At 41.2% G+C, this 70,713-nt stretch overlaps 4 protein-coding genes, 1 long non-coding RNA gene and 1 pseudogene across 11 annotated transcripts; 5 read left to right on the forward strand and 1 right to left on the reverse strand.

The window, feature by feature from the left end:
* Positions 1–15,264: 15,264 nt before the first annotated feature.
* LOC125297718 lies at positions 15,265–16,653 on the reverse strand (annotated as a pseudogene).
* A 2,070-nt stretch (positions 16,654–18,723) lies between these two features.
* On the forward strand, positions 18,724–24,451 carry LOC125297269 (zinc finger protein 160-like). Of its 4 annotated transcripts, none has more exons than XR_007193988.1 (5): positions 18,724–19,352; positions 19,545–19,622; positions 19,734–19,814; positions 19,988–20,062; positions 20,387–20,407. XR_007193988.1 is itself a non-coding variant. In XM_048247533.1 (5 exons), exon 5 carries the CDS (start codon positions 22,066–22,068, stop codon positions 24,028–24,030), a length of 1,965 nt encoding a protein of 654 aa, XP_048103490.1. In that variant the 5' UTR covers positions 18,748–19,352; positions 19,545–19,622; positions 19,734–19,814; positions 20,387–20,432; positions 22,043–22,065; the 3' UTR covers positions 24,031–24,451. The 4 variants fall into 4 exon arrangements, 3 of the variants coding, with proteins under 3 accessions (XP_048103491.1, XP_048103490.1, XP_048103489.1); XM_048247533.1 differs by lacking the exon at positions 19,988–20,062 and adding an exon at positions 22,043–24,451 and having other exon boundaries at positions 18,748–19,352; positions 20,387–20,432; XM_048247534.1 differs by lacking the exon at positions 20,387–20,407 and having other exon boundaries at positions 19,988–20,355.
* A 3,025-nt stretch (positions 24,452–27,476) lies between these two features.
* Positions 27,477–31,263, forward strand: LOC125297388 (zinc finger protein 22-like). The gene is made up of 3 exons (XM_048247747.1): positions 27,477–27,651; positions 27,817–28,152; positions 30,224–31,263. Exons 2-3 carry the CDS (start codon positions 27,855–27,857, stop codon positions 30,805–30,807), a joined length of 882 nt encoding a protein of 293 aa, XP_048103704.1. The 5' UTR covers positions 27,477–27,651; positions 27,817–27,854; the 3' UTR covers positions 30,808–31,263.
* Positions 31,264–32,093: 830 nt separating this feature from the next.
* On the forward strand, positions 32,094–39,149 carry LOC125297366 (zinc finger protein 431-like). 2 transcript variants are annotated; one of them, XR_007194005.1, is made up of 5 exons: positions 32,094–32,296; positions 34,448–34,602; positions 36,745–36,914; positions 38,471–38,540; positions 39,069–39,149. XR_007194005.1 is itself a non-coding variant. In XM_048247704.1 (4 exons), exon 2 carries the CDS (start codon positions 34,786–34,788, stop codon positions 35,944–35,946), a length of 1,161 nt encoding a protein of 386 aa, XP_048103661.1. In that variant the 5' UTR covers positions 32,094–32,296; positions 34,448–34,785; the 3' UTR covers positions 35,947–36,914; positions 38,471–38,540; positions 39,069–39,149. The 2 variants fall into 2 exon arrangements, 1 of the variants encoding a protein (XP_048103661.1); XM_048247704.1 differs by having other exon boundaries at positions 34,448–36,914.
* A 2,671-nt stretch (positions 39,150–41,820) lies between these two features.
* Positions 41,821–45,795, forward strand: LOC125297356 (zinc finger protein 501-like). 3 transcript variants are annotated; one of them, XM_048247692.1, is made up of 3 exons: positions 41,823–42,084; positions 42,216–42,540; positions 44,278–45,795. In XM_048247692.1, the coding sequence occupies exons 2-3, from the start codon at positions 42,267–42,269 to the stop codon at positions 45,276–45,278; spliced, it is 1,275 nt and encodes a 424-aa protein (XP_048103649.1). In that variant the 5' UTR covers positions 41,823–42,084; positions 42,216–42,266; the 3' UTR covers positions 45,279–45,795. The 3 variants fall into 3 exon arrangements, with proteins under 3 accessions (XP_048103647.1, XP_048103649.1, XP_048103648.1); XM_048247691.1 differs by having other exon boundaries at positions 41,837–41,932; XM_048247690.1 differs by having other exon boundaries at positions 41,821–42,540.
* A 1,427-nt stretch (positions 45,796–47,222) lies between these two features.
* LOC125297439 lies at positions 47,223–56,400 on the forward strand. The gene is made up of 3 exons (XR_007194024.1): positions 47,223–47,414; positions 47,559–47,823; positions 55,143–56,400. It is a non-coding gene; the product is annotated as an uncharacterized LOC125297439 (long non-coding RNA).
* The last annotated feature ends 14,313 nt before the right edge of the window (positions 56,401–70,713 follow it).

Below are 70,713 nucleotides of genomic sequence, written 5' to 3' on the forward strand. Positions count from 1 at the left end.
TTGACCAATCGTCAAAATTTTGGTGTCCACCACTCTAGTTCATCCAAAACAAACCAGAAAAGGGCCTTAAAGTGCTAAAAACCGGAATTTTCCTTTAACTTTACAGGCTCTCTCAAGAAAGATTTGCTCTCGGGGTCCGAGGGGTCAGAATTCATGTTGCATAGCAGCTCTTTGCGCTTCGATTTGGGGGTGGGGGGTCGCCTACAGAGGGCCGCTCAGACAATGGCAGAAGGGCTGTGCGTCATGTTATGAGGTTATGTGCCATCAAAATGATTTTGGAAACGTTATGTTGAGGTAAAATACATCGCTACCTTGAGCAACCTGGAATGGCTCAAAAGGCCTTGGATTCTGTGGAATGGCTCAAGAAGGCCTTTGATTCTGTGGTTAAATGGAACAGAGTTTTACCTCACAACACGGAGCTGGTTTGTGTGACTATGTTTTCAAGCACACCGTATTCCGATTAAGGTCCACATTCTGGTTATGGCAAAGTTTTAATGTTAGTAATCATCCAGAGCCTAGGTTGGGTGCGTGTGCAGCATGGGGTCAAAAAAATGGCGTTTGTCTGCCTGATCCTGCGTGTATACTGTACATGCAAAAAAGTAGTAAAAGTAAGCATTTTTTTTACATTTCCTTGATGTTTCAGTCAATTCACACACACAATGAATACATTTCAGAATAAATTTGCTTCCCTTCATGGATGGAGTTGTTTTCATTGTGTCACTAAGATAAAAAAAAATACATACATATATAAAACACACACACACACACTCTTTAGCTTTACAGATAAAAGTTGTCCCCTATGAACAAACAAATATGTGAGAAGTACAGCACTTCTGATTGGTGATCTTTACAGTCAATCAGGAGTGCTGTGGTCACACTAGCCATGCTCACCAATCAGAAAGGACACAACTAAATCAATCATTCATTGACATTCAAGAATTTGACTGGATATCGTAATGACTTTCAGAAAATCGCAATTAGCTATGTTTCATAATCGTAATTGTAATAGACAATTAGACATTTAGTTACTTAGAACAAGTCAATGGAGAAAAACCTGAGGGGTATTCCATCAGCCTCGCTAAAGGCCAAACCTTGAGAGGTATTCTATCAACCTTGCTAAAGGCCAAACCTCGCTTATTTCGGTAAGTCTTGCTAATTTTAGGGAGAGTTCCATTCCATTAGTGTGGTTTACGTGAATCTCTGCTTGGTAACTATGGGAATTTATGCCACAGAACTAACCTGGTCCGTAGCAGGTTAACTTTCTGGCTTAATTAAGCTGTGTTGCAAAAAAAAAACGGAATCAGTCGGAAAACAAGTCCAAAAAGATCGTTCCGTCAACCTGTGCTTTCATCACCTGTTGCCTACAACTTCAGAAATAGAAGAAGAAACTTTTTTTTTTCCAACAGTCACCAAGCATGGATTTACATATTCACTAGCTCCAAATAATTTATGAAAATTATGTGACTTGAAATGTCTTAACTTGACGTGTGTGGTTCTAGGAATCTTGCTACTCTGCGTCATTTCCGTTCTGTGTAACGCGTAGCGAGACAGCATAGGAAAGGAATCATATTTGTGTGTGTGGAGGTTTGCTTCCCACATAAAGCATTTAGGCTACATAGCTTATCGTGATCATGGCATTTTTAGTTATACTCTTTAATGAAAGACATGTCCTACTGTTGATAAAGTGTCATGCACATTTGGTAGCCTGTTCAGTGACAGTAAATAGGCTATGCCAGTGGGCTACATCATGCCTGACGCAAGCCAAAGGTAGGCCTATAATTCTGTAGCCTGTATAGAATGCTAATTAAAACCGCTTCATGTGTCGACGACTGTTCATGAATGTCAAATCAACTGTGTGCTACACAGATTAAATATTAAATGACAAATTGAAAGCCATTGCATTTCAGATAATTACATCTCACTAATTATGACTGCCGCGCAGCGAAGCGGCGGTCATATAGGTTTAGTCAGATTTTTTTTTTTTTTTTTTTTTCTTTTTCTTTTTTTCGCATGCCCACATTTCCGTCAATGATTCCCGGGACACTGAAAGACCGGGGTACACAAAACTTGGTGGGCATGTAACCCCACATGGATAGCATGGAACCATCGTTTTTCGTTTTGATCTGCTGGACTGGACCCCCCGAAAGTAGGGTAGGGCAGACACAGTTTTCTGTGAATATCTCGAAAACCGTAGGGTTTAGGAGGACCATTTTTTTTTTGTATGTTGATCTCAAGGGGCCACGTCAACCCATTCCATAACCACTTATTTCATGTATAGCGCCACCTAGTTAAAATTAAAAAGCAAAAAATTAGGTGTTTTCATCACAATATCTCTGGCTGAAAAAGTCAAAACTGCACGAAATTAAAAGTGTAGGATCATTATGACACCCTCCGAATGCATGCCAAGTTTTGTGTACTTTCGTTCATGGGGGGGCCTTACAATAAAATAATTTATGTGTACATTTAGTGACGTATACCAACAAGGATTCCCGACACTGAAAGACCGGGTACACAAAACTTGGTGGGCATGTACCCCCACATGGATTGCATGGAACCGTCATTCTTCGTTTTGATCTGTAGCCCCCGCTGGACTGGACCCCCGAAAGGAGGTGGGGACAGACACAGTTCTCTGTGAATATCTTGAGAACTGTAGGGCCTAGGAGGACCAATTTTTTTCCATTATGTTTGCCTCCAGGGGTCATGTTAACCCATTCCATGTGCACACATGTGCATAAACAGATACACACGCACACACATACATTTACAGTAATCATACATTATGACACATACTCACACAGTAGACATATGTACGCATGCATGCACATGCACAAACACACATACGCAGGCAAACACACAAGCACGCACATACACACACACACACACACCCACACACATAAACATAAATTTGTACACGCACACACACACAATTCAAGAATTTTTCCCCACATCTACTCCCTGAATTTTTGGTCATTGATACCGGGACACCGAACCACCGGGTACATGAAATTTGGTGGGTACGTGAGCCCCACTAGACTTTTACGGAAAAATTTCATTTCATCCCCGGGGACCACCACCACCCCCCACCCCACCCCGTGCTGGGCCCCTGAACTGCAAAAAACAGTTTTTCCTAAATAACTACCTGAACCGCGTGGCACTGAGGATGAAGAATCTTTTATGGTATGTTGGTCTCAAGGGCCCACATCAACCTGGCTCATAATCACTCATTTGTGATTTGCACCCCACCCCCAGTAAAAATGAAAATGCAATATTATTCTGCTTTAATCGCCCCTATCTTCAGTTAAGATGTTCAGAACTGCACCAAATTTTATGTGTATGATTGACCTGGCATTCTCTGGGGGTATGCCAAGTTTCATAGAATTTCATCCATGGGGGGGTCTAAAAAAATTAGGTTATGTGTACATTTAGTGACTGTACACTCATTGGCCTGTAAATGGCGGTGCACACATATACACATGCACACACACAAGCACCCACATACTATCGGTATTAGAACTTCACTGAATTAGAAATTCAGTAGGATTAAAAGAAAGCCAAAATAAATATTCATCATCATCATGGCTGCATTTTCAGTATTGGCGAGAAGTAGTCGTTTGTCCACTAGATGGCGCATCATTGCAGTGAGACATAATTTTGTTGGAAGTTAAAAGTGGGTTGGAAAAAACAATGGACGCTTCCTACAAGGACTGTAATTTACCGCAGCGAACATCTAATAAGGATAGGATGATGTTCACATGAAGTGTAATTCCCATTTCTTCTTGAAGCCGAAATAAATCTGAGGATGTTTATCGGACATGCTTGGTTTTACTGCAGGTACGTTAATCTTGTAATATCAATAAGGACCTAGGTAATGTTACCGTTAAGCGTTGGTTGAGTGATGGAGGCATTTGATTGATTGCATTTGTAGAAAACTATAAATGCGGTTATACCAAGCAAATGTATAGCAGCACTGTTTGTATCTTTCGACTGTCATTTATTGCACGCGTGCTACAAAATCATTCTGTGCAATGGAAGATTTTACCAACGTTACACCGGTCTGATACAGTTTTGCCTATACATCGTGAGACTGAGACGCCTGTTTATTTTTTTTTAGTGCGTGCAGGGTGTGAGAGGGGAATCGATGTGCTTTGATTACAGCTTGGTAGTTGTAGTCTGTGAAATTCAAAAGCACGTGTGTGTGAAGTATCCAAACAATGACACCTTCATTTCATTATGGCTGCTTTAGGAAAACACCTTAAGCTACTGTGTAGTGGGTCCCATTTAGAAGTGGCTACTTCATTCGCGCTTTCCTTGACTCATGGAGCTGCGTGAATGTTATTACAACTTTTCGCCACGATATGACAGTTTAAGTCCGCTTGATACTGTGAGGCGTAAGCTATTGGTTTCCAAAGGAGATTTTATTTGTGTCGCCAGCATAGCCTATTGACAATTTATGTTGTAAATAGGCCTACCTTATAATCCTACCTGTAGCTTAGGGAAGCTAACAGCTTTCTATTAGGATCTAGTTTGTTAGTTACCGTTTTGTCATAACTCCCTGATGCATTTTTGCATTTAGAATAGCCAGAGCGTGTATATCTCAATCGGAAAATTAAACAATATCGGGTGCCTATGGACTAGGCTGGGTGAACCCAGCCTGATCTGCCCGCTATTTATTTTTTGATTTCTTAAAAGATTGAGCTTGGTCTGACGAAAGCCAGACTAGCCATGGACCTCAGTTAAACAATGCAAGGGAACATGAATCAGCCTATATTTGCACGAACAATAACGGACAAAAGCTCTTCAACTTTGGCCCGTTAAAATGTGTATGAACAGTCTAGCAACGCATTTCATCAAGGCCCATTTGGACATGTCAGTTATTTGCACCACTGGTTAGATGTAAAACAGCATTTCGTTTCAGACTAGGCTACTGTTACTTAATTTGTGCATTAACAATAACGTTTCAGACTACTGTTACTTAATTTGTGCATTGACAATAAAGTATTACATGAACTAAAGATGACACAAATTTTATGTAGAAGAAGAAACATTCACAAAAAATCCATCCATCCAAAAATGACCTTTGTTTTTGATAGCTGTTGAAAACGGCATGGAACTGACAGAGATGTTTTTGTTTATAAATACATAAAAAATAAATAAATAAATAAATAAGTAACATTATGCTGATACCTTTTGCTTTGCCCAAATACAATGTAGCCTACAGGTGTAAGTGACCTTTCATCAATCCAGTTGCAATGGATGAACTGTGATGAACTGCCCTACTTGTGATTGTTTAGAGATTTTAAAGGTTTTATAACAATGCTACATCTTCTTTGGCTATTCTACAATCTATTCACCTTTTCAGCACCAGTAGGCTACTTTCTGTGCAGCCGCACACACACACTCAGGCATGCCAAACAAGCATACACAAAAGTTTCAAGAGTGGGGGATGGAGTAAAATATGGAGACAAATTGAAGTGTGATTTATTTTCGCGGAACGGATGTACAGGACTGAGCGGCGGTCATATTTTGTACCGCTATGCAGTACATCTAGTTATAGTATATGATATAGGCCTAATTATATTCACACACAAACACAGAGGCCCCTTTGTGAGAGGAGTGTCAGGCGTGCACACAGCTCAGCAAAGTGTGTGTGTGTGTGTTTGTTCCTTGAACTTCCCAGCTTTAGCAGAGACAAGAATCTAACTCGCTCTATCACACACACGCACACACATACACAACTCTCACAACACAAACTATACAGATGTAAACAAGACAAATCCCACAGACAATGACTGTGTCTCGTACTCAAATTGACGATTTGAATTGGAAGAGAATGTCAGATTTTGAAGCACATTAGCTTATAGCTATAATACAGCATCATATTTTCTGTCTTATATAGCCACAGCACAATTCTCTTGGTCAGTCATGACTTTGGCACTTCTGGGAATAACATATTGACATTTTGGAAGCAGACAAGCACAATGCTTTGGAATTGACTGTCAGGGTCGTTCCCAGACACACACTCAAATGACCACCTAGCCTGACGAGCCATATTAATATCAAGATATTAATAATAACAACATAAATAATAAAAATTATATAGCATTTTACACAGTGCTCAAAATCACTTTACAGAACAGAGAAAATAAGAAAGAGCAAAGCAAAGACTGAACGATAAAAGTTTTTAAAAAAGAAGATAATAAAATGAAACCTTCACTGTGCCTTGTGATGGATTCACTAGGCCGCCGTTTTTTTTTTTTCAGGGCTAGAAGGTGGTAGCTCTTGTCAAATGAAGAAGGTACAGCATCTCTGACCAAGCTCGCACGGCACACATCACAGGACAGCTTTCGTAGAACCTGCCGGACTACAAACCCAGCTATGTAGACCAGAGCATTTTCCACCAGACCAGATTACTGTGATTACTGTGGTCACACACAAGGGTTGAGATGTTAGTGAATGGAGATGGGTGCTCCTCAGCAGTTTCAGCAGATGACATCTCCATAGCAGACAGGGACACACTGCTGTCTTGGGCTGTCACATTGCACCTCACAGATCCATCAGACAGCGGAAGATGGCCTGGAACTGGTGTGCGTGCCGATGGATTGTTATTCCAGCCGCCTTGTATGGAAAACGGGCACACAATACTTGCATTACTTACAAGACATAACAAAGATTATATTTTCAGAATTTATTGTAATTAAAAGAACACCAACCCTACACTCTAAAAACTGCTGGGTTAGAAATAACCCAGCGGCAGAGTCAGATAAGGACAGACCCAACATTGGGTTATCTTAACCCAGCGGCAGAGTCAGATACTGTAAGGAGCAACCCAACATTAACCCAATACCCAAGAACACCAACCCTACCTGACACTCTGATTGAATCAAATAGGAGCTCCAAGTGATCCTGGCTGAACCCTTCGGTGAGCACATACCGCTGAACATGGAGCGGTTCAGGAATCATCTAGCCTGACGAGCCATACCGACATCTTGATGTGGGGTCTGGGAACTTACCGTTGGCACTGCTCGGTCCGAGGGGCGGAATAAACGGCTGTCTTTCAAATTTCCTCTGCACGCAATAGGACAGCGCTACAACTCATGAGTCCCATGTATTTTCCCACCAGTGGAGCTAGTTGGTTAGTTGATCAAACTTTTGCCAATTTAAAAAAAGCTTAACTCGAGTTGCCATTCAAAGACCGCTGTTCGCCAGCAGATCCGATGACCAACAAGTGCCTGCAAAAGAAAAATGTTTTATGATCATTGCAATCATGGCAAAACAAGACACCCCAAGAAAGTACCATGTGATTTTGTTCATTCAAAGCAGGGAAGTGAATTTTCCATCATATCCATCCATCGGTAATGTATAATCGCAGATTCTTGAGTGCCTGTCACAGGGGTGCAAACTCACAGAGAATGAAAATGGTAATCAGCTACCAGGGTGGATAGATAATTAGTTTGCATCCATGTTTTTGGAAGTGGGATCAGTTTCTTGTTTGACTCATACAGTATGTAGACAATAGACCAATATACTTGGAGCATCTTAGGAACTCAATGCATAACAGAATAACGGAGCATCTTAGGAACGCGATGCATAACAGAACAACGGAGCATCTTAGGAATGCGATGCGTAACAGAACAACGGAGCATCTTAGGAATGCGATGCGTAACAGAACAACGGAGCATCTTAGGAACGCGATGTGTAACAGAACAACGGAGCATCTTAGGAATGCGATGCATAACAGAATAACGGAGCATCTTAGGAATGCGATGCATAAGGGAACAGCGAACATCTTTTGTCACCAAAGTGAGCAAGTACTCCCTGGCTCTTGACAAAAATGCTTTCCTCTCCATCTAATTCAAAGCACCCAAGGGATCTTTGAATCCTTTGGCATGAGGATAACGTCCATTCATTGTATCAAACAGCCTGTCAATAATCTATAAAGAAATATTGGCATCTAAAAACACTATCATTACAAGGTTTCATTAGGTATCAGATAGCTAAAGTCAATACTCATCTATTCAACATATACAGAGAACACAGTACATATTTCTAAACTGTATGCTCAACGAGTATTTATTAACATTACATGCCAACTTGAGCATGTGGCAACCGTCCATCTTTCAAATAGTTTTCTCGCCAGTCACCGGATGCGAGAAACTGGTTTGAAGCGGCTCTCGCGGCTCTCGTGGCCCTTCAGCTCACACCGAAGTTGGTTGCACATGCTGACATGCTCATCCATTGTTACACATTCCACCCGAATGCCCCGTGCATTCAACACCTCCAAAGCATGACTGAGAAGGACCCTTTGTGTTTCTGGAGAGAGAGACTCACAATCTGTTTGATCTACTGCCCTCTGGGAAGAGGTACAGAAGCCTGCGCTCCCGCACTACCAGACTCACCAACAGCTTCATACACCAAGCTGTAAGGATGCTGAACTCTCTCCCTCCTCTCCCCCCTCCACCCTCAGCTACATAACATCCTGGACATTGGACCAAAAATGGCCGCCTGCACTACTCCCACTTGCACACTTGTACACTTTACAACTTGGTGTTGTTGTCCTGAAAACACAACACTTCTGCTGCTCTTACATAACTTGCACCACTATGCCACTTTCTTTCTTACTTAGGTCAAACAGAACTACCCAAGCCTTTTATTGGCCTGACTTTGCACTAGTATTTTATTGACTGTCTATGCACAATTTCAACCAAATTTTGCTGCTCTTATTTTTTCATTATTATATGTGCCCTCTTATTTACTTATTTACTTACTTTTTTGTTTACTTGAATGTTATGTTTGTCTGTGGACCTAAATTGGTAAAATATGTCTAGTCTTCACCGTGGGATAGTGAGAAACGTAATTTCGATCTCTTTGTATGTCTGGAACATGTGAAGAAATTGACAATAAAGCTGACTTTGACTTTGACTTTGACTTTGACTTGGTCAGGAAGTAAGCAATGGGAGCCTTCCAATGTCGTTGTAGGCACCACCATGAACTCAGTAGCCTCAGTAGCAACATCAGTGTCAGCTGTTTCCATCACCCATGTCTACAAAACCAGACATTGACTCGGTATGTGGATTATATTGCACATGTTTTCTGATGGACAAGGCATCCAACATGGCATCCAACACATCCAACACATTGTGAATATGCTGGATATATCTTCCCTGTTTTAGGACACTTTTTTTAATTGTACGCTTGTTGCACATGTTTTTGTCAGTGTGTTGACTAACTGTCTGCAGGTGTGGGTAATTGTTACTTGTGTTGCACTGAAGGCACTGAACGTCAATGCTTTGATGGCACCGGCGAAACGCAAAATTCTACTCTGAAACCAAAAATTTTGAACGATACCCAACCCTATATCCAGCATCATCTTGTTCAGGCCAGGCTTGGCATCTTCTCTTCAGCATATCCAGCATCATCTTGTTCAGGCCAGGCTTGACATCCACCGAACGCAGCCACCTGTAAAAAGAAATTGAGAGGACGCTACTTAATGTGTTTGCATCAGTAAGCCTACCTTTGTAATGTATGTGGATGTGGGAGGGGGAAATGTTGAGTCTCTCTGAGGTGTTTGTGTGCTTTTGGATCATGCAGACACTCTGGAAATCTAGAAAGATTAAGGGTTGCCATCTGTTTAGCTCGCCTCTGGCCCGCCTATATCAGATACACTGATGTGATTGGTGCAGCTCAGTTTCATGGGCATAGGTAGTGAGCATCATTAGTCATTGCCAGAGTGACTCACTGAGCAAATTCAAATTGTGCTCCCGCGAGAACTCTGAATTTCCAGGGAACCGTTCTGTGATTGGTTCCTTCGTTGAGGTGAAAATGAAGTCCATAGAATCCAGGCTGCCTAGCAGCGTGAATAAAATCGCGTGGGTAAGGCAGCATGGGGAAACCCAGGCTATTGTCGGAGTAGAATTCAACCCTCTCTTTGAGTTGTTCATTAATGAGGTTCTTTTCCCTCAAATCCCCCAAAAGACTCTTCACTGTGACCTTTGCCCTCTTCCATGGCACTTTCCTTCTCTCTCCCCAGACTTTCCACTCTTGCCAAGGCTTCATTGAGTCTGGTCTTTCAGTGTAACTCCGGTAAAAATTGACCCCATGGTCTTTTTCTGCATGAAAACACATCAAATAAACTGTGGAGACAGTATTTTTCGTTCGATCAACCACTACAGAGCTTGCCCCAAATCCCCCTACCAACTCCTCTCGACACATATAAGGCTCCGCTTCAATTATGACACCATGGACCACAACGCTGATGTTGCCAGGCCACAGGCAAAAACAGCAAACAGATGTAAACAGATGTTGGAGATCATTGTGACTTGCAGCATTAGAAATAACATTTAAGCTACAGCAATGCAACGTCTATAAACTTTTATTTTGCACAGTTCAAATGTCGGCTGTGCTGTGGTAAATGGCTGGTATTTATGCTGATAAGTTGCCTGAAAACAACTGACAAGTGACTTGTAATCTTGCAGAAGAATTGATTTAACGATTGTTTCATAAAATTTAAATTATTAGCATAGGGCTACTCTTTGAGGGAAATAGGGTTCTCACACCTGCACACAGTTGACAACTCACCTCTGTATTTTCTTTGATCTCAACGAGAGAAAAATAATCCCATCACTTCCACGACTGCAAACTCACTATTGTCCGAACTGCTGGCAATGCTCTGGGTTTAATGTTGCTACGTTAGGCGTTAGATCAGAAGCAGCAATGCTCTGGGTTTAATGTTGCTACGTTAGGCGTTAGATCAGAAGCAGCAAAAGCCTGCATTTGTCTTGCTCTGGGTTTAATGTTGCTACGTTAGGCGTTAGATCAGAAGCAGCAAAAGCCTGCATTTGTCTTCCTGTCTGCATTTGTTCATTTTTTTTACTTGATAACAAGTAGTGAACTTGATTAAAAAAGATACATGCTCGTTATCGCTGAAAGTAGTGTAATTACAGTAACATTTTACTCCCAACACTGGTTGTGTGAATATATACAAAATAAAATACTGGGTGTCCTGTCCTCTAGACAACGGATCACTACAGACCACAGTGGAGATGGAAGTGAAGAAAGAGGAGGAGGAAGACGATCTGCTGAGAAGTTAGTCCTTATTAGATAGCCCTTTCAGACACGAACCCCATGTATTAATGATGTCAGTAGGGAAGTAAGTCCTTATTAGATAGCCCTTTCAGACACGAACCCCATGTATTAATGATGTCAGTAGGGAAGTAAGTCCTTATTAGATAGCCCTTTCAGACACGAACCCCATGTATTAATGATGTCAGTAGACACGAACCCCAGAAGACACGAACCCCATGTAGTAATGATGTCAGTAGACACAAACCCCAGAAGACACGAACCCCATGTAGTAATGATGTCAGTAGACACAAACCCCATGTAGTAATGATGTCAGTAGACACAAACCCCAGTAGACACAAACCCCATGTAGTAATGATGTCAGTAGACACAAACCCCATGTATTAATGATGTCAGTAAGGATTTGCTTGTGCACAGTCTTGTTTTCATATTTTCTACATATGATCGTTCATATTCTGATATATTATTATAGCTGATTAGGAAAGCAGGCTCTGTGCTGGGGACTACTCTAGAGCCTCTAGAGTTAGTGGTGGAAAGGAGGATGTTGCAGAAATTGTTACACATCATGGACAATGCATCACATCCCCTACACAGTACACTGGCAAAACAACAAAGTGTTTTTAGTTGGCGGTTTCGCCAACTCAGTTGCAGTAAGGACAGATATAAGAAAACCTTCTTACCCACAGCAATAGCACTTTACAACGACTCTCCTTTAAGTAGAGAGAGACAACTTATCTTTTAATCTTTTATATCTAATATGGAGGCAATTGTCTTGATTTATGTCTTAGGCAGTTACACTTTGGTACTTGGATGTGTATGGTACCTTGACGGCTATCATATGCTATGTCTTGTGGTTATTCCACATGTTTAGTCATCAGGATGTATTGGAATGCTGGATGAAGCGTGTGTATCTGTCATTCTAAATCCATATTGGACCTCTTCTACTCTTTAGAACCTCCACATATAGCACATCAGAAGAACAACGGACATAATGATGAACTCAACCTGCGACTCAGGGGAAGGCTGCATCAATGTACCGTCTGCAGGAAGAGTTTCAAGGCCCTGAGAGAACTCAAGAAACACCAGCAAACACACTCTGTTAGTGTGAATGATCAGCAGAACACTGGTGGCAAAAAGACTCATTTCTGTAGGAGACTGTAGGAGAACATTTAGAACTTCTGGCCATCTGAAACAGCACATTATGACACACACTGGAGAGAAGCCTCATAAATGTGGTAACTGTGGAAAAGCATTTAGAAATCCTACACACCTGAAACAGCACATTCTGACACACTGGAGAGAAGCCCCATAAATGTGTCCAATGTGGAAAAAGTTTTTCACAAATGTCAAATCTTAAAACCCATATGGTAATACACTCTATTTTTTAAAAGACTGGAATATTCAATTTAAAGGGACACCAGGTAAGCCTGATGCTTTTTCTCTACGAAACTCCCCTTCGCTCGGTCTGAGGTTCTTTTCCTTTTCTTTGCGTCTTCTGTCAAGGGTTTTTGCTGCTTCTTCGCCGGCTCTGCCATTATACACACGTTTGCAACAATCTCTAGCGTTTCGTTAGCCTGCCTCTGTGCTATAAACTGATCCTGCTTCGGTCGGCGGGTAGGATACACCGAACTTGCAAGTGGGATATTCTTCCTATACAGGCAGTAGGGGCGGGCGAGAGAGCCTTCATTCGCCCCGTAATGAATCATTTAACCATATACCGACTTACGAAGATGGTTAATTAACACGAAAACGTTGCCTGGTGTCCCTTTAAGTATTCAGACCCTTTGTTATGATGCTTGCAGTCGTTGAAGTGCTTCTACAACTTCAGCGGAGTCCACCGGTGCCTAAATGAATTCACTGGACATTAGTAGGAGAATAGTGTAATAACTTTGACTGATCTTACACTGTTAATATATCCATAACAGTTAAGTATGACTGAGACAACTTTCACACGTCTGCATCTCTTTATTGGAACTCTCCGACGGCCAATGTAGTCAACATCCAGGGATTACAGCATAACTTAGTCACCACTAGATGGCACTGCTTAACTACAAATAATATGAAATGCGCAGTTAAACATGTATAGTATCAATATACTACACTCCTTCCCCTTAAGCTGTGAAGTTTCCCCTAATAATAAACTCCTAACTTAAACAAAATCTTTGCTACAGCAAATTACTTTCCAATATTGTAACTAAATAATTACTGCCAACACAACCTATTTGACCCATAATTGCCGTTTACATTTCAGTCTCAGGAACTCTTTTTCACATTTGTCTGAACAGGAACTCTTTTGTTTTAGGGACAATGTTTCTCAGAAACTGACTGATCACAAAGTCAGTCGTTTAGGAGGCGCCCTCTCTCTCGAAGGGTACCTGTGCCCAAGCACCTCAGGGGAAATGGCTGCTCGGTCGGCAGGTGTCACTGCCTTGTCACAGGCCACTGAGCCTGGTAAGGGTGTTGCAAACGCCTTAGCCTGCATTTGTGTCAACGGTGTAGCTTCAGGTGAGTATGGGCTACCACCTACTGCTCCAGGTGTGCCTTTCCCCCCCAAGTCCGCATGAACCACTGCAGGGTAGTTGTTGGTGACGTCCATCTGCTCATCCTGAACCTCAAATGTCTCTGGACTGGACGGTCGGTTGTACAGCAGATGATCGATGTGGACTGGGCGTCGGTTCACTCCATTCCACACCAGGTAGGTCACTGGTCCGAGTCGTTTTTCCACTGTTCCTTTCCTCCACCTCTCCTGTCCTCCACGGAAGTTCCGGATCAGAACTGAATCACCCTCAGACAGATGTCTCAGCTTGGAGGCGGTTTGATCATGGTAGTCTTTCTGTTTTTGTTGTTTGGCTTCCACCACTCTAGCAAGATCTGGTTTCAGTAAGCTGAACCTGGTCCTGATCTGACGTTTGAGGAACAGTTCAGCTGGTGCACAACCAGTAACGCTGTGTGGTGTACTCCTGTAGGCCAACAGGAAGTTGGCTAGCCTGTGCTGCATTGTTATAGTGACATTATGTTTCTTCTCATCGAGCACTTGTTTCAGCAGTGATGCTTTCACTGTCTGGACTGCTCGCTCTGCGGCTCCATTAGAAGCGGGATGGTAGGCGGGTACCAAGGTCTGCTTTATGCCGTTGCTTTGCAGGAATGTTTTGTACTCCTGCGAGGTAAATTGCGGACTGTTGCCGGAAACAATCTCCTCGGGGAGACCATAGGAAGAAAAGATGTTCCGCAGCACCTCAATCATTTTGGCGGCTGTGGTTGTTGCCATGGGAATTACCTCAAGCCATTTCGAATGAGTGTCCACTAACACTAGGAAGTGGTGCTGATCCTTCTCTGCAAAGTCAATATGTAGCCTCTGCTACACCCTAGCAGGCCACTGCCAACAGTGTAGTGGTGCTGGTAGTATAGTTTCCTCACACTTTGACAAGCATCACATTGCTGTACTGCATGTTCAATCTCACTGTCTAGCTGGGGCCACCACAAGTAGCTCCTGGCTAAGTTCTTCATCTTGCACCCTCCAGGGTGCCCTTGGTGTAGGTCACGCAGTAGTCGTTCTCGGTGTGCTGGCGGGATGATAACTCGAATTCCCCACAGACAGTTCATTCCTTCGGGTGAAGTATGGTTTCAGTGTGTCATCCTTGATAGAACTCGGCCATCCAGACCGAGTCAGCTCCAGTACCTTGCATAGGACTGGGTCCTTTAGAGTGCTCTGTGCAATCTCTGTAGCCTGCACGGGAGCTCATCTACTAATGAGAAATAAAAGATGCTACTACCTCTGTATTATCCTTTTCCTTCCCTGGCAGTCTAGATAATGCATCTGTTTGCATTTTCCTGACGTCCTGTACTCTATACTGTAGTCATAAGCCATCAGTCTCAGGGCCCATCGCTGCATTCGCAAGGCAGCTAGTGTGGGGATTTCAGACTTGGGTCCTAAGATGGCAAGGAGGGGTTTATGGTCAGTTATTAAACTGAACTTGCGGCCATACAAGTACTTATGAAAGTACTATTATGGCCAAAGCCTCCTTCTCTATCTGACTATAGTTACTTTCTGCCCCTGTAGCGGCTGCAAAGGCGATGGGTTTCGTCCCCATTTTCCATTATGTGTGACATGACCGCACCAATCCCATAAGGGGATCTTTCTCAGGGTTTTCTTGATGTCATAGTGAACTACTACTGAGCTCTTCACTAGCTGTTCTCTTGCATTTTTGAATGCAGGTGTCCATTTCCAGTCGAAAAGTTGGTGTACCTGCAGTAGGTCGACAGGTCTTTCATGAAACGGCCATAATAGTTCAACAGTCCTTGACCGTGGACATTTGTAGGCTGGGGTGCATTTACTATGGCGGCAACCTTTGTCTCAGTGGGGTGCAGTCCCTCTTTATCTATCAGATGCCCCAGGTACTCTTCTGCATGAAGTCGCATTTTGCTCTTATTTTACTCTCACCCCGAAGCTCTCCAGCCAGCTTAGTACCTCCTCTACTGTAGGTTCCTCAGGTGCTCAGCTCTTGTTCTGCCCGAGACCAGTATGTCATCTAAGAAGCAGGTCACATGCTCTAAGCCTTGTAAAATCTGGTCCATCACATTCTGAAACATAGAAGGCGCACTGCACACCCCATCTGAAAGTCTATGATAGACATACAGTCCTTTGTGAGTATTTATTGTCAAATACTTCTTGGAGTCCTTCTCTAACTCAAGCTGTTGGTAGGCATGTGACAGGTCTAATTTGCTAAAGAGAGTGCCCCCGGCCAATGTGGCAAAGAGATCTTTGGCGTTCGGTAGTGGATAGTTCTCCTCCTCGACACTCTGATTTACTGTGACCTTATAGTCGCCACAGATACGAATCGACGTGTCTGATTTGGGTACCACTACTATTGGGGCAGCCCACTGGCTATGTTCAATCTTTGAGATAATACCTGCTTTTTCTAACCTGTTTAACTCTTTCTCGACTGCGTCTTTTAGTGCATATGGCACTGGTCTGGCCTTCCTGAAGACCGGTTTGGTATCTGGCTTTACTGTGATGCTGGCCTTAAACTCACGAATAGTGCCAGGCTCCTCCGAAAACACTGCTTTATGTCTCTGCAACACTGCCTCTACATCTGCGTTATTACAACCCCCTGCTGGTATAACTGAGAATATGCTTGCCCAGTCTAACTTGAAGTTTGTGAGCCAGTTACGGCCAAGGAGAGCTGGTCGGTCACCTTTCACTATCACTAGGGGTAAATCACCACTCTGGTTCCCATATTTCGCCCTGACAGTCACTTGTCCCATCAAGGGAATGTTCTCACCGGAAAAGGTTGACAGCCACACTTTACTTTCTCTCAGTGGCAGATGAGAGAGATGTTTCTTATACACTATCTCAGAAACAAGTGTTACGGCAGCTCCTGTGTCAAGCTGCATCTCTAGAGGGTTTCCTTCTAACTCAGCTCCCGTGCCAAGCTGCATCTCTAGAGGGTTTCCTTCTAACTCAGCTCCCGTGCCAAGCTGCATCTCTAGAGGGTTTCCTTCTAACTCAGCTCCCGTGTCAAGCTGCATCTCTAGAGGGTTTCCTTCTAACTCAGCTCCCGTGTCAAGCTGCATCTCTAGAGGGTTTTCTTCTAACTTGACATTTACTCTAATGTCCTTTTTCTCATTTCCCGCGGTATACGCGGTGTACACTGTATTCATGAAATAAGGCCCGAACAGTTCATCACCATTTCCTGCGGTGTCATTTGGACTGCTGTGTTCAGCCACATACTGTGTATGTCCCTGCCTATTTTTAGTTTTACACATCTTTGCTATGTGTCCTACCTTTGAACACTTGTGGCATGTCTCTGTTCTAAACCTACATACTTGCGCTGCATGATTGCTACCGCCACATCGGTAACAGGGTTGGTGCGTTTCTGTTCTCTGTGGTCTGAAATTGTCACTTGTGGTCTTGCTTTTCCACTCGCTGGTCGTTGGTTTGCTTTTCCACGCACCCTTGCTTGCTCTCTTCTTGTCTATCTTATTCACTGTGGCAGGTCCTTTCATTTTGCTGGCAAACTCCATCGTATTCTTCGATGCCATTTCCATTGATAAAGACAGTTCACATGCTTTTGCAAATGACAGATTTTGTTCAGTAAGCAACTTCCTTTGAATAGCCTCCACCCTCAAACCACTAACAAATCTGTCCCTCAGTGCTTCGTCTAAATGGGGACCAAATTCACAATGTGTGGACAGGTGCTTCAACGCCACCACATACTCCGACACTGACTCATGTTCATGCTGGTTCCTTTTTTGAAATTTAAACCTTTCCGCGATAACTAATGGCTTGGGCTTATAATGGGCTGTTAGTTTCCCGCTTAGCACTGCATATGTAAGGCTACTTGGCTTATCTGGTATGCAGAGGTTTTTTAACAGTCCATAGCATTCTGCGCCTATTACAGACAGGAGAACGTTGGCCTGTTTCTCTCCATCCACTTCATTTACGATCATCCATTGCTCAAACCTCTCGAGGTATGACTCGAAATCTTCTTGACCTTCCTTGTACTCACCAAGGTTTCCGATGAAGGCTGCTGACATGCTGCACCGTTAGCTACACGAGCTTGGCTCGTCTTGCTAGCTAGCTATCTTGTAGAGTCACGTCAACGTTACTTTCGTCTAACACTTTAATTCACGAGATCTGTAACTGGAATCCCCTTTCCACTTAAAAAGGATCCCATCCTCGTCGCCACTGTAATAACTTTGACTGATCTTACACTGTTAATATATCCATAACAGTTAAGTATGACTGAGACAACTTTCACACGTCTGCATCTCTTTATTGGAACTCTCCGACGGCCAATGTAGTCAACATCCGGGGATTACAGCATAACTTAGTCACCACTAGATGGCACTGCTTAACTACAAATAATATGAAATGCGCAGTTAAACATGTATAGTATCAATATACTACAAATAGTAGTACACATCTCTTTATATAAGGTCTCACAGTTGATGGTCGCTATGTCAGAGTGAAAACCAAGTCACAAGGTCAAGAGAATTTGTCTGTAGACCTGCGAGACAGGGTTGTGTGAAGAGACAAATCTGGGGAAAGATACAAGAACATTTCTGCAGCAGTGCCCAAGACATGGTAGCCTCCATTATTCTCAAATGGAAAAGTTTGGAATAACCAACTGTCTTCCTAGATCTGGCCGCTCAGCCAAACTGAGTAATCCGGGACGAAGGGCCTTGGTCAGACAATGTTGAAAATGGCAATGTATTGTATTGTGGAAATATAGGCTAGCGTGCAGCAAAGCCCGACAGTAAAGGTGTGGGTTCAACACTTGGCTTCCACCTTGAGCTAGGCACCATGTTGCTCTGGGAACAATGGCCCCTGTAATAATTTGACAGGTATCGCTTTGAATGACAGCGTCTGCAAAATGAATAAATGTAAATGTGAACTATACACTATAGCCCACATATTGTACATGGAAAAGGTTGTGTATGGATTCCCAAGAGTCCAAGCTTCTAAATGGAGTATAATATTATTACTATGCTACATACCAATACGGTGCATACAAGCTCATTGTGATGCTATACTATGGGTCTGTGGTAGTGCACTGTGTGTATTGAGACAACGCTGTTGGTTATTTTTTAACCAGAAAGCTTAATTTCCAGAGTTGGCCAGTCTAACTCCACTCCAGGCGGTGGCAGTAATGAAGGGAAATGCACCGTTATCTGGTTGTGTTGCCAACCACAACAAGGAAGGTTCCCAAGTGTAAACATTTCCTCAGTAGGCAGAAGAGTCCGGAGTTTGACCGATGTTTTAAGAACGTTAGAACTAGATTTTGTGGATAACACGTGTTTGACGTCTTGTTAGATTAACACCAAATTAAAATATTTCACTGTACGAACCTACTTGAGGTAGGCTGCTTTTTTTTACAGCCGAAACAAGCAATAACAATAGCCGGTTTCTAATGAACCTACGTTGTTGTAGCCTAACGTCAAAGATTGCAGATCATCTTTGGTCTTAAAAAAGGCAACAGCAGAGTGGAGACCTATACATTCATGTAACTTAATGATGGTTTGTAAAGGAAGAAAATAGATCTTGAAAACCATACGATATCTTTTGTTATCCTCTTTGGATGGGATTTTTTTTTCCTCCGTTGGTAACATGGATTTGCCATTGAACTCCGGCGGTGCTGAAACACGTCCGGTTGACCTGAGCGTGATAGTAAAAGAAGAAGACATTAAAGAGGAGGAATATGGTCTTATGATTTCGTGTCAAGATGTGAAGGAAGAACGGGATGACCAAGAGCACGATTATCTGCTCGAAGGTAAAACCTTTCAAATACCACTGTCAGACACGAATCATGTAAAAACTAGGGTTTGATTTAATGTGTACATAATTTTATCTAACGATAAAAGTAGGCTAGTAGATTTCCTCTACGAAGACTGAAACTATAGGATTTCCCTTGTGTACACACGCTTGTTTAACAGTTATGTGCTGGTTGTCCTGTCTTCTCTAGACAACGAGAAACTACTTACAATAGTAAAGATTGAAGTGAAGGAGGAGGACGAGCAAGAGCAGGATTATCTTGCTGGGAGTAAGCATACCAAGACTTCACCCCTTTCAGACACAAATCTCATGTATCACGTGTGATAGGATTCGCTTGTGCACGTATTTAACATTTAAGTTTTGGGTGTCCTCTACAAAGGTTACAGTAAAACACTGCAGGCAAGATTGGAGATTGAAGTGAAGGAAAATGATGTGGATGAACAAGAGCATCTTCTGGGAAGTAAGTCCTTTCAGTTTATATGGTCCAACAATGATGATCTCAAAATCCCAAAGACATTAGACATTTTATTAAATAACATTTCAATAGCCTACCTTAGAACACTAGAGGATTATAATATAATATATCTGTATTATTTTATATCCTATATTTTATATGTCTGATATTTATGACAGTGTAACCTGCGTTGTGTTGAACCTGCACAATTCAGCCCTGCACACGCCCGGACTGCCCTACAAAGGCTAAGAGCAGTATCTCCACTTTGTTTTTTTTTTGTTTTTAATGTTTTTGCACAAATAAGAAGTACATGATCTGCTCTTCAATCTGTTAAAATGCCATATGGCTACCTAATATTTTTTTTAGCTAAATTTACATTTTCAGTTTGCAGTTTGTATAGAAAAGTAGAGGGAAACCAAGGTAGAGTGCAGTATCTGCCCTTACTGCCTTGATTTCAATGGCCATTATTGCATTCTGCCTTTGTTTCACTTGCCCTTACTCTAATAGTGTGTGTGTGTGTGTGTGTGTGTGTGTGTGTGTGTGTGTGTGTGTGTGTGTGTGTGTGTGCGTGCGCACAGGGACAGACTGGGACTAAAAGAAGGCCCTGGACTTTCTTCTAAAAAGGCACACTACCATTCACACTCACACGTACACGCATTAGGTGTCTATCGTGATACAGTCTCACAATATTAAATGCTAGTGAAAGTATCAAAATAGTCAGTCAGATTTTACAAAAAGTAATTAACATATACTTTGACAAATATAAGCAGCAGTGTGCAAAGGTGTCAAAGGTTAGGTTTTGGATTGCAGCAATGCAATATTGCTTGACATGAAAGTCTACAAGAATACCTGATTGATTTTGTTCCATTTTTACATAAATGTTTATAAATGACAGAGTTGCCATTGTTAAGGCATCAAGCAGCATATCTTCACTAAAAATGTAGTAAGTACCTCCTCAATTAATATAAAAACTGAGTGATTATGATCACTTGCTACACTTACTGCAAAATGTTATTGTATGTATAAGCAGCATACATACAATATGTAAGTGTAAGCAGTAGTGCAAAGGCAAAGCACAGTATAGCCTATAAAACTACCAAATTTAGCCTAAATGTCAAAAAAACAAAATGTTTAATATTCACCTCACATTTATCTATCTAAGTATACCCCTTGTTGTTGAATATACTTTGATGCTTATACTTGGTGTAAGAAAAACACAAAAAGCTGTTTTTCTCAGTTTGGCATTTTTGCAGATACAGCTCTCTAGGGCAGCGGACTCGAACCTGCGAACAGCAGCACCTTGGCTCGGGAAGCGTGCGTGCTGACAGTTGAGCTGAAAGCCCAGGCTACTAGCTCGCATGCCAGTAGCACTCTTGAGGCGTATAAGCTAGCTGGCATCCATTACAACAGCACGCTTTATGCAGATTAGCCTATAGCCTTGGCCTACTATTTCTATTACAACTCCACCTGTTTAATTCAGCAGTCTGGTAGAAGCCTGGAAATATTGTAAACAAAGTAGCATAGTTGGCTAGCTTATTGGTCTACTGATTGGACTGTTCAGTTTTTTTACATAACATTTTTTTATTACATAAGCAGCCCTTAGCAAGCAGTCCCAAACAACTTCTCTGCAGGATAACAAATCTTAGATTTTTTAGATAGGGTTGCTTTTTTCAGGCTACGTTTTCAATTGTAACCCCTTGTCAATCAATAATGAAAGTAAATAAGTGTGTAGAACTGTTTGCCTAAGAGACCATGGTGATGATCGTTTCATTTTGCCTTTGAGTTCAAATAATAGGCAAGTGCAGAATGCATGTAGTCAAAGAGGTTTCAATAAAGCAAGGTTTAGTGGAATCCCTGTATTTTATACACGGCCTCTTATGCAAGCAGATTCCTTCAAATGCGCCGCTGACTGGCAAAATACCGATGTGCTGTTTGAAGTTGCCCTGCTTGCTGTTAAAGGGAATGACAGGTGTCACTCTCATTGGTTGAAAGCTGGTTACATTCAAAACACACCCATGACTGATTAAGAAACAGAAGACCAACCCTTTTGAATAATGCGCCCGACGTTTGATAACAAAACCCTGAATGTGAACTGTACAAACCCCCATATGTATTTAAGCTTTTCGCCACTGACCATGCATTTTAGATTGTCAAAATAGGGCCCAAGGTTGTATTGAATTACTGGATGTAGAATATCTGTCTGTCATTCTAAGTTTCTATGGTAACTGTTCCAGGTGTATCAGAAGACCCAGACTACATGCAACAGAAGATCCATGGACAGAATGATGAACTCAACCTGCAACTCAACGGAAGGCTGCACCACTGCACCGTCTGCAGGAAGAGTTTCACGGCCCTGAAAGAACTCAAGAAACACCAGCAAACACACTCTGTTAGTGTGAATGATCAGCAGAACACTGGCGGCAAAAAGACTCATTTCTGTGGACACTGTGGGAGAACATTTAGAAAGTTTTCATATCTGAAAGACCACATGCTTACACACACTGGAGAGAAGCCCCATAAATGCGTCCAATGTGGGAAAGCTTTCTCACAAATGTCAAATCTTAACACGCACATGCTAACCCACACTGGAGCGAAGCCTCATAAATGTATACAGTGTGGAAAAGCATTTACACACCTTTCAACTCTTAAGACTCACATGCTAGTACACACTGGAGAGAAGCCCCATGAATGTACTCAGTGTGGGAAAGCCTTTTCGCTAATCTCAAACCTCAAACGTCATTTGCTAACACACAGAGGACCTTCTGGTGAGAAGCCTCATAAATGTGCCCAGTGTGGAAAAGCATTTAGCTGTTTGTTGCTTTTGCAAAAACACATTAGGATCCAACATTCAGATCTTAAAACTCACAGACTTGCACACGCTGGAGAGAAGACTCACACGTGTATCCAGGATGACAAAGCTTTTACACAAATGTCAACTCTTAAAACCCATATTCTAACTCACTCTGGAGAGAAACCTCATAAATGTGCCCAGTGTGGAATAGGTTACTCACAAAAGTCAAGCCTTAAACACCACATGCTAACACACAATTCAGAGAAGCACCATAAATGTGCTCAGTGTGGAAAAACATTTAGAACGTCCTTAGATCTTAAAACGCATATGCTAACACACAGTTCAGAGAACCACCATACATGTGCCCAGTGTGGAAAAACCTTTAGAACGTCTTCAGATCTTAAAAAGCATATGCTAACACACAGTTCAGAGAACCTCCATACATGTGCTCAGTGTGGAAAAACATTAAAAACGTCCTCAGATCTTAAAACGCATACGCTAACACACAGTTCAGAGAACCACCATACATGTGCCCAGTGTGAAAAAACATTTAGAACGTCTTCAGATCTTAAAACGCATATGCTAACACACAGTTCAGAGAACGACCATACATGTGCCCACTGTGGAAACACCTTTAGAACGTCTTCAGATCTTAAAAAGCATATGCTAACACACAGTTCAGAGAACCTCCATACATGTGCTCAGTGTGGAAAAACATTTAAAACGTCCTCAAATCTCCGAACGCATATGCGAACACACGCTCCAGAGAGGCGGCATGAATGTGCCCAGTGTGGAAAAGTTTTGCGACGAATTTCAGATCTCAAAACGCACATGCTTACACACACTGGAGAGAAAGCTCATACGTGTACCCAGTGTGGGAAAGCTTTCTCACAAATGTCAAATCTCAACACCCATCTGCTGACCCACACTGGCGAGAAACCTCATGAATGTACACAGTGTGGGAAAGCTTTTACACACCTTTCGACTCTTAAGACTCACATGCTAGTACACACTGGAGAGAAGCCTCATGAATGTACCCAGTGCGGAAAAGCCTTTTCACTAATCTCAAATCTCAAACGTCATTTGCTAACACACAGAGGAACTTGTGAGAAGCCTCATAAATGTGACGTTCCTCAGTGTGGAAAAGCATTTTTAAGATCCTCAGATCTGAAAACTCATACGCTTACACACACCGGAGAGAAGCCTCACAAATGCATCCAGTGTAGAAAAGGATTTTCACAAATTTCGCATCTTAAATCCCATTTGCTGATTCACACTGGAGAGAGGCCTCATACATGTGCCCACTGTGGAGAAGCTTTTAGACAAATTTCGCATCTTAAAACCCATATTCTAACTCACACTGGAGAGAGGCCTCATAACCTCATAGTGACCATAGCTGAGAAAGGCTTCATCACAAATCTCACCTCTTAACACTGTCAATTTTTTTTACCTTAATATAACAGTTTTCAAAGTAATTTTGACGGTAAACAAAATTGCAATGTAAAGAATCATGAAATATTACCTGTGGGGTATACTACGAAGCTCGATTAGTGGGTTAGCGAGGTATGTTGCGCTCAAAGCCAGGTTATGCTGTGACACGAAAGTGGCTCTGTTTTAGCGTCGCTGTATCACCATGATGTATTATGCTACCAACCAAACCTGGTCGGGAGCAGGTTATGTGCTAAGTGTGACCAATAAATAATCTATTATTAAGTTATTTCACGTGTAAGATTTTGTCATGTATCTTAGGGCTCCGTCTCTCCAAACATTTTGGATCTCACAGGCACTTGAACAGTGTTGTGCGTGCAGATATCCCACTATGAATGTGCAAATATATATACCATACAACATATGATGACGCATGAGTCTTTGTATTTGTCTTTGTCATGTATTTGATGTTGTTGGCTAGACATTAAAAATGACCGCAGTGTAGATTATGCTATCGCATAATATATAGGCGGTCTTGTGCGTCTCCATGTTTCACGATTGGCCAACATCATCCCAACACCAAGAACAGATCTGAGCTGAAAGCCTAGTTTTACAAATATATCACATTACTGCTAATATCACTTAATTTATACCCCCAAGCTTTGTGTAGCTTCGATATGCCTACATAGCCTAGATAAGTCTAACATGCTTCGTAGTATACCCCACTGGTAGATAAAGTTCTTGGGAGATTGTTTTCTTCTGTTGACAGATTAGTAACTCCAAAACAAAATGCATGCGTGCCATGTATGGGGAAAGTCTTTACAACAGAAAGGTAAAATAGTAATATTTCTCAACTCTAGGGGGAGCTATAGAGTCGTCAAAATACCTAAAACTGCATATTTTAAAACCGTATTTGGGAGAGAAGCCTCGTAAATGTGTAAAGTATGGAAATTGTTCCCCACAAATTTCAGTTTTTAATTTTTGCTTTTACCATGAGTAAAATAAATTATGATTTAGTTTTTCATGTATATGTAAGTAAATAAATGACAGGAATGAGTTGTATGATTTAGGATTTTGTATGACAGGAATGATTTATTTGTGAAATCATCAAAGTCTGTGAGAATGTTTTTTCTAATAAATGTAGATACTACTTTATGCTTACTAATAAAATCCTTCACTGATACAATTGAGCCTCAACAGATGAATTTGTTCAGTGTGACTCACTGTGAATTGGTTAGTGTCGTATTTTAAACATAACACCACTATAAACAGCATCAACCGTTAGGAAACAATGTATGTGGGTCTACCTTTCCTGTAAATAAATTTCTGCATTTTTCCAATTGCATTATTTGATGTTTGCTAAGACCTTGTTCCCAGAGTGCGAATTACCCCACCATAATTGGGGGGTACTGCTCCTTCACTTCTTCTATGACCATCATGGTCCACTACCATATCAATCCCCACCGTGATCACCAAGTGCAACATGTGTTGTGCAACACATACAAGGTCTAAACAAACTGATAATCAGTAGGCTACAGAATATCTCATTGTTCTTATTTATCCTGTCGTCTCCCTGCCGCCTGTTTACGGTTATATCCTGTGCCTCTCCTGTCTGCTGGCCCCCCTTTCCTTAACACATGAACAGTGTATAAAAACGAACTGCACCTGCACTTTTAATGTAATTGGTTGTAGATCTTAGTGTTTCCTGCTAGCACCAAAAAAGTACCTGATGTCTGTGTGCCCTTTCCTTTTTCTCATAGTGTCTCTTTGATTAAAATAAAATCCTAGTTTCATTAAGAAAGTATCAGGGTTCTCAGATGAAACTACATTTATCAAACTAAAAATATGAAATAATAGAATGTAAAAACAATACTAACCAATTAAAAACAAATTAAAATACTAGCACATAATATTTAGCCTAGGCTACTTTTATGTTTCCACAGGTTTAGATAGATAGATAGATACTTTATTGATCCCCAAGGGGAAATTCAAAGTTTCTCTGATAACATAGGCTTAGCTACATCAGACCCTCTTGTGCCCGGTAGGCTAATATAAAAACACAGGATCTGTGCCAAAGTAATTTCAAAAAGGCACAAGGCAATTTATTCAAGATAAAATGAGAATGGACACCTAGGCTATGGAGTTCATCTCCTTGGAAATGACAATCGATTTTACCTCACCACACTGTAAAGCTTGATTTAAATAGAGAATTAGCCTATCTTGCTAACTAACCTTAGTAATGGTAACTAATCAAGGTCCACTTTACTAGCCTCAGTGGGTAAGTAGCAGGTAAGTAGCCAGTAATTCAATGTATGAAGACGTGACGAGCTATGAAAGAACAAAACACGTTTATAAATTAAGGTAGTAAAATCCTCAACAAGCTAGATGTCAGCTAGCAACTTACATTTTACCCATGCACATCAGCAGCAAACTGAATTTAGCCTACTGGAGGAATTTAACTAGCGTTTTGTCATTCAACGTTGACACTTGCTTGAGAAGTTGAAGTCGTTCTCTATCTCAGTTGCTTCTAGCGCCACGGTGGTTAAAAATGGTACGGTCCACAATAGGGGTGTCTGAAATCGCTTTACATTAAAAATGTTCCTACAGTAAAATTATGTATTATAACTGTAATGATATTTTTTCACAATATCAGAAAAATTATCTGACCCCCCCAAAACTAATATTTCTGTCTCTTTGGGGGGTACTGGATCTTCATTGGAGGGTATAGTACCCCCCAGTACCCCCTGTAATTCGAACTATGCTTGTTCCCCTACTCGGACGCCATCTTGGAAACGCACTGTGGGCAGTAATCTGGCAGCTATTTTCCTATAATGTGATTGGGGAGTGATACACAAGGAAGGTCATAGGGCATGCAAAGTACATCAGGCGATTCTGTGACATACATGTCCATGGAGGATTCTTGGAGTGCTGTGTCTCTTCATTAGATAGTATCTTGTTGTAGGGCACAGATCTATGTAAAGAGATATGAAGAGTTTGGTTACAAAACGCTATATCTCCATTTTTAAAAACATCAGTAAATCGTATTCAATAAATCAATTATTTGATTGTGTATTTCAGCCAATATCAATACAATTGCAGTTGTGCTGTTTTGACTAAAGATAAACCAAATAACAATAACCCAATTACAGTTGCGCTGAAATTACCTGTAAAACAAAATGTGAAAAAAATATTTATGGAAATTTGTTGAAATGGAGGATGTGTTTTGGAACCAAACTAGTTTGGTCCATACATAGCTGAGCATGTAGACTATGCCATAGTTGTATTATTGCTACTTTGTACTGTATTGATACTAGGCCTATATATCTCTCTTGTCACGGTGTTTTTTTAGAAGATAACAGACTTATTAAAAAGTGAGTGTAGGGTTTGACATCTTGATCCACACTCCAGCTCAGATGGTGGCAGTAATGCGCCAAAAAAAGGTTGCCAACCGCTTTAGAAAAATTAAGTAGAAGAAGATGGTGACGGGCAGAGTTCTGGTTACAGGGTTTTATCGGTGTGTATGAAGGAATGATAAGCTCCGCAGGGATGCACATTATTACACGTCCGATCAGACAAATAATAAAGTAAGGCGTATCAGTGTACGGAGTTGCAAACTCACTTGAGGTAAGGCTGACCTTTCGTGGTTTGACACAATTGCTGACGAACGTTAATACATAACCTTTAGCCCGACTCATTTAATGTAGCCTGTTAACCCTAGCTTTCTATTAATCCCTAAGGAAGACATAGCTTGGTAATTGCTCTATTTATTTTTGTGTTGCTCTGACATAGAGGCTAAAGAAAACTTGGGATCGTTGGTCTTTGAGAACATGGATCAAGGCCTTCAGTTGAACTCTGGTGCTAACGATACCGAAACACACCAGGTGCAGAGAGTGGTAGTAAAAGAAGAAGACATTAAGGAGGAGGAACATGAGCATATGATTGCATATCAAGATGATGACGAAATGCCTTTTACAGAGCATGACTGTAAAACTGAAGCAGACGGCGCTGAAACAGACGTCACAGAGTCCAGCGTTACTTACGATGATGAAACACCACAACAGACAGCGGAGATTGAAGTGAAGATTGAAGAAGATGATGAACAAGAGCTCGGTGATCTGCTGGCAAGTAAGTCCTTTTCAGATGTATGAATTATTTTTCTATAATATACGACCCCCACCCCCACACACAATTTTATTGAGATCCATGTGGTTAAAGCCAACATTTCTAAAGGGGCAGCCACTGACTTTTGTCAGTGGCTGTAGAGCAGTGTTTCTCAAACTTTTTCAGACCAAGGACCACTTAACCAATTAAAAAAATACCTCACGAACCACCTAGCTAAAAAACAACAACAGTAGACCTACTTCAACACTATATTGCACAATAGGTCTACTCACTGAACAACCTTGCTTATATTGTCTTTGCACCTTGCTTATTGTGTCAGAAGATTCATATGATTTAAACTGGCGTAGCTTACATAGGCAGTGTTGCAGAACTGTTTGGATTTACATACAAGTTGGTTCAATATTGCAAACAACTCATCTATATTATATTTTACCACGTCTGATCGCAGACCATTTGGGATAGCTTGCGGACCACACTTTGAGAAACACTGCTGTAGAGGGATTGGCAATGAAAGAAGGAAAAGCTGGGAAAGCCCATTAAAACCTGTTATGCATCACATGTTCCAGTACCGGGTCATTTCAGCATAGGCTACAGTAGTCATATTATACATCATTTGAAAGTTTGGACTCTTGGGATTCATGAAAATCTTTGTCATGTAAAATATGTGTAGTGCTTTACATTGTCAGATTAATCTTACTATGTCTCAATAAAATTGCCCCCCCCCCCCCCCCTCCTTCGCTTTTGGTTCATATGCAGTGAGCATTTGATTGTCAGTATGTAATTTGGATAACCAAAAGTCCAATGGGGAGTTTCTATAGGGCATTTTACACATGAGCATACCTTGGCAAATAATGGTCTAAAGTAAGTAGTTTTCATTCTGTATTGTTACTACTTTTGCACACAGCTTCACAAGACCTGATGCTAGGGCTCAGTTGTGTTGTGTCTAAGTCATGTCAAGTGACGTAGAGGGCTGAAATGTGGTCTGTCCAGAGATGCTTGTTATCCGACAGAATGAGAAAACAATATTCTAGCCTCTGTAACTCTGTGTCAGTACATCACACAGTTCTAATTGTTTTCCAAGAAACTACAGTGTCTCAGCATTCCAAAGAGGTCAGGCATTTGATTATACGCCAAAGTATGTAGGAGCAATGATCTCCTAAGTAGATGATGTGCAATGTCAGGCAAAAAACTCAAAATGGGGCGTTTGTATAAGAATTTAACAGGTAGGCAAGTTCAAAGAGGTGTGTTTTGAGGGTCTTTTTGAAGGAAGGTAGGGTGTTTGAAGAGGTGTGTTTAGGGTGTTTGAAGAGTTGTGTTTTGAGGGTCTTTTTGAAGGAAGGTAGGGTGTTTGAAGAGGTGTGTTTTGAGGGTCTGTTTAAAGGAAGGTAGGGTGTTTGAAGAGGTGTGTTTTGAGGGTCTTTTGAAGGAAGGTAGGGTGTTTGAAGAGGTGTGTTTTGAGGGTCATTTTGAAGGAAGGTAGGGTGTTTGAAGAGGTGTGTTTTGAGGGTCTTTTTGAAGGAAGGTAGGGTGTTTGAAGAGGTGTGTTTTGATGGTCTGTTTAAAGGAAGGTAGGGTGTTTGAAGAGGTGTGTTTTGATGGTCTGTTTAAAGGAAGGTAGGGTGTTAGTTGTGGTCTGGCAGGGCGTTCCCCAGGCGGAGTGTGCAGCAACTGAGAAGGGCCTGTTGCCCCAGGTAGGTCCAGAGCTTGGTCCTGATGGTTTTGAGTGTGTGTGTGTGTGTGCATGTGTGTCTGTGTGTGTTTGTGTGTGTGTGTGTTGGCAGTAACAGACAACTGAGGCGGTGGGTGGGTGTGTGGCAGATGAGCACATTGAATTTGCTCAGCGAGTCACTCTGGCAATGAGTAAGGATGCTCATTACTTATGTCTGTTGTATTGCGGGGCACCAATCACATCAGTGTATCTGATATAGGCAGGTCAAAGGCGAGCTAAACAGATGACGACAGCGCTGCAACGTCGTAAAGTCTGGAATCAGTCAGTAAACATTGGTCGTAGTGCGTAGTTTTTGGATGTTAAACATCTGCCTCTCATTCTAAGTCTCTATTGTAACTCTTTCAGGTGTATCAGAAGGCCAAAACAGAATGCAACAGAGGATCCACGGACAGAATGATGATGAACTCAACCTGCGACTCAGAGGAAGGCTGCACCACTGCGCTGTCTGCAGGAAGAGCTTCAAGGCCCTTACTGAACTCAAGTCACACATGCTAACACACTCTGCTAGGGTGAATGAACAGCAGAACACTGGTGGCAAAAACACTCATATCTGTAGTCACTGTGGGAGAACATTTGGAAGGTATACACAACTGAAACGTCACATTCGGACACATACTGGAGAGAAGCCCCATAAATGTGTCCAGTGTGGAAGAGCTTTTTCACAGACTGCCGCTCTTAACAGCCATATGCTAACACACACCGGAGAGAAGCCCCATAGATGTGTCCACTGTGACAAATCATTTACCAGATCCACACATCTTAAAAACCACATGCGTACACACACTGGAGAAAAGCCTCATAACTGCGCCCAGTGTGGGAAATCTTTTTCAGATATTTCACGTCTTCAAACCCACATGCTTACTCACGCCGAAAAGGAGCATCACCAATGTGACGAGTGGAGGAGCTTTTTTACAAACTTCTACTCTTAAAACCCACTCACTAATTCACACCAGAGAGAGAGAGAGAGAAAGAGCTTTTTTACAAATTTCTACTCTTAAAACGCACTTGCTAATTAGAGAGAGAGAATGCTGCCAATATCTTTACGTGTTTCTCCACAGGGAATACATTTTGCAACATCCAACTTAAAACCACATGCGCATTGCGCACACATGGATAAAGGCCTCATAAATGCGTCCAGTAAAATCTTCCAAACCACATGCTGTGACGTACATGTCTATGGAGGATTCTTGGAGTGCTGTATCTCTTCATTAGAAAGGATCTTGTTGTAGGACACAGATCTGTGTAAAGAGTATATGAAGAGTTTGGTTCCAAAACGCTATCTCTCAATTTTTAAAAACATCAGTAATCGTATTCAATAAATCAATTATTTGATTGTGTATTTCAGCCAATATCAATAAAATTGCAGTTGTGCTGTTTTGACTGAGTGAAGACATATGCTAATTCATACTGGAGAGAGACCTCGTATGTGACTATTGTAAAAAAGCTTTTGCAGCTTCCTCAAATCTTAAGCAGCACTTGTTAACACACACTGGAGAGAAGTGTCATACATGGGCCCAGTGTGGGTACGGCTTTACACTGACGTCTTAAAAAACACAAACAGGAATGCGACCATGGAAAACATACAGGCTATTCCTACCAGATATTAAAAGTAAGTGCTGGTCCAAGCATGTTGTTACACATGGCCTTTTTGGACATTCTGTAACTATGGAAACTTTCCACAAATGGCACAGGCATATCACACATCAAAAGTTGAACCTGCTCATTTTGAAAATTGTTATGTTTTTTTTGCAATTTGACGTCCGTTGTCTAGCCTAATGATTGATTGAACACAATACTGATTTGACCACTTTTGATGTTGCCCCCTCGTCCTCTGGCTCTTTGGCGACGCTCCATGCCTCATTTCTATCTTGTTTATTTTCTAATACCTCAGACAGCAATAAACAGCAAAATACAGGTTGGTTGTGGCGTGCATGCTTTTCATAAACCCCCTCTTATTCTAGTCTGTTATGATTCTTGACTGTATGTGTGAAAGTGGTTTAATGATCAGTTAAACATGCAGCTTCTTACACAACATGTCGACAAAGTGACACTCACACAGTTCACAAAGGTAAATCAACCCAGATAAGGTTTCCACATCCTGCAGTCAAACTCCATTCCAAGAGGTGGCAGTGTACAGTCATCTGGTTGGTTTGTCATCCACGAGAAGTTCATTGTACACGAGTAAGAAAATATTTACTCCATGCCATGGAAGCTGGTCTGGATCCATAGTTTTGCCGATGTCGGACCAAGAAGTCAATGTTTTGCGGGATGAACCTTGTTTAACGATAAACTAGGCGGAACACATCTCAGTGTGCGGAAGAACGAGGTAAGGCAACGTTACTTACAGTGAAACACTACAGACAACAGTGAAGATTGAAGTGAAGAAGGAAGACGATGAGCACGATTATCTGCTGGAAAGTAAGTCCTTTCAGATGTATTAATTATTAGGATGAATATGGCCGAGAGGTGCCTGTTGCTGGATATGGACTCATTTGCCTCATGTCACCATAACATAAATTACTTTTTTGTTCAATACTTGCAATTGCTATTTTGTCCCAAAGTTCAGAATCAGTCAAATAGTATCCTAAAATCCTAAAAAAAAAGTATTGTTTTGCTAAACAGAACAAGTGTGCCGGTTTGAAGAAACACACCACCGTTTAATGAAATGATTCACTGTGTCCCCTAGAGTTAGATAGACCTAAGTGAGCAAAAACATTTTTGCCTCCATGCATGCATTGGCTTAGTCCAGCCAGAGACGGTTGATAACTATATATTATATAATATATCAAGGATCTTTGGTCCAGCAGTGCCTGTTGCTGTTGGCATGGAAATGACAAACACAGCGCCAACTCAAATCACAAAACATAGTAAGTCAGCAATTTAGTAATATTAGTTTATTAACAAACAAACAAATTTATTACAGCTATTTGAAGCAGAGCAGCATCTGCCGCTGCAAAGTCTACAAGTCTAGATATAGCTTGTTTCCACAGAGTGGTACAGTTTAGTGTGATGCAGTGCATCACATAATATACTTTAAAAACAATATAAAACAGTGAATAAGTTATAAGAAGTAGATGTTATATGCTCATGCCCAATGTAAACAGCAGAGCCAGTTGTCCTCACCAGCCTGTTCAGCCGCCCAGCATCCCTCATGTTAATGCTGCCTCCTCAGCACACCCACAGCATAAAACCACACCCAATAGGGCTGGGACAACGCGTCGACGTAATCGATTACGTCGACGCAAAATATGCGCGTCGATTTGTCAGACCCAAAACGCGTGCTGCCAAATATTTTGAATTTTACACCTTCCGTGTTTCCCATACGTTGACTAATCTGTGGTGGGGCGCCACAAAACCGGCCGTCACACATTGATGTTCTATGTTGTACTATTTAAATTAAAGATAAGATAAAATCCTTTGAGCTGCACTTTTTACGCACGCAGCCTTTCCCTGCCCCGCCCGCTCTCTCTCTTAACGAGCCCACTGCCCATCCTCTGCATGTACATTTAACACAGAATATTCACGATTGTTGAAGGATTGTTGTTGCCACATAGAAGCATAGCATAGAACACGGCTGGCTAAATTGCTATTAAATCCGCTTAGCATCATGACCATGCTGTGCAAATTTGTTCAAAACTGCTGCAGTCAAGTTAACTCTGCTAAGGTCTATCACAACAGTACATTGAGGAGACTAAACTTAGTTAAGTTATGCAATCAAGCAGTATCTCAAAGCTAACGTTAGAATACTGTTTGGATGTTGAGTTTAGCATGCTTACTTACAGCTGCTTGTCAATTTTGTTACTCAGGGCTCATTTTATTGACTCTGAATGTTTGCAAAATCCCGATGTAAATATAAATTGTTTTCCAAGACTCAAAAGTGCTTGTCCCAAGGAGAAGTACAAACTGTTATTTGAACTAACTATGTTAGTTCTGGAATTCATGTTTTTTTCATTCAGATATATAAAGCAACATGTATAAAGTGCTTTTAGTCAATTAATGGGGAGATAATCAATAATTGAATCGGACTGAAAAAAATTAATCGTTAGATTAATCGATGCATCGAAAAAATAATCGCTAGATTAATCGTTTAAAAAATAATTGTTTATCCCAGCCCTAACACCCAGCACACCCACAGCATAAAAGCACACCCAGCACACCCACAGTATAAAAGCACACCCACAGCATAAAAGCACACCACGCACACTAGGGTCACTTAGACATTTCCATTCCACTCCATTATAGACAGAATATCAGCTGAGATCAGTTGCATTGTTTTTTAATGAGGGCAGCAGTTTTCAGATTACATGATGTTCTTACATAATTTCAAAAGGGTTCTCAACATTGGCCATAATCAGCAACCATTTATCCAATGTTCCAAAGGCACAGTCTGTTTACTAATCTGATATCATTTTAAAACATTGTAACAACGTGTGTAACTCTTTTTAGCCAATTCATGATTCACCGTTACATCCCCTGTGCCCAACCCTAATCACAACAAGTTATTATACATGTTAAGTCTCTATGGTAACTCTTCATTCTAATTCTAAGTCTCTATGGTAACTCTTCCAGGTGGATCAGAACACCTGCCAGTAACACAACAGAAGATCCATGGACAGAATGATGAACTCAACCTGCAACTTGAAGGAAGGCTTCACCACTGCACAATCTGCAGGAAGAGCTTCACGGCCCTGAAAGAACTCAAGAAACACCAGCAAACACACACAGTCAGTGTAAATGAACAGCAGAACACTGACAACAAAAAGACTCATTCCTGTGGACTCTGTGGGAGAACATTTAGAACTTCTGCGCATCTGAAACGCCACATTCCAACACACACTGGAGAGAGACTGTATGAATGTGCCCAGTGTGGAAAAGCATTTAGAGGCTCCACACAACTTAGGCACCACATGTTTACACACACTGGCGAAAAGCCTCATAAATGTGCCCGGTGTGGAAAAGGCTTCACACAAATTTCAAATCTTAAGCAGCATATGCTAACACACACTGGAACGAAGCCCCATAAATGTGTCCAGTGTGGAAAGACATACGTGGGGGCCACAAGCCTTGCACGCCACATTCTTACACACACTGGAGAGAAGGCTCACATTTGTGCCCAGTGTGGAAAAGCTTTTTTACAAATAGCTGGTCTTAAACGCCATATGCTAACTCACACTGGAGAGAAGCCTCATAAATGCGGCCACTGTGAAATAACTTGTACAACACCCTCAGAACTTAAATACCATGTGCGCACACATACTGGAGAAAAGCCTCATATATGTGTCCAGTGTGGTAGAGCCTTCTCACGAAATTCAAATCTTAAAACCCACATGCTTATACACACTGAAGAGAAGCCTCATAAATGTGACTATTGTGAACAAGCTTTTAGAACATGTTATGCTCTTGGAAGCCACATGCTAATTCACCTAGGAGAGAAGCCACATAAATGTAGCCATTGTGAAAAAACGTTTGCAACAGCCTCAGAACTTAAAAACCACATGTGCACACATACTGGAGAGAAGCCTCATAAATGTGACTATTGTGAAAAAGCTTTTAGAAGATGTCATGCTCTTAAAAGCCATCAGCTAGTACACACTGGAGAGAGACCTCATAAATGTGACTATTGTGAAAAAGCTTTTAGAACATGTCATGCTCTTAAAAGCCATCAGCTAGTACACACTGGAGAGAGACCTCATAAATGTGACTTTTGTGAAAAAGCTTTTAGAAGATGTCATGCTCTTAAAAGCCATCAGCTAGTACACACTGGAGAGAGACCTCATAAATGTGACTTTTGTGAAAAAGCTTTTAGAAGATGTCATGCTCTTAAAAGCCATCAGCTAGTACACACTGGAGAGAGACCTCATAAATGTGACTTTTGTGAAAAAGCTTTTGGAACATCCTCTTCTCTTAAACAGCACTTGCTCGCACATACTGGAGAGAAGCCTTACACATGTGCCCAGTGTGGAAAAGGTTTTACACTGAAGTCAAATCTTAAAAAACACATGCTAACACACACAAGAAAGCAGAAATGGCAATTCGTTCTCGTTCTGGATACTCTGGTAAAAGGATAATTGTGCGTTCCATTTGCACATGGTGACAGCTTGTGACAACTCGTAACTTGTGAAATGAAGTCGTCAGATCTCGCTGTAAACTGGGGGTTATTTGATTGCTGCGAGATATGCTTTTTGTCAGACGATTTTAGTGGGGGTTGTTCTGTTTCGACTAACCTCGCTGTAAGAATAGGTATCATCATCAGCTTTATCACCAGACTCTTCCCTCCCTCTCCACTTCCCTCTCTTTACCTTATCTACCTCCTCTCCACTGCTCCTCCTTCAGTACTTAATATGTAGTCCTATCCTATCTAGTATTGTATTGATGGATGCAGTGGTAACTAGCTATCGTCTCCTCTGCGCTGTACATTATTATAATGCTGTAGCCGCAGCTCTGAAGTTCAAATGTTAAAATGCTGAAAAAGAGCTGAAATGTCATTGTATTGCTGTAGTTGTAGCTCTGTAGGTTAAATGTTTGTTTTTGTAAATGTCTGCCAAATGAACATTAAAGATATAAAACTCAACAAATGAAAAGAAAGAACCGAAAGACGTGTTTCAACCTTGTAACGAGGAAAACCAATCAAGCTGTTTTGAGATTCACTGTTTTGACAAAATTATTATTAGAAACATTAGCCTAACTAAAATAAGACTTTGATTGTATTAACCCTTAAAGTGCCCATATTTTGACTATTTTTGAGTTCCAGAAAACATGTTTCTGAAGTTGTTTGGTGGAAATAGCGTGTAGGAAACGATTGTTACCTACCTCTATTACTCTGTTTCAGCCCCTTCCAGAGTGTGCTGTTTTCTGCTGCTCATCAGCCCCTTCCAGAGTGTGCTGTTTTCTGCTGCTCATTACATCTTTGCCCACTCCCCACTTACATGGCGGCAGTAGTTCAACCATACATGTTCGAACCAGAATCTGATCCTGAAGGAGGGGAGTCTCCTGCACTACCCGAGACTCAGAGAATTCAGCAAGACGCTTCTGAATGGTTAGTGAAACTTAGATAGTCAGTGTTTAGCCAGGCGCGTGGGAACCTATTTTTGACCAGGGGTGCTGAATAACAAAAATAATGGATGTCCGACGATTTCTGTCCTCCTATGTTTCGGATTTTGACTGCTAAATACATCATTTTAGTGCGGTGTGGGTGATAGAGAGAAGTTTTAGGGATCAATAAAGTATATCTATCTATCTATCTATCTATCTATCTACGTCCCCAAGGCAGCCACAAATTCCAATGTTCCGCCGACAGCACTCCGACTCCACTGCACCCACCCTAACCCCACAGAAGCGCACTTGACATCATTAGCCTATTTCAGTATAGCTAAGGAAATTACTTTTCTGATCGTCAAAACCACACCAGAGATGTTTGGCTTTAAATATAGGCTAATAATCAGGCTGCAATGATCTCGCAAATAATTCCTGAATAGCCTAAAGTGTGTCATCTCCACAGCAAGAATGTGTGCTAATAATTTCTATCTTAGCAACTAGTGAAATGATTTCACTAGCTATAATTTATTAATTTTTCAAAACTGTACAACACAATTAAAGTTTCTTTCAGCTTATCCATGCTTTTTTGAACGTGTAAATATCATAGAATATGTAGGCCTATATCAATTGTAGGCCTACACACTTGATCGCTATCACCAGAGCCCGTTTACGGATTAGACATTCTCTGGCTATCACATAGCTGAAACCACGCTACGGTTCAGTAACTGACTCACAATTTTTTGTAGTTTTTAGAACCTATATTCCAACCAATCCATAACCCTTTTTTGCTATTTGACTCATCATTTCAAATACACAAATATAAATAATGTCAGACAGCGAATTAGTAATTATTTAAATATATAGGCCTATATAACAAATTTTAAAAATCTATCTCTTGCCAGCAGGGGGTGCTGCAGCACCCCCCTTCCCGCGCCCTTGTGTTTAGCCCATGAAAGCTAACGTTAGGCTAGTCTAGCTATCGATAGCTATAACGTTAGCTAACGTTAGTGCCAGGTCAGGCACTATTATGAATTATTATTCATTATTTATTCAACCTAATGAATTTGTATTCACACAGAAGTAAACTATATTGTGCTTCTTGTTCACTAAACGTGAAGTTATGTCTTGTAAACACCCCGCTGCTTCAAGCTTCGCTCGGTTGAAATTGGCCAAGGTGGTTGGCAGATCCTGTAACCTGCTCTAACTTATAACGTTACAGTTTTTCACAGTAAAATTAGGGAGGGCTCCGACACCATTGCTCTACAGACTGAGTGTTCCTAAAGTACAGTAGTATTTTTCTGTCATACTTATGAGACTCGCTTGTATGCGCCTGATATATTGGTGTATACTGGGGTGTTCGCATTGTACACTTGAGAAAGTCTAGCCTAGCACTACTTACCATTCACCTACTTACGTCAGGCTGAGAAAAAGTACTAGCTAGCTGGAGCATGCTTGTTCAAATGTAATCGTGGGTGCTATTAATGGGTAAAAAAATACCAGGTTTATTATTTCTTTAGCTTTATTCATGCATGACTCCTTTCGTATTTGTGTGTTTAGGTGCACATGTGGAAATTGTGCAACAATGCCATCAGAGCCTGAGAACTTATGCTGCCAGGAGGTACCACAGGTAACATGATCTTTCCTATACTAATGTCAGCAATATATGATTGCAGACAAGATGCCACTGCAGATACTTGCCTTATGTTATGCATAATAGGTTACAAGACGGCTGCAGCAGCTGGATGAAAGGCCCCCATGTATGATAGGCAAACAGGTTCTAAACCTGGACGGTCTAAATGTGTTCTCACTGCAGAATGCATGCAACATTTACAGGGCCGACTACGGTCCTTTAGAGTTACGGGGAATAGAGCAGTGAGTTATCTGTAATAACCTACTTACATTAGCTGTTCATACAACATAATAAAGCAAATATAGTCTGCCAAAGCCTCCATTTCAGAATTTTTTCTTGATAATAGCCAAGTATTTCCTTAGCAAACTGTATATTACACAAATTCACATGAAGCATTTTACACATGCAATAAACATTTATTTACCACTGTCATTGTACATAAAAATACAGTATTGAAGGATTCACTGAATCCAAATTAGACATACGTTATAAAACCTGTTGACTAGCAATGTTCATTTTTCTCAGTCGTTACAGGTATTAAGCCTACAGAAGTTTTGTGAGCTGGTGCTGGGGCTTCCTTGGTAGAAAGATACGGGTAGTGATCCCCTCATGTGTCGTGACGGGAGTTTCCTGACGCCCATGGAAGATATGTAGGCTTCAAACTCCCGCCCCTTGATTGAATCTTGAGACATAGCTGGCGATGACCTCCTCCTTGTCTGGATGCTCATATTGTGAAGACAGGTCCGGCGGGATGTTTATCTTCAGAATCTCGTCTCCATACGATGATGGATCAACAAAGACTTTCTGCATGATCATGTCCATCAAATCAACATACCCTGTGCAATACACATGCACGTGAAATTTTGTAGTTTCTCAGGTATTTAAGTAAGTTTGTTTGGTTTTATTTATTGTGTTGAAAGCACTGTTGCAGTACTTTGTACAATGTAAATGTTTGTTTTTGTGTAAAAAAAAAAAAAAATTACGGAATGTAGTGTCTGTCTTCACTGGTCTGGCTCTGCACTCTCCCTTCCTGGATTTTGGAAAGCTCAGTTTGTAAAGAGGATCCCCTGAAGATGTGGTGGCTTGTCCTCGATTTAGCCTGGCTAGCGCCACCACTTCTCAATGAGACGTGGTCTGGGAACCAAACGTTCATTTTCTCGTATTTGAAAAAAATGCCCAGATCCGTCTTTAAAGTTTGTGGCTTGCTGTGTTACCTGTGTTCAGTCTTTGTCAAAAGCTAAGCAGCATGCCCTTGGTCAATTACTGGATGGGAGACCACATGAAGTCACAATAAAGAGAATCTTATTTCTGCCACTATGTGTTCTCTAAATCACTTTCTTCTTATAAAAACTCTCGATTTTTGACCATTCTGAGAGTTTAGTTGAAACTGTGTGGTTAATGGTGAAGTAAGAAAACATAAACAGATACGATCTGAAACAATACCTTACAAATCAAATGGGGATCGAACCACATTTGAGCAGCCTGGGCTACCGTGCAAAAAACACCCTCACCACATGGTTATTGCTTAACCCTTAAAGGTGTAGGTTTTTGAACGTTCTAAATTCCGCAACAATTGAAGGTTCTAAAATTCTATGTTGAATTCAATGAACCCAGATATTCTTTAGAACGTTCATTTCTCAACATTCCTGTCACACCAGTGTGACGGTACTCCTTTAAGGGTTAAAAGAAAGCTACACTGTTAATTGAACGTGCGGGCACGCCTGCCGACACCGGTGAAATGCACCGAAGCTTCACTTAACTTTGGTCACATGACATGGGGATTTTGAACGATGTTTCGAAGCAGTGGTCACATGACATCGCTGTTTTGAACCACGTTTCGAAGCAGTGTTTCGAAACACTTGTGCTTCGAAGCCTCGACACTGATTCGAGACGTCGGTTTCGAAAGTCACACCCCTATAGTGAGCCCTGTATGTGTTTAGCTTGGTTTCTTGATGGCTAGCTCGCTAGCTAGTGGGGGTTTAGCGTAGCAGTCACTTGCTACCAAAGCTGCAGGGGGAGCTATGTCGTGAAAAATGTGAGCCCAAATCAGGGCGAAAACCCAGAAACAGAGAAGAAATAACCAGACCTGCATAGGGCTTCTTTAATATCTCTGGTCGTATTTATAGTAGACTATTCATATTTGGATGGCTGTAAGATTATACATAATTACATGATATGTGTCTGTTTAAGTTTCCGTAGCTACACCACATCTTGAGAATAAAACACTGTTAAGGCCTATTCACACCAAGAACGATAATGATAACTATAACCATAACGATAAAAGCGTTCACACTGAACAACGATAAACAAAGTCTCTCCTTGTGTTAATGCATGTGACGTTAAAATTCGATGGGTTCTAATTGGGTATTATCTTTTTATCGTTCTGAAAATCGCTCTGAAAGTGATCCCCAACGATATCGTTCTTCATATCGTTATAGTTTATGTGTGAACGTCGTCATTCATATTAACGAGAACGATATTTATTTAGAGCTATCGTTATCGTTCTTGGTGTAAATGGGCCTTTACATTTGTACCACTGTTACATTACCAGTTCTCCCCTAGCCTGAAAAGTTGTGAGTTCAATTCCTGGCTTTCTCCGTTGTGCCCTTGGGTAAGGCACAACTCCATGTTGCTTTAGGGACAATGGCCCTTGTAAAAAAAAAAAATCACATATATAAGACCACGTGTACGCGTAGGGTAACAGATATTTTCATTAACATGAAAACTGACCTTTTATCACGGAAAACGGTGGCCATAGCACCTTCTTGTAAAATGTTTGTAACGTTTTGATTCTGTTGCACATTTTACATGTTTTGTGCTTCTGCCTTTATTTGAAAATGTTAGGAATAGAAAGTCCAGATATGTTTGCATATGCATTTGTCGAAGGACTAGCATAGCTTAAGTCTTTTTTAGGCAAGTCCCTCCACTCGGCAGCCATATGACAACGCTTTTTGGGCACTCGTCTGGCATCCATTTCGGCAAAAATGCGCGTGCGCAAGGCTTCACGACACCAATCTTGCTCCTGCGGCGAGATCACAACACATGATTGGCACGATGTCTTCACAACACACCATATGATTGGCTCAATGTATTCACATCACACCACATGATTGGCTCAATGTATTCACATGTCGACGTTTTGCCGAGGAAGGGGTGGGATATGTGTAGACAACGGCCATATTGGCGTGACAAATATAGCCCCATGCATTTCTATAGAGTATTTTTTGAGTGCTGTGTCTCCACATTAGAAAGTCTCTGGCATAGCCTAGTGAACTTGATTATCGATATATTGCAGTTAAACTCCATTCCAGACGGTGGCACTAATGGCTGGGTAGTTGTCTGGTTGGTTGGCAAACAACGAGGAAAGGAGTTGGAATTGTAGGTCTCAGGTAAACATCCACCAGAGAAAATGATCGAGATCGAGATTGTGACATTATATGGAGATAACAACTGTTGCATTAGGCATTAACACCAACTTAATCTTAGTGCAACAGTATAAGACCTCAGTACGCTGAACAGCAAGTTTCTTGCATAGACAGTGGTAGGCTGGCTACGTGATAGCCTATGCTAAGCGAATGCATCAATTTTAGAGTAGGCTATCGCTTTCTATTATTTTCGAAAAGACGAAACAGATTTTGACAACGCGTCTTTGTGTTGTTTATTTGACTACAGGCTATCGTTAGACGAAACTTCAAATGAGATCATCTTTGTTCCGTTGGGAACATGGATCTCGGAATGCCGTTGAGCACCGGTGGTAACATTACCGTAACACACCAGTTTGGCCTGAGAGTGATAGTGAAGGAAGAAGATATCAAAGAGGAGGAATATGGGCAGATGATTGGATGTCCAGATGAGGAAGGAAAGCCTTTTGCAGAGCTTCACTGTGAAACTGAAACGGACATTACAGAATCCAACGTTACTTGCAACGAAACATTACATGAAACAGTTGAGATTGAAGTGAAGAAGGAGGATGAGCAAGAGCACGACCTGCTAGAAAGTAAGTCCTTTCTAATACCGATTTCAGATTGTAATCCCGTATTGTGCCTTCCGTCTTGCGTCCCAGCTGTACATTAAAACACAAACTTTTTTTTTGCACATACAGCAAAGATCTCACATTACACTGCCTATCCTCTGAATATACTGTAAAAGACGCGGTCTCTCTGGACAGCTCAGGCTCCAAAAACAGCCAGGTGTAGTCTGGAACATAACTTTTTCCAGCAGGGTAGTTCAGGAGGATAGTTTCAGTTGAAGGAGAGGGAGGGGGCGAGCTAGCTCTCTGTTATGTTTGAACGTTAACAGAAGTGACGTTACCCAAGGACCCCTTAACCTGGCTAATAATAATAATAATAATAAACTCACGGACCACCTAGCTAAAAAAAAAAGAGTAAACCTTCTTTAATAGTATATTACACACTAGGCCTACTCACTTAAACACTTTACACAGTGTTGCAGAACTGTTTGGATTTATATACAAGTTGGTTCAATACACGGGTTTCCCGTTTACCAACAAAACTAGATGCGCGCGCAGCCGTGAGGCAGAAGAGGCTTGGTGGCCGTCCACAATGTTATAAACTTAACCTAAATAGTCGGCTGCTGTAAACTACAATAGGATTTTTTGTATACCCCTGTTGTCTCAATGATAATAACATCTCATTTCAGACTATATTTCAAAGTTTGATGTTCATTTGGATTATTAATATAACATCGTATTTTGTCATTTTTGGCAAAGACATGCATTTCGTTAGGGATATTGAACATATTTAACATTCTCTAACCATCGTGATTTCGAATTGGTGCCGTTTTCAGCACAAAAACTCATTTTATTCTTTTGCTCTTTTGCACTGCTCTATGCTGTTCTATGGTGCTTTCTGCCTCTTGGTTGCGCACGCATGTTTTCGTGACGTTCCATAGAAATCCATGTATATTGCAAACAACTCATCTATATCATATTTTACCACATCTACTCATGGACCACTAGGGATAACTTCTGTGTGCCTTTGATTTGATTTTGATCATCTTAGGGTGGCTTCAGCGGGCTTAGTGCCCCCAAAAAAAAAAAAAAAACAGGCCTAATGACGCCCCTGCTTTACATTCCATAGCCTTTATACCTGTATAACTGCTGATTATCCATAAAAAAAAAACAGCCTGACCAGCTTAAGGTGGTTTGCAGGTTAACCAACTTGTTTGACCAGCCTATGATGGTTGATCTGCTGATATTATGTTTTTGCAAGAGTTTTGCTGGTCTAGCTGGTTTGCCCAACTTACTATGGTAATTCAGCTGGTTTTGCTCATCATAATTTTAGCTGGTGTTGCTAGTCTTACATTGCTGGTTTAACTGGTCATACCAGCTTATGTTGGTTATACTAGCAAATCAGAATGACCATGTTACACCAACAATGTCAAGCTTGGCAGGCTGGTCACCAGCATGACCATCTTACACCAGCTGTATCCCACATGTCAGACTGGTCACACCAGCATAACCAGCTTCCTCAGATGGTTACACCAGCATGTCCACCTGGTGAGCCAACCAGCTACACCAACAAAGACCACCGGCAAGAGCTTGAGGAAAACCAGCAAAGACCAGCTAAAACCAACCACCAGCATGAGCTGGTTTCTAGTCATTTTATTTTTCATGTATGTTTGATGTATATATGGGGGTAGAAATGTTGCTTTGTTTGATGTGGATCAACGGCCTATATGCATTCTAACTCTGTCTCTATGGTAACTCTTCCAGGTGTATCAGAACACCCACACGTAACACAACAGAAGATCCATGGACAGAAAGATGAACTCCACCTGCAACTTGAAGGAAGGCTGCACCACTGCACAGTCTGCAGGAAGAGTTTCACAGCCCTGAGTGAACTTGAGAAACACCAGCAGACACACTCTGTTAGTGTGAATGAACAGCAGAACACTGACAAAAGGCCTCATAAATGTGTACATTGTGAAAAAGCATTCAAAACACGAGCCCATCTTAAACATCATATACGAACACACACTGGAGAGAAGCCTCATAAATGTGTCCAGTGTGGAAAAGCATTTTCACAAATTGCCAATCTAAACAACCATCTGATGATACACACTAGTGAGAAGCTACATAAATGTGTCCAGTGTGGAAAAGCATTTAAAACATCCCCAGATCTTAAACGACACATGCTTACACATACTGGAGAGAAGCGTCATAAATGTGCCGAGTGTGGGAAAGCTTTTTCAATATTGCAATATTTTAAAAGCCATATGCTAGTACACACTGGAGAGAAACCTCATAAATGTGTCCAGTGTGGGAAAGCTTTTTCACAAATTTCCAATCTGAACAACCATCTGATGATACACACTAGTGAGAAGCCTCATAAATGTACCCATTGTGGAAAAGCATTTAAAACATCCCCAGAACTTAAACGACACATGCTTACACATACTGGAGAAAAACGTCATGAATGTGCCCAGTGTGGGAAAGCTTTTACACAAATCTCTACTTTAAAGTTACATATGCTAACACACACTGGAGAGAAGCCTCATAAATGTTCCTATTGCGAACATGCATGCACGACATCCGCTAATCTTAAACAGCACATGCTAACGCACACTGGAGAGAAGCCTCATGAATGTATGCAGTGTGGAAAAAGCTTCTCACACATGTCATATCTTAAAAAACATATGCGAGTACACACAGGAAAGCAGCCTGTGCATGTGCACACGCTTGTACCAGATATAAGTACTGATTCAACCTCTTAACTCAAGTAAAAATAAATAAAGAGAAAACATTTCCTGGCCTTTTTGAAGGACTATGTAACCTGCTGTCTCTGTTACGACTCCCACACATCTGCATGCATCCCGTTCACTTTTCATGGGCTTACGTCAGCCGTTGCCGAACTGAATTGTGGGTCCGTCACGTCGCTTGAAAAGTTCAACTTTTGCTGCAACGACGGACAACAACAGAAGGCACCAACCAATCAAATTTGGGGAAATAGATAGATATTTTATTGATCCCCAAGGGGAAATTCAAGGTAAATGGGGAAAGGCTTCAGTATTTACTCAGTACTGTTTGAGTGGACTGACAATGGGGAAAGGCTTCATTACTCTTGGCATTTTATGTACCTTGTATCCATGACCAGCTTGTGTCTGTGTCTTTCCTATATGCTTGTTCTCTCATTGTCCTTGCCTGAATGTACTGTCAGTGAGGTCTAACATGTATGCTAAATGTACTTCTTATGCCTATACCTTATTGTACAGTGTCCTTGGGTATCTTGAAAGGTGCTTTTCTGAAGTAAATTTATTATTATCAGTATTCAATTCACTACTACAGGGTTCCGACCTATTTTCTCAAAAAAAAAAGAAATCAAAAACTTTCCCTGACTTCAGAGCCTAATGGCTCCTACACGCAGTTGCGTGCGTTGCAGTGCTGGAGATGCATCCCATTAACTTTACATGGGCTCACGTCATCCGTTGCTGAACTGAATTGTGGGTCCGTTGCGTCGCGTTGCTCCCGTCGCTCGCGTTGAGAAGTTCAACTTTTGCTGCACCGACGGACGGCACCAGCCAATCAAATTACGAACAAGCGAACAACAGACGGCACCAGCTAATCAAATTACGGTTATACCTGAAGCCATTTGCATAGCTACTGTCGGTAACACCCACTGGCAACGAAACTGTGTGTAGAAGCCCTAAAAGTACAAAATGCCTACTTTACGCCACAGGTTGTGGCTAATTATTAAATGTGACAAACAACGAGATTAAAATGTTTTCTTCCCCACCATTCTATATCCATGTAGAAAGCGATTGAATTATGTGGCATGAACATCATGGAAATTCCATTTCTTTGTAAGGGAAAGGATTATTCAATCTTAGTAGTAGCAGTTAATGTATAGTACATTTCATTATTACATTTGGCTGATGCATTTTTAGCCAAAGCGACTTACAACATGGTAAACAGTTTAAGTTTTAGAGCAATTCTCAACAATTTTAGGACAATTTAAAAAGCATTAGAGTACAGTAAGAATAAGTGCATCAGTGAGTGCTGTTTTTAACAGTTACTTGTCAGTTTAAGACGGCTGGTGAGTGCTAGGATCAGCAAGACTTGTTGTAAATGTTGCTATGAGAGGAGATGTTCTCTAAAGAGCTGGGTCTTCAGGAGTTTTTTGAAAATGGAGAGGGATGTCCCTGCCCTTGTAGGAACTGGCAGTGTGTTCCACCAACGAGGAACAACAGATGAGAAAAGTTTGGATTGGCCTGAGCATACCGGTGGTAGAGCTAGACGTCGTTCGTCTGAGGAGCGCAGCGGTCTGGAGGAAGCGTATGTCTGTATGAGGACATTCAAGTAGGTGGGAGCAGAACCGGAGACTTTGTAGGCAAGCGTTAGAGCCTTGAATTTGATGCGGGCCGCCATAGGTAGCCAGTGTAGCTGGATGAGCTACTGGATAGTAGTCAGTAGTAGTTTAGTAGTAGTTAAAATTATGTATAATATGACTATGCTACATAACAATCTGATTAATAAAATTAATTTGATTGATGGTAAACTCTACATTGCTACAATAGGCCACGATGAACCACACCAGAAAGGTTAATTTCCAGAATCCTGCAGTAAAACTCCATTCCAGGCGGTGGCACTAATGCACAGTGTTGTGGTTGGTTTGTCATCCCCGAGGAGGAATTCAAACGATTCAAACTCATACTACCGATTCACGGAAGAAGGTTGCAGATTTTCGTTGGTGTTGCTAGAATGGTCAATTTAGCTGGAATAAACTGTTAGAAATTCTCTGGATAAACCGTAAAGTTTCTGGATCACCACAACTTCGCGGCTAACGTAACGGACCTAACGTGAAACATAACAGATTTCATTGTGCGCTGCAGCGAACTTAAACGTTACTTGAGGTAAGCTATTTACGTTCGACACACAACAATGCCAATATAACTTTAGCCTCACTTTCTCAAATGCCTTCCTTGTGTAGTCAATTTTGGCTTATTTTCTAAGACAAATGAAAACATAACTTGAAAATATTCCGCTTTTGTGTATAGAAAACGTTGGATGCGATCATCATTCGTCCGTTAGGCAACATGGATTTCCGAGTGCCGTTCAGCTCTGTCTGCAACGTTACTAAAACACACCAGTTGGGCCGGAGAGTTCTGGTGAAAGAAGAGAACATAAAATAGGATAATTAGGAATATTATGGTCGTGTGGTTAAATCTGAAACAGACGAGCCCAACGTTTACCCCGAAACAAATACAAAAGTGGAGATTGAAGTGAAGAAAGAGGAGCAGGAGGACGATTATCTACTGGAAAGTAAGTCCTTAAGTACATCACTACTACACCATCTCCATGTCAGAGTGCATGGTTTTAAATCCACCAACACTATTTGAAATACTGGAGTCCGCGAGGGCTGTCTTGTCACCCATTCTTTTTCATTCCGTGTCAATTCAGACAAAATCCTTGCAGCACCGACTCCAATGTCCCTCAACGTTTGTCAACACAATGTAGATAGATAGATAGATAGATACTTTATTGATCCGCAAGGGGAAATTCAAGGTCTCAGTAGCATACAGACATCACACACAACATGCACTTACAGCAGAAAGGGTAAATATAAGTATATACATATAACAAAACTCCACTGTACAATAGAGACAGTAGAAGATAATTAGAAGAAAAACTAACAAAACTAAATATACTATATAAATTAAATTAAAAAAAGTGTGCTTGAGGATGATCAAGCATGAGACACTTGCAGTGACAGGGCCGGTGTTGTGACCTGTCGAATTTTGTGACTCTAGAGGGAGCTGTTTCATTGGAGTCTATGAATGTACTGAGCTGTACTGACACACTGACAATTCTGGCACATAACTGGTAATTCGGTTATGTGTATAATTCTTCTAATAAACTTTGTACATTTTTGAAACATGGAACATTGACTGGGTGTGGGTGTATTATTCTAGAGTAGAGCTAAAGCCTACCCCTCACCACTCCTGTGAACAGATGGACTTCAGCAGGACAGGTCACATATTTTGATAGGCTACTGTCAAATTATGTCACTGTAACTGCAGAAAAAAATGCTGTGGAGGTCACTAACTGCCTCCTTAAGTTTGAGGTGCCAAAAAGTAAATTAACAGACAATGACAAGGAGTTTGTCAATAATGTAAATAAAGTGTTTGCTGATGTCAATGACAATGTACAATATCAGTCCATTTCTGCAGAGTTATAGTGGGGTAACATAATTTGACAGTAGGCTTATCAACATATGTGACCTGTCCTGCTGAAGTCCACCTCTTAGCTGGAGTGGTGGGGTAGGCTTTAGCTCTACTCTATAGAGATAGTATAGAGAGGAAGATACACAGGCAGGCATGTGGAGTAATACATCCACACCCAGACAATGTTCCATGTTTCAAAAATGTACAAAGTTTATTAGAAGAATTATACACATAACAGAATTACCTCATCAGTGTGTCAGTACAGCTCAGTACATTCATAGACTCTAATAAAACAGCATCCTCTAGAGTCACAAAATTCGACAGGTCAAAGAATTTGGTGCAACAGCGGGACTGGCCTGTAGTTCTGTGTGCATGGTAAGGTGTTCAAGAGAGTGAGTGTTTACCTGTAACTGTGTGTACATGCATGTAACTACATGAATGTTTACTTGTAACTACATGCATTTTTTCTGTGAATGTTACTTGGTACGATATTGGTACTTTACACTTTAAATATCTACTTAACTATTTCCACATAGATTTTTATGGTCCTACAATCTACCCCACATACCATTTCAGTTGTTTGAAAATAACACAGAAAAACAAAAAAACAAGCCTTGTTTTATCCTTATTATTGTCATGGTCATTTGATGTGGAGACATCAAATTGTTGGAAAACATTGATAAACTGATTTATTTGAAGAGGAAATAATGACTAATACCAAATGAAAAAAAAAACTGTTTTTTTAATACCCTCAATATCACACTTAATGCACATTTTCCCGAAATGTAGGGCCCTTTCGAAAGCCAGGAGACATTTAGTGCAGACTTTAAATTGTTTACACATGCTCTTTATGAGTTGGGTCTTCCACCCTAGAAAATTTGAGGAGGCTATGGATAATACTTGTCAAGATATTAATGCCCAAACATGGCATGTGTTTTTCAACCTGTAAAAATGAAAGAATTTCAAGGTCTGAAAAAGATATAAAGACATAAGATTTGCTCAGAAATATTTCACAGGCCTTGTTTTTTAGGACCCATTATATACCCATATAGGACCCATATAGACAAGGTTTGAACAAAATCTGAGACGGTGCAGCAAAAACCTTATCTGATTTGACACGGAATGACTCTTCCACAAATGAGATCACCTGCAACAGCAATGGACTGAACCTTTTTAAATATGTTGACGACGTACCCTGGAAATCCAGAGTTCTCGCGAGAGCACAATGGAATTGTCTCTGCGAGACACTCTGGCAAAGAGCAATGATGCACGTTACTTTTTCCTCTTGCATTCCGGGGAACCAGCTAAACTGATGAAGACAGCGCTGCAACGTTGGAGGACAGTAGACATTGGTCGTAGTGTTATCCGATTGCGTCGAAGTCCGAAATCATTCAGTGTAAACATGGTCAAGTGTTATCCAATTGCGTGCAGTGAGATTTTTAAATGCATGCTTGTTGCCGCCCCTCGAGTTGGGCCATTACATTGCTCTTTGCCAGACCCTTAATCTTTCTAGATTATCAGGGTCTGGATTTTCCAGGCTATTGACGAAGTGGCCTTGGTGGCCAACTTGACAGATGAGCACACCCTGTCCAGTATAAGTATATATACTTTTTTGATCCCGTGAGGGAAATTTGGTCTCTGCATTTAACCCAATCGGTGAATTAGTGAAACACAAACAGCACACAGTAAACACACAGTGAGGTGAAGCACACACTAATCCCGGCGCAGTGAGCTGCCTGCTACAACAGCGGCGCTCGGGGAGCAGTGAGGGGTTAGGTGCCTTGCTCAAGCCGCACTTCAGCCGCAGCCCACTGGTCGGGGCTCGAACCGGCAACCCTCCGGTTACAAGTCCAGAGTGCTAACCAGTGGGCCATGGCTGCCCCCACACTTCCATGCAGTATGTCGACACAATGGCCCTGTGGTTCAAGAATAGCTCATTGGAGTTAAACAAGTAAGACTACGGAGCTATGTTGGCATGGGTGCCGCTCACCTGAAACTAGGGTTGGGCGATGTCCTTAATTGGCATTTGACGATGTGTACAGTAAAACATTGTGATAGACGATGATATGGGGTGGGGGGGGGGTACAGAAAGTAAATGTATAATTTTCTACATAAAAGTTACATGGCCTGATGAGAGTGGACAGCTAAGAGACATACTGACCAGGCTACCAAAGTTGTGTGGAAGATCTGCTCCAAGAAAATCCTTGTAAAAGATGGATAGACAATCAATTTGAACACTTGCATGTTGAGTAAATCTCAGCAAATCTTCAGTAGAACGTTATGCATCCCACGCTATTGGGCTACATGCCGACTATGAGGGCGGCGGAAAAGGGAGAGTAAGGGGCTGTGATCGCCCAGTCCAGGCTATAGGAGGGCGAAGTAAAAACCTTTACAAAAAACTTTTTCACATATACTCCTCTGCTGTTTGGGGCTTTTGCTAAATGCATGAAATAAAGGCCTTACAGTGAAAGACAGATAGGCTACCTTCTGATCCTATAACATAATGAAATAAATTGTTTATTTGATCACGGAGGAGAAGGATGCATTTAGTGCTTCAGTGCTGCAGCATCGCAAAAATAGAATGTCCTAGTCATAACAATAATAATTCATTAGGACTATTTTCTGCTAAAACATTATGTAACCCCTTCTTAACGGGTGTGCACAGGCACTAGTTACGATCAGTATAAACAATGGCGCAAACAGGATCCTAAGCTCTCAGCGGTGGAATGGTGAGCTGGCTGAACTATTCCTGAATACCACAATAGGCTAATATTTAAAGACAATCAAATAATTAAATAGCGCGGTGCCTCCACTGTAAAAATACTACACTTACTGTATAGCTTGTGTATAGTGTATTCCTACAGAATTTAAATAATCAATGTGAAAATAATAATACTAGTGGTGAATGCATACAAATTAATTTCCAATACACCCAGAAGTATAATTAAATGTAACAATACAGACTGTTTATTTAATAAAGAGCTTCAATAAGAAGACAAAGTTATAACGTTACAGAACCTGGACAAGACTTGCGAGCAAACAATTCACTCTGAAGGGAACCTTCCGCTGAATGTTACGTAAACCTTAACAGACAGTAATGTTAGCACTAACGGTTCTAGCTGTTACCCTGTTAGCTTAGGCTAAACATCAGTGTGGAGAAAACAACAATACAATATATAAGTTACAGACAGTAATGCACCGTGTAAAAGGTAACGGTAACACAGATAAACCACCATATGGAGACAATATACAATGAGCAAGATATAACCCCCATGCGCTTGCCGTTGGAGCTCGTTGGTGCACTTTGGAGTCAGCTCTGTGAGCTGAAGGCAGGGTAGCAACCGCTACAATGCCCGTCCGAACTCGCCAGTCGCTCGTGGCGGGAGACCGAGTGTGTGTGTGTGTGTCAGTGTAAGTTTTCTCACGAACGAACAGTTTCACTCCACTCAGCCAAACCGACGACCAGGCGCAGATGGGAGGCAAGCAGCTGCCTTGAGCTAGCCAACGTAGCTAGCGACACCAGCAGTAGCAGGGCGGTTGGTCCTCCGGCGGAGAAGCAGTCGTCCTGGGGAAGGTGTAGCTCCGGTGGACCCAGCACCGGAGGTAACAGTCGTCCTGCAGAGGGAGGGGTAGCTCCGGTGGGCCCAGCACCGGAGGTATAAACGAGTTTGTCTCTGAAGGAAAACTGCAACAAGAGCTAGAGTAGCTAGTAGCTAACGACCTGTAGCACTAGCGAAACAGTAAGCTCAAGTTGAACAACAACCCGAACGAGAGACATGAAGCCAGTCCACTCCAAACTGATCACAATGAACGTGACCCACTCGCACAGTTCACCGTTCGTGGGCCGGGTTACATAAAAGCACCTCTAAGTCTCCACGAACCAGCACTGACAGGCGGAGCAGGAGAAACAGTGGGCTTTTCTCAATATAAAGTACGCTAAAGAACGGTCTCCCGTTAAGATCGTGAGTCCAGACTCTGGAGAACGCGAGGACACAGGACGCTCAATTTGCAGTTTGAGACAGCAGCGTTCTTGCCAACGGCAGCTTCTCTCGGAACAGCTCAGGAGTCTAGTCATTTACCTATTGCTCTATTGGTATATATATAATTCACCAGCTTGTTTAAGTTTGTTTCTCATTGATTTTTTTTTATTAAATATTAGCCTAATAAGAATATATTCACTTGCTGATGGCGGGAACAACATGAGGGGGATAGTATGATTAACGTTAGTTGTGAAGCCTGTAGCCTACCGTTTATAGCCTAAACATGGATCGGATTGTAGCAGCAATTATGATAGGTAGGCCTATTATGTATCAATGCTGCCATTTCTCTTATGTGAGTGTCACGCATTGTGGAATCTTCAATCCACCAAGTCACCACCCGATGCATCCTTGATAAAACCAACGATTCGAGAACACTTCTGGAAATATTATGCGTTCTTGAATAAATGCGAACTTGTGAATTGGAACAGTACTTCGGCGGTGATTGATGACGTTTCAGAACGATTTTCAAGTTCATGAGAACACAAGTATTGAAAAGAACGCATATTGAGAAAAGCCCAGTGACCTCTCTTTACTCCGGGCAGACTGGAACTCACGAGCCTTCTCCTCACTGAGGTGATGGAACCTTCCGTTTCACCGCAATTTTGCGGGCATAAACAAATAACAGATAATGATTGGCTGCTTAAACAATTCAAATAAAAGCAAAACAAACAAAGACATTTGATTGGTGCACATGTATAGAATGTTGTGAATCACAGAAGCAAGTAAATTACAAAGCATTCTGGTACATGGAGTAAATTCATACAGAAACAAAAGGCATATTAAGCATACTGAAAAACATCAATTTTACAGGTGCTTACAATTAGGCTACATATTTTACATCAATGTTCAATGTAGGCTATAGGCCTACTGTGAGACATGTAAAAAAAGACAATTACACATTCATGTCACAATCAGGAATTAATTTAATAAGACGGTAGACTAATAAGTCTTTTATTTTACAAGACAGTAGACTAATAAGTGATATCTGTTTGGCTGACAGTCTTTAAAGTAGGCTCAATTTAATTTCCAGGGAAAGGTTTTTTATGTTTTAGCCTATGTTACAGCAGGAATTAGTGCCTGGCATGTGGGGGCGTGGCATCACGATGATTGCTTCCCATCGTGATGTCTGCCAACCATCACGATCGGCGATGATATCGTCCATCAGCACAACCCTACCTGAAACCCGACATCCACTCTCCACTTCTTTAAGACTGGAGGGGTAAGTAGTGGAACAGGTTAAGTACTTTAAGTACCGTGGTACTCAGATTGACCACCGCCTGTCCTTCACTGAACAGAGACAGGACAGTATCAAACAATGATGGAATTTGCCATCTCCTTCAGTATCCCATCTTGGTACTGCTTCTTAGCAAACAGATGCAAGGAAAAGCAGGGTAGGATAATCAAGGACATCAGCATCCCACAAAATCAGCTGTGGGATGCACGTCTCGTGTTGTTGACTGAGCACGTGAGCATTCAAAAAAGTCATGCGTTGAACCAACTTCTTTTCTCATGCGTGACACACACCCCTTTTTGAATGCTCACGCGCAGTCCTCCTTCCGTCAACACAAGATTCACGTTCGTAGATAGACTTATCGAGTCTTAAATTCAGAATAGCGTTGCCCGGAAAAACAAGCAGAGAAGTTACTCCAGGTAGTGTGTGCATAAACTGTCTTCTAAATAAACGTTTAGCACACATACAATGTTCCCAATGCCTCGTTTGAACCTAATTACACTGTCGACAAAGTGTGGAGCTCTTGTTAGCCTTGTAGATGGGTTAAAAAAAAAGCGATTTATGTGCAGTATGATATGCCCGGTTGCTAGCGCTAATAGCTCTATAGAAGAATCGGTAAAAACTGCTTCGGGTCTGGATAGGGTCATCCCTTGTCCATGACTCTAGCTTTTATACTTAACATACTTATAGCTTGTCGTACTTAACATATCTAAAACCCATTTAACACCAGATTTCCCCTTTAATGCGTCCGTCGCTGTAATTATTTTTTTTTGTCTTCCATGATGTTCCTTTAGGAATGATCAAAGAGCCATAAATTATTCACACGTTTTGGTCGGGAGATTGGCCACATTACAGGATCATATTTCATGTCTTATCAAAGGCTGTTAAGAGTTTTTTTATCGGTTTTTACCATATTTTACCTCTATTGGGTCTGGTCTACAGATTCATAGTTTTTCTCGGTTGGCAGGTTGGGTGACACAACTATCAAGCAGTATTATGTCTATCTATATGCATTTTTTCAAGGGTGATAATCAGTGAAAAGCTGTGATATGATACTGATCCATTGTAATCATTACTAGTATAAGATGTTCTGTGTAGTATCGGCTATGTCATTGAATGTGTTTTTATTTTTTCTTCTTCTTCCAGATAGACAACCAACAGCCCTAATTCTTGGGTGCAACTACATTCGCAATGGGGAGGAGAGAGCCAGGAGGTCTTTGGGGCGAAACCTGGGTGCCAATGCCCAGGTTGAGTGGCTTGGCTTGGATGGAATGCGGTGGCACTCTGTTGTCCCCTGCTTCTATGATTGGCTGAGAGGAAAATTCGCACCGGATGTCCTGCTGATTCACTGCGGCGGGAATGACTTGGGGAAGCTCAAGTCCCTGCGTCTCGTCGCAGCGATGAAGCGGGACCTTCAGGATCTCCATCAGCGTTTCCCCAATATGCTAATCGTCTATTCGGCCATCACCCAGAGACGCTGCTGGGGATGTGTACGTCCGAAGAGAATCGAGCGTTCTCGTAAGTGGGTGAACAGTGAAATGGCTACCTTTGTTATGGGTATGAACGGGGGTATTGTGCATCACCGTTACATACGCTTTTACAAGCCTGAACTGTTTCTGAGGGACACTTTTCATTTGTCCACTTTGGGCAATGACATTTTTTTTAATGCTTTTTCAGAGTGTCTGAGGACAATATTCCCGTAGGGTGAGACAGGATTTTTGCTCTAGAAGCCATTTGGCTTTAGCTCAGGCTTGTAAACCCTTAAAACTCAGGTGGCATATATCCGTGCTGCTGATGCACCCTTGAGAAATTAACTAACTTTTACACTTTTTTCTGGAAGTGCTGCTGGTGTCAGGTTCAAGGATCACGCTTAGCTAAGCGCTTTATGGAAACATATTGTAGAAGCAACGTTATTGTTATTTTAAAAACATGTAAATGTGTCAAAGACTTATGTGGTTGGGGGACAGCCAATTATGTGGTGTGTTATAAAGACATTGTGCAAATCATGTGTTGTGATCTCGATGTTGGAGCAAGGTTGGTGTCGTGAAGCCTTGGCGCACACGCATTTCTGCCGAAATAGATGCCCGATAAGTGCCCAAAAACTGCTACAATATGGCCGCTGAGTGGAGGGACTTGCCTAAAAGGACTTTGGATTATAGATGAGTAATGGTGGCATCTTTCCATAGACGTAATCCATCCATTGACTTGTATATAAATGGAGCATCAAAAGGACTTTGTGGAGGGATATATCTCTGACTATGATGGCAATGGAAAAACATTCAGTGGAATTTATTTAACAATAAGTGTGTGTATTATTTCAATTAGTAAAACGTTTCATCTATGTATTTGTGTTTTGCCAATATATATATATATATTTTTTAATAAATCATTCCGATTTGAAATATGTTTGTTTTGCTCATGTTTGTGTATTGGTTACAATGAAATGCCAATACTTTTGTTTAGGTTCTGCTAAAAAAGGATATAGTCAGTATTACACACTCCTGAGACCTTTTTAAAGTCAATATGACATAGTAACATTACTAATGGCACTTATGCTGCCTGTAAAAAGATGTGAACCGAGCGAGACATGACAACTGTACAGAAAACTGACAAGAAATGTCCCAATAATCCCATTTTTAGTCCTTTGAAACAGAAAGCCACCCGCGGTGGAACAGAGAATTACAGTGAATCAGACTGCTTCACCAACTTTTCATTTTGCTTCACTACCATACAGTAGATATCTTTTCCCACTGACTTCAATGTAAATTGAGTGAAACCCCCGCCACACGTGGATTTTTTCCATTTCAATTGATCCTTATGCCAGATAAGTCCCACCCATTAAGCAGTGACTGATTGGCCACAATTTCACACTTCCTGTTGAATATGATTGACGCAGCACTCTGGCCAATCCCTGTCTCTCCATTAGTGAGCTTGCAATCATTTTTCAGTTGCCTTCAGTGACCTAACGAGAGCTTCATAATAAACTGTGTAACCCATTCACATAATTTGTTTTACATTCATTTTGTAAAATACATCAGTTTGTTTCTCTGTAGGGGAGAATGTTTTGTGTAGGATTATCTGTGTTTTCTAACATCAGCTGCCGTAGGGGGGATAGCTTGCTAGCAGTCTCCCCACCAGTCAGCCATCATGGTGACTCCCTAACGTTAGCTCCTAAGCAATATGAATTCAGGCGATGGAAGGACGAACATCGGTGACCATGTCTTGCAGGATAATTTACAGTCTTTTTGAAATGAGGAGAAGTTATTATTGAATGCAGAGGGGGGACCAAGAGACCTCCGGTGAAAATAACAGTATGTGGGTGCTACGGTAAGGAGGAACTTTGTGCCATGAATGCCACAAGAGCTTCTCAAAGTAACCTGCAAGTTCACTGATGTGTTGGCCTATAACATTAGCCTATGTTATGGGTGTGTTATAACGTCTTGGCTTCACATTTTAAACCTCAACTTCTTTTCCAGGAATGTCAAAGACCATTGATTCAGAAACATTTTCTAGGATTCTTCAATGTATCAGGAGGCAACTGCCAAATGGAATCTTAATTTTGTAGAGAAGGAAATGGCAGTGACAGAAACAAACTGGTTGGTCAAAGATATGCCACAACAGCAGCCAGTCATGGTATAATTTCTTAATATGAATTTTTTCAGTGAACACTGCATACGAGTTGTTTGTTGTTATGCACAACGGTTCAATCTATTGTCTAGGAGCGGGTATCCCAGAAGCAAGAATGTGTCTCATATTAGGCTACTGAATTTGGCATTGAGCCTGTAGTATGCCTTATGGGGTATAATCAGTAGCGTAGCATATTTAAGGAAGGTTGCTTCAAGATGTTGTGGACTATAGAGCCATCAACAACTAGGCAAAAACTGCTTAATACAATCTAACAAAGTGTTGTTAATCTTATATCTGTCACGTCCTTGCCTGGCTGCTCGGTGACCACGGCCCCTGTTCCTAATGAACCTCCACTTCCTCGTTCTCACTCCCCAGAGTACTAATTGGGCACACCTGTGCGGACTCCCATATAAACATCCCCTCTGCCACAGTTGGTCACTGGGCGTCATCGTAAGTGGCTCCTAGTTTCTCTGCTCCTGTGGTTTCTCAAGTCCTCTCCTTGGTGAACCTTTTCCTGTGTTTTCTTGGACTATTTTGAAAGTTTCTCAGTTTTCTTTGGACTCTGGTGGATACAACTCCCTATTTAAGTTGAGTACTCTCTGGTTTTTCATCATTGAGTTGTTACTTTGTATTTCTGTTGCACTTGGTTTATTTGAGAGTTTTGACATATTTTATTTTATTTGTACTTTGTGATTCCTCTGAGCTTTTTTGCTACATTATCTTCTGTGCGTTTGGATTTTTGTATTCTTTTGTGACTTTGATTCTGAATTCTGGTCTATTGCTACGGCTTCTGTGTGGATCTGCCCTAGTCAACCCTGTGCAAATAAAAGCCTGGTCCTTGCAACTAATTCCCTGTTCGCCTTTCTCTTCGAGTGATTCCCTGACAATATCAAGATCAGAAACTGTAGTTGGTATTGTTTTCAGTATAACACTAAAAGCAATACCAAATAGACCAAAATTAGTTTTGATCTTTAACTCTATTTGTAGCAGTGTATGTAAACTGGCTGGATATGGCATTCAGAGTCTGCCTTCAGGGGGGATAAGTGATGGCTGTAGTAGGCTCTTATGTAGGTTCCACTGAGATTAATGTCATCTTGAATTTCCCCTTGGGGATCAATAAAGTATCTATCTATCTAACTAACTGCCTTCCTACTTCCGCTCGATTTTCATCTCCCTCCACGACTCCGTCTGGAATTCCGGCCATTGGACTCGTTCGCAGCGGTAGATTCGACTCCGCGCCAATCAGCGAGCAGGAGGCGGGAGTTGTGAGTGACTACGTTGAGATTCTGCGCTGTGTTTGAATTGTAGTCCTCGAGGAGTTGGCAATGGCATAAGTTAATGAAGCAATTCAGTCCGTGCTGGCTACGCTTCCAAATATTCAGGAACTGAACTCTGAACAAAAGGAGTGTTTAACACATTTTATTTCGGGCAAAGATGTCGTGGCCCTACTCCCTATGGGATTTGGGAAACGTTTGATTTGTATCGCGCAGTATAGCCTCGATATTAAATTACAGCATGTGCGGCAGACCCGGTATGAATGAAGCGCCGTGTTTTCAATGATGATCACATCTAGCTTTAACAATTGTGATATTGTATCGCCGAGGCTATTTGCCCCCGTGTTGGGCTTTCCCCTGTGTTCCCGTGTGCGTGTGTGTGTGTGTGTGTGTGTGTGTGTGCGCGAGTGTTTGTGTCTCCCTCTCCCTCCTGTGTCATGGAATGAGTTCTGATGTGTTTTGATTGGGGGGAGGTGTCCGGGACGGAATATGTAGGGGTATAGATAGGTTGGCGATTGCTAAGGGGAGGGAATAGAATAGGGGGTTCTAAGACGTCTAAATTTAGTCAGATTAGAAGTGGATTACGTGCGAGTGAGTTGTGTTGCGTTGTTGGCCGATGAGTGTGAATGACGAGTGATTGAGACCGTGATTTATCAGCGATGTTTTGTAGTGGACACCTCCTGTTGCCCGTGCACTAGCCTGTACATCTATAGGAAATAAACTACCGGAGTTTTGGAACGATATATCGGCCTCCCTGTCTCTTAACATATTGTAACGCCGATGAGAAGTTATCTTCAACCTTACTGTTGAATAGTTATTTGCTATTCTTCCACTAACTCTTACATCTGTATCGCAAAGCTGGCATGGTCATTTACATCCATATTGTTCGCTTTGGTGGGGAATGATTGTTGTGGGCAATTTCTGAGCGTTGTAGTGTAGCTTACTTCACGATCGAGCTGGCGCATAACATACGTCACGGCCAAACGTTAGCGATTGGGTGAAATCAGATCCAATCGTTTCAACCATAGACTGTATATATAGAACTGGACAGTGTGCCGTCTGTTAAAGGGAAACTTGGCAGGATTTCCCCCTCTGCTGGAGAAATTGTGCATTATGCTATTTCAAACTGTGGAAAAAGGTAATGATAAAGCACATGGATTTGTTTACAAGCTAGCAAAACAGTTAGCATAAGTTCGGTAGACAATGTGGATGTTACAAGGTAAGAAACACGATTTAAAACAAGTTTCTTGTTTCTCACTTCTCTTTCCGGGACGGTAGTCTCAATGTTGCAAGGTTGGTTTTCCGCCTGGGGACGCTAGGGGCAGCGGGAAAAGTCACCATTTTCACTGGAACAGGTCATTTAACCATCCAAATGATTTCTAAAAGGGTTTATTACGTTGAAATAGTTGCCAAGTTCCCCTTTAAGAGTGATGCGAGCGTTAGTCCAGAGCCCCCTGGTGGCTGGCTGCAGTACAATGTGTAACTCCGCCCATCCCCATGTATTTCAATGGCCAAGTAGCCAACTTTCTGTGTCACTTTTCTCACCTAAAACTATTTTTGTATCAACAACTTTTTATTAGAAAAAATAGTTTTCAAGATGCTTCAATACACACAATTTTTCTTTTCTCGCTGAAATATTTTTTTTTTAATGTTATATTAACAAATCTAAAAAGGGCGTGTTTACACCCATGATTGACAGCTGCCTGGCTGCAGACACGACGCTTTGTCCATTATGTTTTACCGTCTAGGCTGCAGACACTACCACGTCATCGCTCACTTATTTTAACGACACCTGATTTCGACACATAATCTAACCTAAATAAGTGTTGCTGTTATTATCATTAGGCTATATCTTATCACAGTCTGACTAAATACATATTGATAGTCATACATTGTGTAGTTGTTTGTAAGAGACATCGTTGTTAGTTGTGACCGATTCTTTGTGAAAAGATATGTGCTGTTCTTTCGTAGATGCTAAGTATATTAGCTCATAGCATGCTACATCATGCTAGCATTAGCCAGTTGATAGGTAAAGTAAAAGGGCTCTGCTACTGTATATTGATCCGAAGTGACATTAGCCATAGTCACCATCATTTACAGTCCTACTTGTTTCAAATGGTATAACGTAACCAGTGATTGCCGCCATCATCGTTGCAACTTCATTTGAATACACTTTGTCACTGGAGAAGGCAATGTTAAGTTTCATTAACGTTAACTCTTGCTTAGTTTTGCGAATGGCAATAAACGCCACCTAGCCTGCTAGGTCGACAACCTTGGTATGCCCATTCATGAATCAGCCCGACAAATAACGTTACTTGTGTTTTAGTGAACATATTATTGGACCATAGCTTAACGTGAGGAGGGATTCAAAGTTACAAATGGCCAATTTGCTTAGTATGCTCAGAACAGCGGTATCTGAAAATGCGTTAAGGTATCATTGTTACCTGCGATTGCACTGCTGGAGAAGCATTTTGCATTGGTATGATTTGATCAGGTCTTGCCAGTGATGTGTAAATCCTCCCGTAGACGTACATAATTTCAAAATAATACGTCTAAATTGAAAACTGTGACTACTCATTTATAGGCTCTCTCAATATGTCTGTAATCGTATGCCTCTACCACATGCTTGCTAGTCTTTCACCAGAGATCGGGTGCTCCATTATAAATCAAAATTGTAATACTGCAGCCTTCATGTCAGCTGTAAAAATATGAGAACATGGACCTACTACATCAGGATACTCTGTAAACATTTTACACATTATCAGGAAGCTACTTTGCTGTTCAGTGTGTGATGTGTTTAAAGTGGTACTACGTTTAAAGAAACATTTTTATTCTTTGTTTCAAGTGCATAAGAAAATACCACATTATGATGATGATGGTTATGGTTACCCTTAACAAATACAAAACAATATAATACTTAAAACAGGGATCAATCAATAACCTAATGAAATAAACAATGAAAATGAGGGGGGAAAGCAATAATAAATGATAATGCCCATTAAATCAATAATATAATAACAAAAACATGGTAAGACTACATTAAGGAGAATATCAATAATAAACCATGTCAAATCAATCAACAGCCTATAATGAAAATAAAACAGTACTACTGCATACAAACCATAATGTATAAGAAGTGCTTAAAAGACCAAAAACTATCACAAGAACGAAGAGCACTGGGCAACTCATTCCACCAACATGGAACCACTGAGAAAAAGAGTTTTGAATTTGACCTAAGACTGGTCGACACAACAGACGCTCATCAGAAGACCGCAGTGGGTGGTTGGGGATGTATATCTTGATCATTGAATTAAAACAACAAGAAGCAGATCCAGTCAGTGTCCTATAGGCCAAACTGAGAGATTTAAATTTAATTCTGGCTACTGTAGGGAGCCAATGGAGAGTAACTAGGAGAGGAGTTACGATGCGTCCTCTTTGGCTGATTGAAGACCAGTCATGTTGGAGCATTCTGAATGTTATATCACACAAAAAAAAAAAAAAACATTCAATATTGATTTAGTATCAACCAATAATTATTCTGATATTAATATTTTTGTAATGTCTACATCTTTGTGTAGGCTACAGTTAAATACTAAGCAATGGTCTCTGACTTAAATACCAAGGCAGTTAAATGACCGTGGTATGGTATAGTCTACGTGATACACAGGGCTACACAGTAAACCCATTTAAAAAGCATCATCATCTCAGTATACCCATTTAAAATAGGCAAGGATAATGTGATTTAATAACATTTGGGGTTGCTCACAGTATACCCACCACTACAACTAACTAACTAACTAACTAGACTACACCACTGGTTAAATGGCGCATTGCAATTTACAATTTGTGTGAGTTCAGGGCATACAGAAAGTTGAAGTTTGGGTGACATCAATAAAGAAAATAGAAACAAAGGGATGTGTACAGCTTCAAGTATGAATGTCACATTAACAGAAGGTTCAGAGCAGCGGCAGACCTTTCTTGGTGCCACGCAAGTTATTGAAAGTCATGTGTTTTCAGAACGTAGTGGTGCTGTGCCATGTCCCATATATAAGGGGCTTCAAGTTGATCCAGTGACTGTGGGTGATGTCAGGCATGCCACCTCAGACCACCCCAGCCAAACCACTTCACATAGGCATTCCCTTGCTTGCAGACTAATGTAGACCATGGAGACCACCTTGCCGCCACCTCCAGTACATTCAGCAATCACCCATATCTTACCTGCAAAAAGGAAAGTTACAATAAAGTTAGTCAGACAATTTTACAACATTACAAAGCATCTAATCAGGCACTCAACACCACTAGTAATACCAATTAATTAAATATATGTGTGCAATAAACTTCACAGCCTACCTAATGTTAACTAGGCCTACACATTTAAATATGCGGTGTGAATGTTATTAACTTGCGTCAGCTTGAAAAATAACGTTATCAGTATGACTGATCATGGACGTTAGATGACAAACTAAGGTCTTTCTCAAATGTTCACCGATGTCCCTGGGAAGTGACTGGTTTTTGGCGTAGTGTTTAATGCAGGCGTTTCATTTATCGATCATTCACTTATGCGGTCTACAACTACAGACCTAGCGATCTATTTTTTACAGTCTATCTATGCTACCGACCTAGAAGTAGCTCTAACAGAGGTGTCTGTCGTTAACGTTAGAAAAAATGCAACGCTGGCAAAATGGCTAGTAGTTACATTAACATGAGGTTGATGAGGTCCATGCTTCACATTATGTTAATTTGCGTTGCTTTATCACATCATACCGTTGCTTTATCACATTATATACTGTACTGACTGTCTAGCTGCTAGTGTTATTAATCCCCATGTACAGTCAATGGTTACTCCATGTTGAGATGGCATACATTGAGATATTTGAAAACAGCAACAACTAATAAAACCAAGTATATCATGCATCGACTGTTACGGGAGCTGTGTGCTAATCTTACTAACTAAGCCTCCCGTTAACGGTAACGTTAATGTAGCTGCTAACGTTAGCATGTAATTCGCTGTCCGTATTTCTGTTGTTAGCTCATTAGTATATTCCCCATACTAACTTGTCACAGTCTATAATCAACATAATAAGCTCTCTTAGACATATTTAAGAACACCAATAGACAAAAAAACTTTTCAGTTGATCAAAACACTTACCAGACAAGAACAAACCGCTTGTTGTTTGTACTGTTTAGCTAACTCACAGCCATAAAATTCATCCAGCCAGCTAGCCTTCGGCGACGAGTCGACCTGCGTTGTGGAAAGGAGAAGGGGGCAGGTTTCACTTGACAAGGGGCGTGTTTAACTCGCTGAATGGCAACTGAGTGGGCGTGCCTGACCGCGACTCCTCTTCACTGCTCAACTTTTGCTGCGCAGCCGCACTTCAAATTGGCTCCAAATTTTCCAAGATGGCGTCGCCTCGGCGGCTTCAATTCAAGGGGGCAGGCGAATTCCCGGAAGTAGAAGAATCGACGTAGGCTGGAGGGACCACCTCTCTGCTAACTCCCACAGAAGCCCATTCATTCTAGGATTTTTTTGAAATACCATAACTTCATATAACATATATCCTGTGCCGATATTGTAGCTTCTGTGTAATCCACATAAACACTACAAAGGCAAAACAGACTCCACTACCTCGTCCGTAACGTTGGTTACCCGTAAGAAGAATGGTTAGCTTGTTCGGTTGGAGGGAAGCTAACTTTGACGTAATCTTTATAACCGTATTGTTTGGATAAGAAGCTCAGTCCACCTTACTGTCTATGACGGTAACTCATAAGCAAAACCTAGCATACACGATGATGTTAAGGTAAAGCCAAAGATCCTTGATTACTAGCTCGCTTTAACCCTCTCTGGTAAAGCATTACACGTCCAACCTAATAATAATAAAAAAAGTAAACCTAATTTTTTTTAAAACGGCACTGATCATTACAGAGGTTTTCAAATTGACTGTAGGTCAAAAGTGGAAAGAAGATTAGCTTCAAGGCTATAACTTTTTGTTTTGTTGACTGTTTTTGAAGATGATCATCAATGGTAGCTTCAACATTAACACGACTTGGTGAGGATGATATTAATAATAATACATAAATAAATGTTTAACTTTGATGACTTTGAAGGCCTGTGAGAAGAATTTCTGTGTATCTATCATATGAGTTACAAGATTCAGTTCGATGGCTAACGTCACAAAGTTAAGTGTGAGTCTGCGCAGTACTGGGGGGACCAACTGAAAAATCGTTCTATTTGACTCAGTGCCCTCCCATTGAAAACGACGGAGTCTGTTCGTCCATTTCTTTTACTGTCTATGCTTCAATTCCATAGAACACTGCAGAATGCAGCCACACTGTCCAGTTCTATATATATATATATCTATGGTTTCAACCTTCTACAGAGTCCACGCATCCAGCTTGCAAACGTTCGTCAATAGCCGAGATCCCAGACCCTTGTAGAAGCGAAGCGTACCAAGGGGATGGCAAATGGCCAGGCTACTGTAAACCCGAATAATAGTAAAATTAAGGGCAATCGATTGGCAATAGTTGATTAACTTAAAATTCAACATTTTCCAGAACTTAAAAAGGTTTGGATGACTTGCTATTTGTACTTTTTGATAACAGTTAAATTAAAGTGCTCATTTAGCTCAACTCATATTTTCAGCTATTATGACTTAATGTTTCGAGTTTTCAAACCACTGGAATAGGTTCACAGTAGGAAACTTTTCATGGGAATAAAGAATATATGGAAAATAATATAACAATTGTGACAACACATCTCTTTTTTTAAAAGTTCAAAAGCAAAAAAAAATCATTGTATCAAACGAAATATCAGTCATCCACGGAAAGTGTGCCTCTGTCTGTCTGTCAGGCCACGTGTGTCTTTTTTTTTTTTTTTTTTTTTTTTTGCTTTTTCTGTAAAATAAAATCCCTCTCACAGGGCAGTTGGCCAGTTGGCTCTGTGACTTCTGGCTTTTGCTGTAAAGTTCATATCAGTTTCTTGGAAAGCTGCAACATGAACGACACACAATTAAAAAAAAAGACCATGAAATACGAAAATCAAATCACAAAGAAACCATTTCAGATAGGTGAGACAGGGAGGCCAGCTTGTATTCATAACATCTGGGCCACCGTACTGGAGAGAAGCCTGATAAATGTGCCCAGTGTGGAAAAGCTTTTTCACTAAACTTGATCTTTAACTCTATTTGTATTTTATAAGCTTTTTTATTTTATTTACTATGCAGAGCTAACTAACTTAATTACTACTCACTGTGCATGTGCTGAGTAAGCTATCATAACGCCAAGGTAATGTGTGGTATACCCCCCATGATTTATCCTGTTTTGGCCGTTCAAACATGTTGTAGATTTTTATTCACATAATTACTAGGTTGTTACCCTTACTATCCAGTAGGTGGCAGTCCAGGATAAGAAAACTAGACAAAAAAGCAGCATAGCCTACAAGTGCGAATCGAAATGCAATGTGTGAAGTTATTGGAATGGAAATAAATGTAACCACCTTCATACTTCATACATAATTTTGAAGACATTTTGTTTAAAGTGTGCAACAAATGTAGTCAATTTAGTAAGGTAGTAGTAGTTTGTCGGTTAGTCGGTAGGGTAGGCTAAGCAAACAATAGGCTACGTTAGCAGTAACTGACATGGCTGGCGGCTAGCATTATCATCATCAAGAGGTGTGCTAACTCGTACATCCAGATTAATACCAGCTGAGCCCGGCTACCTATTAAACACTCTCTGGTGATACTTCAGACTTGACGAACTCCCATGGTAGGCAACGGGAATTCCTTACTGCAGAAATAGTAGATTGATGCCCTGTCAACAGGATTAGTCTGGGCGTTCTTTTTTTAAAACATAGCGCTGCTTTGAATGAAACGTTTAGCCTTTCTCGTTTGCCTCCTTCAGTCACTAACCTGCACTGTGTCAAATGTCACCACGAAATGTGATTAATCAGCGTTACATATATTTTTTTAATGCCTTAATATTTCTTTAATTAATTAATTAATCGAAATTAATGTGTTATTTTGACAGCCCTAGTTATTATACTACTGCAATACACTAATCTAGTAGTGTTGCACTGAATAGAGATGACCTTGGTGGTTAATGCATGCCATGGCCAACTACAGAAAAAGGAAGTTTGAAGAAAAGGGGAAAAAAAAAAAAAAATCTAAATAAACATCACATAGGCTATTCTGTTTTGGTATGGCATAGAAAACAATGAAACAAAATAAATGACAACAGGTTCATCACGTCTCCTTTCAGAATCTTTATTTAGACATTTAAGCTTAAAAGTCAGGAACACATTTTATTTACATATTTTAAGTCAGAAAAACAAGCATGTTTTTTTTATGCCAACACATATAGAAACACTGACACCTCAGATCAGCAATTCATTTTTCAAAGAAATTCAGCAAATAACTAAACTTTAGGGAGAACAGAATACATCATATTATTGTTGTTGAAACATTCTCATGATCCACACGTTCATTTTAGGAGAAGAGCATAATATAAAGAAAGCAATATCAGCATTTGTTTAGTTTCAGCAAAACAGTAATTATATAATTGAATAGACACATACATTACACATGTGTATGAACAGGAGTGTGTGACTGGTGTTCCAGGCCATTTTTTTCTACAGTCTATGGCCTGGAACTATTGCCATAGTAACAAGCCCTGCTCAACTTCCAGGGCCACAGATCAAGCAACACAATGGATGTTGCTACATGGTTACATGGTTACTAGCAAGATAGAATCAAAGATCCTTCGGTCTGCATTACTAGCCAGATAGATGATACCAATGAATCATTCTTAAGGATATGATATGAATAATTTAATTAGTCATGTGAACCGAGCTAGCTAGCTAGCTAACGCTAGCTTAAAATGCTATACAAGTGGATGGTAGTAGCTATGGCAATACAGCTATCGCTAACAAGTGACTAGTAGTTGAAAAGACTTAAAAACTTAATATACTGTTGCAAATTCGCTTGAGTATAAACTATCCACTTTATCTAATGTCAGTAGTGTTATTCAGCTAGTTGTCATTTCAAAGAAATTACACTTCTCCGTTTAAAATGTTACCTTAGCTAAGAGGCTAGCTAGCATGATGACAACCGAACAGTAACTGGCAGCAGCATGGTCTAATATTAAGTTATTTTATTACAAATCCGAACACTAAAAAATTACACTATTAGGCTTGAAATGATCCCAAACACTTACAGATTATGACACAATTTTCCAAAAAACCCTCAACAAATCCAGAAAGACAAAATGACCAATTTATTGGTAAAATTCCACAAGTCTCCATTGACATTAGTGCAGCAAGGGCTTACTCTGGTCTGCATAAAGGGGGATTTCCCCCCCTCCCCCTTGCAATAATCGAACGCGGAAATTGTCGAACGTTTGCGCCTCTCGCTCCGCTTGAACCCTCTCTGGCGGAATGTTGCAATGTCTTGATTTGATGAAGTCTGAACTTTAGCAGTTGATTAAATAGACAGCAGTGTTAAACAAACCACACACACACACACACACACACACACTCACAAATCCGATGCTGTAGAGAGAAGGGAGGGGGAGTAGAGAATGAGGATGGAGAGAAAGGGTGACGGGGAAAGGGAGGACAGAGCGAATGGAAGAGGGGAAAAGAGAACAGAGACAGAGTGGAGGAGAGCGGGAGGAAAGACAGAGAGGTAGAGAGGAAGGGAGGGGAATGAGAGACGGACAGAGTGGAAGAGAAGAGAGGGGGCGTAGAGAGAAAGGGTGACATGTGGACGTGCTGTTGGAGGACGAGCTCATGAGATCTTGCGCAGGGACACTGAGGAGCCATAATAATAAACCCAAAACCCTGGATAGAGGGGCTCAGTGAATATGGAGTGGAACGTGTGCAGGTGTGTGGAGTGTATCAGTGGAGGCGGCTGTAGAAGGACAGAGTGCGGCCCGCCAGTCCAGGTAAACTCCTACTGTTCTGGAAGCGGGGAGGAGGGGCAGGTATGGCAGTGTGTATAGGCCATATATACCTCAGCTCCATCATCTCCACTCCATTCAGCCTCCCAGTAGCAGCGTCCAGTCAGACCCTCTCTACACAACACCTGAGGATACAATGTGGAGTCAAATCTCTCTGGGTGTTCAGGATACGGCTGCTGCTCACTCACACATGTCACCTTTCTGTTCCCCTCAGAGAGAGAGAGACGTCTGCTTGATGTGTTTGGGTCCAGTGTGAGATCACAGGCATCTGCAGACAAGAGGAGAGAACATGAGAACACACACACACACACACCACATCAACACAAACACACACCACATCAACACAAACAAACACACTCCTACACACCCTACCTACACACACACACACCATGTCAACACAAACACACACGTACACGAAATCAACACACACACACCAGATATGTGCAACAGGTGAGGGAGAACATGAGAACACCCACACTCCTCACTACACACCCTACCAACACACACACACACACACACACAACACATTCCTCACTACACACCCTACCAACACACACAACCCACTCCTCACTACACACACACAAAAATAAACCTCTGCGGTCACTTTGACCCGGCATTTTTTCTAGCGGAAACTCTGGGAGGCACACATTTTAAGTCCCGATGTCCTCAAATGAGGACATAAAAGATAAAACTTCCTGATGTGTTACAATGAAAATAAATGTGAAATGTATGCCATATCATACTAGAACTGGTAATAAGCATGAATAAACAAGTTCCAACCCCATAAATTACAATGGCACTTTACCATAACGACAATTGTCATGCCCATTGATAAAACATGTAGGTTGATATCGATATGCATCTTGTTTTTCCCAATATAGTGTAATGTGCTTTTATTATCACGAACTGGGTACAAATAACTGTCATGATATGAGGGCAACAGAAATGTATTCAGAATATTGAAGTAGAAAGTCCTGCAAAGCCTAAATGTTATGTCCTCATCACGAGGGCCTTGGGGTCTCAGGAGGTTCACCATATCATATGAAGAATCATATTATTGTGTCTGTGTGGCCTTATGCTAAAGAAAGAAGTCTTTTTTGACTGAAGAACCTTTTTCAGCCAATACCCCTGGCCTGTCGCCTCCACAGGGAGGACCCGTATTATTATTGACTGCTGACTGCTTTTGTGGGTGTTTGTTTGTTTAGCTTATGCGTTGTGTTGTTGTGTGTTGCTGTACAATATACCTTTTGAACACATCTGACTGGAACATATTTATTGGAGAGAAATATAGCTCACGCCCCTAATGTCCATAGCCTACCTAATCGGCGTCACGCATTGCACTTTGTGTTAATGCAATTTAGTTTTATTGTATTGTAGCGACTGGCTGTCAATCAGCTATGTATAACCCGGCACACACTGGTGGTTGGCGGCCCGGGGTCGGACCCTAGGGATATAGTGATTGGTTCTGCCTCTTCAAGTTCTGGGCCAGACCGGTCCGTTGTGTTCTAATGCTTACGTTGTGCTTTTGTTAATAAAAACGTGAAGAGGCACCGAGACCCCCTTCTAACCGGCAGAGTTTGTTTCGAAATGTTGTGAGATGGGCATTGGAAGCAGAGGCAGAAAATGTCTTCTCTCATAGGTAGGTTATGTCAACGTCAAAGGCATTATGTCAATTGTAGCCTTTTGACAAAAAAACTTACAAAATGACTTGCAGACAAATAATTTTGCAAATAATTTTGCGACCCCTCCAATATTTTTTAGCGACCCCCAGTTTGAGAACCACTGGCCTATAACAACCTCTGGTGACTTTGTGCATCTCCTGTAGATGATAGCTCCTGTGCTCGTTGATCTGGACTCTTAGGGCT

The sequence above is a fragment of the Alosa alosa genome, chromosome 7 (assembly GCF_017589495.1).
Source record: "Alosa alosa isolate M-15738 ecotype Scorff River chromosome 7, AALO_Geno_1.1, whole genome shotgun sequence".
Taxonomy (NCBI): domain Eukaryota; kingdom Metazoa; phylum Chordata; class Actinopteri; order Clupeiformes; family Clupeidae; genus Alosa; species Alosa alosa.

Bases quoted from the DNA above. Each gene is read 5' to 3' on its own strand.
- LOC125297269 (XM_048247532.1), top strand. From the start codon at position 19,190: ATGGATTTGCCATTGAACTCCGGCGGTGCTGAAACACGTCCGGTTGAC. The intron at 19,353-19,544 runs GTAAAACCTTTC...TGTCTTCTCTAG, and splicing joins GCACGATTATCTGCTCGAAG to ACAACGAGAAACTACTTACA. The intron at 19,815-22,042 runs GTAAGTCCTTTC...TAACTGTTCCAG, and splicing joins ACAAGAGCATCTTCTGGGAA to GTGTATCAGAAGACCCAGAC.
- LOC125297388 (XM_048247747.1), top strand. From the start codon at position 27,855: ATGGATCAAGGCCTTCAGTTGAACTCTGGTGCTAACGATACCGAAACA. The intron at 28,153-30,223 runs GTAAGTCCTTTT...TAACTCTTTCAG, and splicing joins GCTCGGTGATCTGCTGGCAA to GTGTATCAGAAGGCCAAAAC.
- LOC125297366 (XM_048247704.1), top strand. From the start codon at position 34,786: ATGTTTACACACACTGGCGAAAAGCCTCATAAATGTGCCCGGTGTGGA.
- LOC125297356 (XM_048247690.1), top strand. From the start codon at position 42,267: ATGGATCTCGGAATGCCGTTGAGCACCGGTGGTAACATTACCGTAACA. The intron at 42,541-44,277 runs GTAAGTCCTTTC...TAACTCTTCCAG, and splicing joins AGAGCACGACCTGCTAGAAA to GTGTATCAGAACACCCACAC.